The 71,804-nt window shown below is 45.2% G+C and overlaps 3 protein-coding genes across 3 annotated transcripts; all 3 read left to right on the forward strand.

Moving 5' to 3' along the window:
• Window positions 1–11,382: 11,382 nt before the first annotated feature.
• On the forward strand, window positions 11,383–12,906 carry LOC144325381 (uncharacterized). The gene has a single exon (XM_077918320.1). It carries the CDS (start codon window positions 11,383–11,385, stop codon window positions 12,904–12,906), a length of 1,524 nt encoding a protein of 507 aa, XP_077774446.1.
• Window position 12,907: 1 nt separating this feature from the next.
• LOC144325382 (uncharacterized) lies at window positions 12,908–15,346 on the forward strand. Its single transcript, XM_077918321.1, has 3 exons — window positions 12,908–14,460; window positions 14,856–15,106; window positions 15,294–15,346. The coding sequence occupies exons 1-3, from the start codon at window positions 12,908–12,910 to the stop codon at window positions 15,344–15,346; spliced, it is 1,857 nt and encodes a 618-aa protein (XP_077774447.1).
• Window positions 15,204–17,246, forward strand: LOC144325028 (uncharacterized). The gene has a single exon (XM_077916701.1). The coding sequence runs from the start codon at window positions 15,360–15,362 to the stop codon at window positions 16,005–16,007; it is 648 nt and encodes a 215-aa protein (XP_077772827.1). The 5' UTR covers window positions 15,204–15,359; the 3' UTR covers window positions 16,008–17,246.
• The last annotated feature ends 54,558 nt before the right edge of the window (window positions 17,247–71,804 follow it).

Genomic DNA, 71,804 nt, shown 5'->3' on the forward strand with positions numbered 1-71,804 from the left:
GGCCATTGGTCCATCTAGCTCAGCATCGTTGACATTGACTGGAAGAAGTTCTCCAGCATTTCAGACAAGAGCCTGTTTTGGAGACACTGAGAACTGGACACTTTAGATGCAGAGCTGATGCTCTACTACTAAGCTACACTAGTGGCCAAAATTGTGGAAACCTTTTGGGGAAAGTTTTTCTGAAGTTTGATGGCTCATAACACCACTTTTTTGGGAGTAATACCATAAAATTATATATCAATGGAAAGATAATTTAATGAAGAATGTGATGCAACAAAGTTTGTTCAATTATCTGTATTATATCAAAAGTTATAACCAAATAACCAGAAAGAGAAGCAGAACTTGCTTAGGTTGATATGCAGTCGCTTTCCTTCATTTGAATGTAGCCAATGAGCATGAATGTTTAGAGAGCCAATCAGGTGTTATGAGTCATCAAACCTTGGAAACACACCTTTTCCCAAAGGTTTCCACAATTTTAGCCACTAGTGTACAGCCCCTCTCTCAGCAAAGCATTACAGTGGTACCTTGGGTTAAGTACTTAATTCATTCCAGAAGTCCGTTCTTAACCTGAAACTGTTCTTAACCTGAAGCGCCACTTTAGGTAATGCGGCCTCCCGCTGCTGCCGCGCCGCTGGAGCACAATTTCTGTTCTCATCCTGAGGCAAAGTTCTTAACCCAAGGTACTATTTCTGGGTTAGCGGAGTCTGTAACCTGAAGCGTCTGTAACCTGAAGCATATGTAACCCGAGGTACCACTGCATTCATACCAATGGCACTGTGTACATATCTCTCACTATATCCACACAACAAGAATTGCAATCCCAGCCTCAGATTAGCAACTGGGAATCCAGTGCTAGGGTAAGGCAAATGGCATTCACAGAATAGCTGGACTAATCATCTGAATGAATTCCTCGCAGGTGTCAGGTAAGAATGTGTTAAATCTCCCTGGGGAATATTCAGTCTTACCTGGACTCCTGCCCCCCCCCCAAGTTGAAACACCTCAAATATTTAACCTTGAATTTTTGCTGGAGGCAAAGTTTGTCTCCATTGGTGAAATCTGTTTACTAAGCCACCCACTTGCATTCTCCTCTCAGCTACCTTTACAGAAAGCTGTAAGGAAAATAACATCCTCCACCAATTGGCAGAAGCAGAAAGCACGAGGTGAATTGAAACACACTATGCATGTTGGATAGGGACGCGGGTGGCGCTGTGGGTTAAAGCCTCAGCGCCTAGGACTTGGCAATCGAAAGGTCGGCGGTTCGAATCCCCGCAGTGGGGTGCGCTCCCGTCGTTCGGTCCCAGCGCCTGCCAACCTAGCAGTTCGAAAGCACCCCCGGGTGCAAGTAGATAAATAGGGACCGCTTACCAGCGGGAAGGTGAACGGCATTTCCGTGTGCTGCGCTGGCTCGCCTGATGCAGCTTGTCACGCTGGCCACATGACCCGGAAGTGTCTGCGGACAGCGCTGGCTCCCGGCCTATAGAGTGAGATGAGCGCACAACCCTAGAGTCTGGCAAGACTGGCCCATACGGGCAGGGGTACCTTTACCTTTACCTTTATGCATGTTGGATAGAGTTGCCCTCCATGTTTTATTGTAACGTCTGGAATATAAGTTAATGAGCAGAAGGGTATCTAGGCCATTTGTATCTTCTTGTCAGCCAGCTTCCCTCAGAAAGGTGCAACTGGATACTGGTCTGCCCTGAATATGTGACCTCCGGAAAGCAGGGGGGGGGGCACAGAACTTCTCAAGGAGAGATAGGAAGTACTTTTCTCTTTGCGACTGGGAGCTGAGATTGAAGATCCTGCAGAATGCTTTAAATGGAGAATTGCTAAGCTTTGCTGGCTGAATCACTTCTTGCTAAAATAACACACAGGAGGGGAAGCATTGAGTGACTCTAATACCTTGGACCTGGTTTAGCAATTCCTGGCTTGGAGCTGCAGAAACTTTGATTCTGCCACCTGCTGGTTGGAGTTCCTTATTGCAACACACTCCCATTGCTACTGCAGCCTCTGTGTTGAAACAGGATATTGCAACAATTGCAAATTTCTGTGTCCAAAGTAACCTTACACATTTGCTGCATCCCTGAAATTGACTGTGAGTAAGGAGCACAGACTTGCTTTGGCATGGGAAGAGGTTGGACATGTTGGACTAATATAAATGTTGTTCTGTTACCTCTATTGCTAATCTCCAGTTAAGGTAAGGTAAGGTACCCCTGCCCGTACGGGCCAGTCTTGACAGACTCTAGGGTTGTGCGCCCATCTCACTTAAGAGGCCAGGGGCCAGCGCTGTCCGGAGACACTTCCGGGTCACGTGGCCAGCGTGACAAAGCTGCATCTGGCAAGCCAGCGCAGCACACGGAAACGCCGTTTACCTTCCCGCTAGTAAGCGGTCCCTATTTATCTACTTGCACCCGGGGGTGCTTTCGAACTGCTAGGTTGGCAGGCGCTGGGACCGAGCAACGGGAGCGCACCCCGCCGCGGGGATTCGAACCGCCGACCTTTCGATCGGCAAGCCCTAGGCGCTGAGGCTTTTACCCACAGCGCCACCCGCGTCCCTAATCTCCAGTTGATCCACTGTTATTTGTTAGCTGAATAAATATCATTGCTTTCACATATCTTGGGGCTCTGTGTGGTACGGTAAAGCTGCTACTCAGTTACCCCCAACTGCCAAGTGCATTTTAAAGGGTTTTTGCCAGGTTTTGATTAAGGTAACAATGAAATACAACATTGCTAATTGGGAGCATCAGGACATGAGACAAGTCAGCTAAGCTTGGGGTGGCAGGAGTGGAACCTGGGTATTCAAATAGTTACATTGTCTCATTGTCTGGTACATTAACCAGTCACAGATCAGTATAAACACCAACTCATAGAACTGTAGGGTTGGAAGGGACCGTGAGAGTCATCTAGTCCAACTCTCTGCAATGCGGGAATCTTTTGCCCAACATGACCCTAAGATTAAGAGTCTCATGCTCTACCGACTGAGTTGTCAAGCTCTTCTTATCTTTTCTTGTTTGCTCTTATTCCTATTTACACTGCCATGCTCAGGATATGAGCCAAAAGAGAAGGTTGGGGGAAAATCCGGTTGTTGTAGATAAAGCAGCTTATAGCTCTCGTATCTTCCTGTTTGTTTCCCCCCTAGCAGTAATGTTTATGGCACAGTCTCACTGCAGCACTACCAAGTAAGAGCAGTTTATAAGCATAATGCCGGCAGGCAGAAATTAGTTGCTGCATCATGATAGCATGGAATCAATGAGCTTGATCTAGGCCAAGGGCAAGTTGCAGCCAGACAGGCAGCCAAAAGATAAATGTTGTGGTTAACGGTGTTTCCAGAGAGTTTCTGTGGCTGCCTTGCTCCACACCCACCCCACCCAGATAATCACAGGAGCATCTCAGAGCATCTGCTGTTCTAGCAGCCACAAGAACATTCAATCACATTGAACACTTAATAATTGTCTGTCCAAAATAGGCCATGGAAGAAAAATGGGCAGATCTGAAGTCAGTGACAGTTGTCTGGGTCTACGAAAACCAGGAGGAAAGCTTTGATGGTTGAGATATAATCCCTGGGCCTATTTTGACCAATGCCATAGGTAAACTGGAGACCATAGGCATTCCAAATCAAGGGAAACAATCCACAATTTATATTGTTGATTTGTTCCCGCGCGGGTGGCGCTGTGGGTAAAAGCCTCAGTGCCTAGGGCTTGCCGATCGAAAGGTCGACGGTTCGAATCCCCGCGGCGGGGTGCACTCTCGTTGCTCTGTCCCAGCGCCTGCCAACCTAGCAGTTCAAAAGCACCCCCGGGTGCAAGTAGATAAATAGGGACCGCTTACTGGCGGGAAGGTGAACGGCGTTTCTGTGTGCTGCGCTGGCTCGCCAGATGCAGCTTTGTCACGCTGGCCACGTGACCTGGAAGTGTCTCCGGACAGCGCTGGCCCCCGGCCTCTTAAGTGAGATGGGCGCACAACCCCAGAGTCTGTCAAGACTGGCCCGTACGGGCAGGGGTACCTTTACCTTTACCTTAGCTACTTTTAGTTTAGTGAATAAAACAGTTGTTCTCTGAGAGCCAAGCAGAAAAAGAGTTTAGGTCCACGTACCAACTGCATATTGCTAACTAGGATAGTTTCTTTTTATGTCACTTCAGAGGTTTGGTCAAATTTGGAGCAGCATTTTGGTCAAAGCCTCAAATCACAGGGGAAGTAGCTCATCTTCTTTTCACAGCCAGTCCAATATGGATCAAGGAGATGTCAACTGACTCTACTTTTTACAGGTTTCAGGGAAGAGAAAAATTGACAAAGGAAGGATGGATTCCCTTAAAAAGTCATCTCATTGTGTGTAGAGAACATTTTTCAGTTCAAGAGCTAAAGGCCTTTGTGGGGAAGCTTCCAGGTTCTACATGTCAGTGGTAGGAGGTGGGGCCAGAGGCAAAAGTGGGTGGAGCAAGAATGCAGTAGGCTACATTCTAGCCATACAAAGGTCAGAGACTCCTCCAAGTAGCACCCTCTCCAAATCTTTCAATCCAGGCAACCTTTACATGTCAGGAGTCCAGGTCCCCAGCTTGATAACACAGTAAGCACAGCTAATTAAAAAGGAGGATTTATTGCAAAAACAAACAGATAGCTCCGGACGGCTCGACCAAAGCCTCTGGCATCATTACTCAAGATGACCCTTCTGAAGACTGCTTCCTGTGTCTACAGAATATATTGAACTTTTGCACCTTACGTCTTTTGTTTTGCTTCCTGTCTAGATTTCCTCCCATTCCCCGGCTCCTTGGACTAATTGGATCATCTTCAACCCCTTCTGTTTCCAATAAACTCTCCCTGTGCCTGTTTGCACCTAATTGCTCCTCTGGAGGGCTTTGGCTGTGTTCCAGCCTGCTTTCAGCTCCTGCCTCCTGAGCTGGCCCATCAAGGTCAGGCAGAGCCAAAGTCTGCAGCTGTCAGCTCTCCCCTGTCTGACTAACATCAAAGTCTGAAAGTCTGTGCCTGGCTGCTTTCTGCAGTTGACTGCAAACCTTCGCTTAGAGCTGGCTCATTCCTGACACCACCGCAGTTCACGGACACCACTGAGCCAGGCAAAAGCACTCAAGACGGCCCAGAGCAGGCCAGTGAGAGGTGTGGTTTGGGGAGAGGTTGTGGCCTGAGAAGGGTCTCAAATGCCAGACTCTTGCCCACACAACCATATGATTAGTAGGTTTGGATGAACTGGAGATAATAGCTCCATTGATGCATAAGAAACTGAGGTGGTTCTCCTGTTAAAATACTAGAAGGTATTGGTTGTTTCTATGATAATGGGGTGTATGGGATGTTAGGGGAGGGGTAGTACCTCATGGTGGACTGACCATCTTCTGTTCGCAGCTCAACAAGAGTGATAATTTCGTGGTGACTGATGATAGTCAAGACATAAATCTTGGCTCCCAAAATTCACTCTAGATGTAAGAGTGAACAGGGATTAACCTCTGATTCTCTGCTAAGTCAGGAGACTGAGAAGCTGCAGCTCCTGGGAACCCAGATGAGGGTGAGCAAATTAAGAGCAAAGAAGCAACATGGTACCCAAAAGCCACATAAGAGCCCTAATTGACAAATAGGGTCTGCAAGGCTCCTATTCTCTAACAATACAATGGTACCTCTGGATGCGAATGGGATCTGTTCCAGAGCCCCATTTGCATCCTGAAGTGAACGTAAGATACATCTGCACGTCTCTGCATGCGCGAGTCACGTTTCGCCACTTCTGCGCATGTGCATGAAGTCATTTTGAGCGCATGCACATGCGTGAGCGGCGAAACCCGGAAGTAACGTGCTCTGTTACTTCCGGGTCGCTGCGGAGCGCAACCCGAAAATGCTTTTCCTGAATCATCCCAAAGTATGACTGTACCTGAAACAGATATAATTCATAACTTTGAGAGATGTTCTGTCTGCCGGTGTAAATTTGCATCTGTTGTGTGAGCTACTTTCTGACTCTGAGAGGAGCCGATTGTAAAAGTCTGAAGGCAAAACTGCCATTTTTGGGTTCTCTCTGTTTCTCATTTCTCCACACTTAAATTCAGTTTCCCACATTTCCACGTGTTTTCTTTCTTAAAAGTCCTCATGAAAATTTCCAGCATTTTATTAAGTGTTTATCCCAAAATGCACATTTTTACAATGAATTTTCCATAATATAATGCATTTTTGTATATTATTTTCACTCAAATATGCATTTTGTGCATACTTCCCCATATATATATTTCTGCAATTTTTTATGGTAGGAGAACTACATTGCTGATTTCGGGGAAGTGTGAATTTTGTGTTGCGAATTGTTCTGAGAAGTGTGAATCCCCACTGCTGCTGCCGCCGCCATCCCTATTCTGAAGCAGTGACATTTACTTCACTGTGGCCTCTTTAGGGTAAAAGAACTGAGTACTACTATCTTTCTTCTATTTCTTTTAATAACTGGGCTTCTGTTACTTGTGCAAGCTACATTTATTGTTCTGGGTTTCATTTCAAATCTCATTCCCTTCTTAATAAGCAGATTAGCATTTTTATTGGGATAGCTGGAACAGCTGGGGGTGGGGGGAGTTTCCCACATATATGCTATTATTTCTCCCAGAGCGTGGACAGCCTCCTGCAAGGCTTCTGCAGCAAATTTGTACTTTGTCTTGGATGCTAATGCCTCTGTTTAAATTATTCAATATTGTCTGTTTATCAGTGCCGTTTTTAGTTGCATAGAGTGTTTGTGTCTGTGAGAAACATAAACAACTGGCTGCCATTTTGAAATACTACTGGAAATGTCACTGGGACATAGGAAGCTGCTGCCTCTGTCTCATGGTGAATACTTTGCTTTGGGATGGCGTTTCAAGCCATCAAAGCATGAATTCAATGAGGCACATACCAGGATTGACAATATAACAGATTACAGTGGTGCCCCGCAAGACGAATGCCTCGCAAGACGAAAAACTCGCTAGACGAAAGGGTTTCCGTTTTTTGAGTCGTTCCGCAAGACAAATTTCCCTATGGGCTTGCTTCGCAAGACAAAACGTCTTGCGAGTTCTTGCGAATTTGTTTCCTTTTTCTTAAAGCCGCTAAGCCACTAAGTCGTTAATAGCTGCTAAGCCGCTAAGCCGCTAAGCCGTTAATAGCCGCTAAGCCGCTAATAGCCGCTAAGCCGCTAATAGCCGTGCTTCGCAAAACGAAAAAAACCGCAAGTCAAAGAGACTCGCGGAACGGATTAATTTCATCTTGCGAGGCACCACTGTATATTCGTGAGACAAGGGGGACTCAGTGAGAGACAAGGGGGACTCGTGAGACTCAGTGAGTTTATAGTAAGAATTTCTGGGTTTGTTTGTTTGTTTGAACACTGCTTTATACAGAAAAGAAGCAAGTATTTTAATTGAGTTTTCTGATTTTTTCTTTATTGTATCTTTTAGATTTTGTTGACAAACAATTTAGACAAAAATAAATAAATAAATAAATAAATAAATAAATATAGACAAACGCCAGCTCCCTTGGCCTTTAGAGCTAGATGAGCGCTCCAACCCCAGAGTCATCCGCAACTGGACCTAACAGTCGGGGTACCTTTACCTTTTACTAGACTTCATAAAGACTGTGTTGTTAAGCTGTATATGAATGTTTTGAATACATAAATAACTACACGGTGAGTGTTCATGATTGCCTAGGCTTCTTCTGTTTGTTGTGTAGTACCATTGTAGAAAAACATTCATAGGGAGAATACCTTATCTGCAATGAAATCACCAGAGGAAACATGCATCTTGATTCCAAGGAAGGAAGGAAGGAAGGAAGGAAGGAAGGAAGGAAGGAAGGAAGGGCAAAGTTGGACCAGTTGTTCTTAAGAGATTCCACAGATGATAAAAGGAAACTAAACGAGGAAGCAGTAAAGAGGAGGGGGTAACAGCAACTATTTAGGACCCATAAAGTTTGTATAGTTTCTGAAGTACAAATAGCTTACTCATCAGTCACAATTCTGACATCACACGTTGGCTAAAAACACTGAAACCAGGAGCAGCCAGGCTGGCTTATCTCACAGAAATTGCTTAGAGGGGTGCCTGTACATTTTGCTGTCTAACTTTCCTTCTAGGGGCTTGCTTCTTTTTAATGAGATTCAGAGTCTTGGCCCTCTTGCAGGCACTGGCACTATTTGTGCCATTATGAGTCCAGTCCAGCCATTTTATGGGCAATGCTCCAGGTGACCAAATTCCTTGAAATTCTGAGCTAACTTGAGTAACTGTCCTTTCTAGGTGGTTTAATTGACATATGTAAGATTCTGCATTCATTATATGAGATTAATAATAAATGATACTTTTTTAAAAATATAGGCTAGTTCTCCTTAAGGTGAAAATCTGTCCCTGGCCTCACTGCAAACTACAGACCAGGGCTCATACATGATGTGATGATGTATCCCTTCCACACAGGGAGGGAAAAACCCTCATAACACAGAAAAACTATGTACGACTGAGAACTTTGGGCTATGTTGTGTGTCTATTATGATTATCAAATGTTGTTATTGTTGATATCTAAAGAGGTTCAGCCCAGATCCAGGTTTATTGTCTCAGTGAGATCTAAACCTTTATTTACCATTTATTGTGGACTAACATAGGTAAGGTAAAAGGAGCCCTGACCATTAGGTCCAGTCGTGACCTACTTTGGGGTTGCGGCACTCATCTCACTTTATTGGCCAATGGAGCCGGCACACAACTTCCGGGTCATATGGCCAGCATGACTAAACCATTTCTGGCAAACCAGAGCAGCGCATGGTAACACCATTTACCTTCCTGCCGGAGCGGTAGCTATTTATCTACTTGCACTGGCGTGCTTTCAAACTGCTAGGTTGGCAGGAGCAGGGACTGAGCAACGGGAGCTCACCCCGTTGCGGGGATTTGAACCGCCAACCTTCTGATCGGCAAGTCCCAGGCTCTGTGGTTTAACCCACAGAGCCACCCGCGTCCCTTGTGGACTAACATAGGAGAACAATAATAGAATCTTAGAGTTGAAAGGTACCCAATATCAGTTAAAGCATCCATGACAGATGACCACCCAACCTCTGTTTAAAACCTCCAAGGAAGGGGAGTCCACCACCTCTTGAGGGAGTCTGTTCCATTGCTGAACAGCTCTCACTGTTAGAAAGTTTCCCCAAATGGTTTGAGTCCTACCCTCCAGAGCAAGAGAAAACAAGCATGCTCCCTCCTCCATGTGGCAGCCCTAAAGATATTTGAAGATGGCTATCATATCATATATTAGGGACGCGGGTGGCGCTGTGGGTTAAACCTCAGCGCCTAGGACTTGCCGATCGCATGGTTGGCGGTTCGAATCCCCGCGGCAGGGTGCGCTCCCGTTGCTCGGTCCCAGCGCCTGCCAACCTAGCAGTTCGAAAGCACCCCCGGGTGCAAGTAGATAAATAGGGACCGCTTACTAGCGGGAAGGTAAATGGCGTTTCCGTGTGCGGCTCTGGCTCGCCAGAGCAGCTTCGTCATGCTGGCCACGTGACCCAGAAGTGTCTGCGGACAGCGCTGGCTCCCGGCCTATAGAGTGAGATGAGCGCACAAAGCGTGTTCTCACTAGAGAGAGCACGTGTTGCGGTTGGGGGAACAGGCCACAGTCGCATGACTAGGCAAATTTGTTAGAACCCAAAACTTATAGGGTTAATTGGGTTGCTGGGGATTTTTGAGTGTTGCCAATTAGGAGGAGGGGTCAGAGGATATAAATATAGGAGCTGGACGTTGGGACGGCCTCTTGGCCGTTTTGCACTGGATCAAGGAGCAGCTGCGCTTGAGACGGTTGTATTTGGCTTTACCCCCCCCCCCCATCTCTGTTTTCCTTTTCAATTCTATATTTCTCTCTCCCTGATTCTCTTGGTTATCCTTCCTTCACTATCGTCCCCTTGAATTTCACCTTTTCCCTAATCCTCCAGAGGGAAGACAGGGCTGTGGCCGGTGGCCCCCCCCCCCTACACCGGGGGGAGGCTTCGCCTTCCCCGCTTCCTGGGGCCTTCCTGGGGGTAGCGGCCTCCGCGGCTGCGGAGTTCGGCCTGCTTACCCCTCCGCTGTTGCGGCGGTCTCCCTTCCCGCCCCCCCCCCTTTGCATTAAGGCCGCACCGCGGCTGCGGTGTGCGGCGGGCCTGTTTTTTCCCGGTTCCCCACCCCCCCTTGAATAAAAAGGCCCCATCCCTCCCGTTTCCCCCCCTCCATCAACGGGGGCTCCGACTCCGGCTGCCGCGGCGGCGAACGCGGCCGGGGTCCTTCCCCTTCCCGCTTCCCCCTCTGCTGGTAGGGCCGCGGCCTCCGCAACAGCGGAGCGCGGCCTAGCCTCTTTTCAAGTTTAGGGCCGAGGCCTCCGCGGCGGCGGAGCGCGGCCGGCTCCTTTCCCCTCCCACCTCCCCCCACCCCCACGGTGTAGGGCCGCGGCCTCCGCAGCGGCGGAGCGCGGCCGGCTCGGTGTTCCTCCCGTCTCCCCCCACCCCCCCACGGCCTAGGGCCGCGGCCTCCGCAGCAGCGGAGCGCGGCCTGCCTCGTTCACCTCCGTTTCCCCCCCACCCCGCCTACAGCTTAGTGCCGCGGCCTCCGCACCGGCGGAGCGCGGCCAGGCTCCTTTCCCCTCCCCCCTCCCCCCCCACAGCTTAGGGCCGCGGCCTCCGCGGCAGCGGAGGGCTGCGGGGTTCCTTTCCAGCCTTGCCTACCCTCCTGGAATACTGCAACCGGCCTACCTGGTCGCCTGGGCACGAAGGTCCTTGCAGGCCTGCTAGGCCGCTCCACTGCCGGTAGCTGGAAGTGCTGCTCACCTGGATACACTGACGCACGTTCTGCGTCTGTACTGCTGACTGGCTGGCTGGCCCTCTAGTGGCTGGGGAGAGCAATTGCAGCCGATCGGCTCGCGAGCTCCCCCAGTGGCCTGACCGGTATTGCAGCCTCACAGGAAGTGTTTAGGCCTGTTTAGCGCCACCTGCTGGTTGATCTGGGCAGCGCGCCTTCAGTTATTTTAGATAATTTTAAGGGCCATAGCTCAATTGTAGATTGTCTGCCTTGCAAGCAGAGGGTCACAGGTTCAATCCCTGGCATTTCCAGGTAAGGCTGGGAGATAAGTTTTTGCTGTGCTTCAAGTGATTTTATTACTCTGTGCCTTTGGTGCGTGGTGGGCCCCCCCACCCCCCCCCCTGTTGGCTGGCCTGTGGCGGTGCATTGAATCCGCCACTCTAGGGATATTTTGCTTGTATTATTGTTCTTGCCAATTGCAATTTGTTTGGTTTTAGGGATTTGTTGAGGAGACTAATACGAGGTACCTCTGGGTGGTAGGGTGATTGGCCGGCTATTGCCACTTATCCACCACAATTTTATAATATTGATTTAGTTTAATTTATTTCCAGGAAATTTACTTTGTCTCTGATTTGTCTCCATTCTAGCAGGTATGGCTCCAAAGAGGGACTCTGCCCGCCCTGGCACGTCTTCCACTGCAAAACGGCCTATTAGAGGCCCATCTCAGGCGCTTCGCTCGCCTGCTCCGAGTCAGCCAGTGGGTCGGGTGCAGTCCCTTGTGGATAGCATGGCCGGCGATCCTGCAGCCTTGTCGCGTTTTGCGGCACAGATGGACGGTTTTCTTCAACAATGTTCCGGTCAGCCTTCCACGTCTGCAGGGCCGCCTCGCCCAGTGAGGGTGTCGTCACCAAGTGTGTCATCCTATAGCGAGGATGGGAGAGAAGAATTATCGGCTGGAAGAGGGGTTGATGATTCTCAGTTAACCCAGCCCCATTACTTACCTGCTGTTCACGGTCGGGGGCGGAGGTCGCGCCTTTCCTCACGGAGAGCTTCCGGAGGAAGGGCCTCTTCGCGGCCTTCCTCCCGCCGAGGGGGGAACGTGACGCCTCCGGTAGAGGCACCGGCTGCCTCGAGCCGTTCACGTGTTGTTTCTTCCTCGTCAGCCCCAGGTCCTTCACGGCCGAACGATGATTCTGAGTCATCTGCCGAGGACAGCTTACCAGTGCCGGCCAGGAAATCTTCGGGCGGAAAGCGTCACCGCAGGAGATCTTCCCGGAGGCGTGCGAAGCGAAGAAAGGATGACTCTTCTACTTCTTATACCGGTACGTCATCTTCTAGTTCCGATGATGAGACCGGTAAGTCCCTGGAACTGTATTGGGGTTTTGGGGAGGCGGCTTCTGGGCTTCCTAGGTGGGCTTGGGAGCGTAGGTCCAATTCGCATCGGGCCAGATACGGTGCCGTTCAGGAGTGCAGGGATGGGGTTTTGTTGCCTGACATTAAGGTTTCGACCAATTCTGCCAGGGATGTCATCCCTGGTTCCCATCTGCCTTCAAAATTAAGGGCCAGAATACTGAATGGTCGTTACGTGGATATGTTTAAGTTGACGCCTCCTTCAGAGGATCAGGAGAAGGGTAGTTTTGCTAAGAGACGTCAGGGTGCCGCCACTTCAGACAGAACTTTCGAGCTTTGGCTTGATTGTTTCCAGGTTTTTGCTGGGGTTGTTGTGGCGGCTTACCCCCGGAGAGCTCTGCATTTAGTGGTTTATCAGTCTATTGTTCGCACTGCATTCACCAGTGCTGGAGAAAAAGCTGCTATAAAGTACGATGAGAATTTTAGGCGCCGTGCGGCCAGAATTCCATCCGCCCGTTGGGATCGCAAAGACCTTGACGTGTGGACCACCTACGTGGCTCCGCGCATCGAGAAAAAGCAGCCGGAACAGCAGAAGGTTAGGTCGGGGGCTCCGAGAGCCGGGCGTCGCTTACTCTGCTGGGACTTCAACAAGGGCTCTTGTCAGCGTCCAGGGTGCAAATTTGCACACATGTGCGAGAGGTGCAATGGACTACATCCCGCTTCCTCTTGTTATGCAGGCCGGAGGCCCTTTCGTGGGGGCAAAGGGGGTTCCCAACAGGCCCCCAAGTCCGCAACCCCCGCCGCAGCTGCAGGGACGGGAAAATAACATGCTGATTTCTTTAGCCTATACTCCTGTCCGCCAGCAGATATTGCAGTTGTGGTTGCAGTCTTATCCCAATAGGGACGCCGCAGCTTATTTGAATAACGGTTTTTCCCTAGGTTTTCGGATTCCAGTGGCTGTGACTCCCGTAGCACGGAATCCTGCTAACCAAAAATCAGTTCGTGAGCTACCTCAGGTGGCTCGCAAGAAGATAGCAAAGGAAGTGGCCTTGCAGCGCATGGCCGGTCCTTTTGACACCCCCCCTTTTCACAACTTGCATGTATCCCCTTTGGGTATCGTGCCGAAGAAAGCGCCGGGTGAATTTCGTTTAATTCATAATCTGTCGCACCCCGCGGGCACGTCAGTCAACGATGCGATTCCTCCGGAGCTCTGCTCCGTGAAATACGCATCTCTTGATCAAGCGATCAAGATGATTAGAAAATTTGGTCCGGCTGCCTTATTGGCAAAATGCGACATCGAGTCGGCATTTCGCTTGTTGCCAGTTCACCCGGAAGATTTTTGGTTGTTAGGTTTTCAGTTTGAGGGCAAGTATTATTTTGACAAAGCTATGCCTATGGGTTGTTCGATTGCCTGTGCAGCCTTTGAATCTTTTAGTACTTTTTTGGAGTGGGCCCTCAAAGCAAAAACTGGTTTGGGCGGAGTCACTCATTATTTGGATGATTTTTTATTGGCCTCGGCGTGTGATACTGGGGAGTGTTCCGTACTCCTCCGAGCTTTCGCCGACCTCACCCAGGAGTTGGGGGTTCCTCTGGCCGCAGACAAGACTGAGGGTCCTTCGACTCGGCTTACTTACCTGGGTATCCTTCTGGATACTGTCTCTCAAACTTCCAGCTTGCCAAGAGACAAGCTGGTGGCCTTAAAGAAGGTGATAGAGGAATTACTCCCGTTGAGGAAAGTGTCCCTTAGGCAGCTACAATCGCTTTTGGGACACTTGAATTTCGCTTGTAAAGTGGTGGCGCCGGGGCGCCCCTTTTGTTCTCGTTTGGCCAGGCTCACGGCGGGGTTGAAGGCCCCGCATCATCGGGTGCGCCTCTCTAAGGAGGTAAAAATAGACCTGTCCATATGGTTGGAATTCCTGGCAGACTTCAATGGGGTCTCGTTATGGCAGGATACTTTGAACCTGCATAACGACTTCCAGGTGCAGTCAGACGCTGCTGGGTCGCTAGGCTTTGGATTATACTGGAAGGGTCGCTGGTGTGCGGAGCGTTGGCCGGCAGAATGGGCAGGAGGAGAGATTACGCGGGACCTAACTTTTCTTGAGTTCTTTCCCATTGCAGTGGCAGTGCATTTGTGGGTCGAAGAGTTCAGGGACTGCCGTGTCTGCTTCTGGACTGACAACCAAGCAGTGGTGTCAGTGCTGGCCAAGCTGTCGTCACGTTCCCCCAGGGTGTCGGCCCTCTTGCGGGTTTTTGTTTTACATTGTTTGCGTTATAACATAGTTTTTTCAGCTCGCTTTATCCCTGGGCTGTCTAACGAAATTGCTGATGCTCTGTCCCGTTTTCAGATGGAGCGGTTCAGACTCCTGGTTCCAGAAGCTCGGTTACGTCCGGAATATTTCCCGGATCATCTTTGGAACCTTGGCAGCAATTAGTTTTACAGGGAGTAGCGGCTTCGGTCTCCCCTTCTACCCTAAGATCATACACGAAAGTTTGGGATGATTTTGTAACATTTTGGCGGCAGTCTGCCGGCGATGTAAGGGGGCTCCTGCCCACATCGTCACAGGTGCTACAATATTTAGCACATTTATTTCAATTGGGCAGGGCGGCTAGGACGATTAGAGTGCAAGCTGCCGCTATAGCATTTTTCTGCAAGGTATTTTTTGATAAGGATCCTTGCTCGAAATTCATAGTACGCAAGGCTTTAGAAGGATGGAGTAGACTCTCCCCTTCCCGACCAGCAAATAGGCAACCTATAACATTTGACATGTTATGTAGAATTCGCAAAAAGCTACGGGTGGTGTGCTGGTCGGGGTATGAGGCTCGCCTGTTCTCAGCTGCCTTCTCGGTCGCCTTTTTTGGGGCCCTGAGAGTGGGTGAACTAGTGGTAGAAAATCGTGAGACTGCCCGTCCTCGGGGTCTGTTGATACAGGATGTACAGCTGTCCCCGGTTGAACTTCGAATCACGATTAGAAGTTCCAAGACTGATCAGAGGGGCAAGGGGGCCATCATTCGTCTCCCGGCCACGGGTAAAATGGGCCCCTGCCCCGTAAAGGACGTTAGGAGGTACCTCGCTTTGCGCACCCAAGGCGATGGGCCTTTGCTTAGGCATGAGGATGGGTCACCCCTTTCTAGACAACAATTTACGAAGGTGATGCGAAAGGCGATCTTGGCGAGTGGAGGTGTAGCAGCGGATTTTGCTCCCCACTCGTTCAGGATCGGGGCTGCCACAACAGCAGCACACTGGGGATTGTCAGCAGCCAGAATAAAGGAGCTGGGCCGATGGAAATCGGATGTGTTCAAGGGTTATGTTCGTTAGCACGGTTGTTGATATTGTTTTGTCTATTCATCTCAGGTTCTGCGGAGGTCCGCATATGGCTGGTGGGACATAGCATCGTCCACTGGGCTTGTGTTGCAGCACGGCAGTCGGGACTGGGTCCAGGTCTCGGCCTCCCTCGGCATGTTCAATTATCCTGGCTGTCCAGAAGGGGAATGCGATGGTCGGAGCTGCTGCCTATGATTCGGAGGCAGTTGCAGTTGGAAGGACCCCCATCGGCCATTGTGGTGCAGCTGGGCGAGAACGACCTGGTTTTTTCGGACTGTTTTTCCCTGCGTGCTGCAATTTTGGCGGACTTGGAGGAGCTGCGGGCATTGGTGCCGACAGCTAAATTATTTTGGTCGAGGTGGCTGCAACGGCGTGCTTGGCGGGGCAGTCACTGCCCAGCCGCCACTGAGAGAGTCAGAAGGCGTATTAACTCCGCAGTGTCGCTGAGGATCTTGGAAATGGGCGGAGATGTGATTTTTCATCCTGAAATTTCTTCTCAGGTGCCATCCTTTTTTCGAGTTGATGGCGTGCACCTTTCTGCTCCGGGTAATGAGGCATGGATAGGTGCGGTGGTGTCCAAGCTGAGGGCTTGGCTGGGTTTGTGAGTGGTTTGGCGGGAGCTGAGGGCTCCATGGCGGTTAGGCATTGGTTAATTGGTTCTTGGAGGGGTAAGTGCCTACCCCTCCAAATGATGCGGAAAAGGGAATTCCGTTAAAGGAATCCAGGGGCTTGCCATTCTTTCGTCCTGTCCGTGGAGCCGGGCTTGGGCCGTGCAAGCCCCACCGGAACATGAGGGTGAGAAGTGTTGGATTGATTCCCAGCCTCATTTCTCACCCAATACTTGTTTCCCACGCTGGCTTCCGGTGGGGTCCGGAAGTGACAGCTCTGTCCTTTGGGGGCAAGGACAGATAGTCGAACCAATGCCTAAGCAACCACTCACCATTTTTGTATTGAATAAAGTTGTGGCCAAAAATTATGCCAAAAACCTTAAACAAAAAATTAAGTGTGAAGTGTGAATTTTTTGGGGTGGCATTGTGGGACTCAACACGCAAAGCGTGTTCTCACTAGAGAGAGCACGTGTTGCGGTTGGGGGAACAGGCCACAGTCGCATGACTAGGCAAATTTGTTAGAACCCAAAACTTATAGGGTTAATTGGGTTGCTGGGGATTTTTGAGTGTTGCCAATTAGGAGGAGGGGTCAGAGGATATAAATATAGGAGCTGGACGTTGGGACGGCCTCTTGGCCGTTTTGCACTGGATCACCCGCCCTCCCTCCCTTTTATAGGGTGGTTCCTGGTTTCATTGACCTTGCTATTGCCTGTCATGGGGTCGTCCGCATTGGTGCGGGGGCCTAGTAGGAATTTTGCCATCTGGCTGATTGGCTGGTGCCATTTGGTTTTTGCCTACTACGTAGCAAATCGTCACAACTTGTAAGGTTGGCGGTTAGGCATTGGTTAATTGGTTCTTGGAGGGGTAAGTGCCTACCCCTCCAAATGATGCGGAAAAGGGAATTCCGTTAAAGGAATCCAGGGGCTTGCCATTCTTTCGTCCTGTCCGTGGAGCCGGGCTTGGGCCGTGCAAGCCCCACCGGAACATGAGGGTGAGAAGTGTTGGATTGATTCCCAGCCTCATTTCTCACCCAATACTTGTTTCCCACGCTGGCTTCCGGTGGGGTCCGGAAGTGACAGCTCTGTCCTTTGGGGGCAAGGACAGATAGTCGAACCAATGCCTAAGCAACCACTCACCATTTTTGTATTGAATAAAGTTGTGGCCAAAAATTATGCCAAAAACCTTAAACAAAAAATTAAGTGTGAAGTGTGAATTTTTTGGGGTGGCATTGTGGGACTCAACACGCAACCCCAGAGTCTGTCAAGACTGGCCCGTACGGGCAGGGGTACCTTTACCTTTACCTTTACCTATCATATCATATACTTTTATGTCTATGTATCTCTACTGTAGTTACAGATAGGTAGCCATGTTGGTCTGCCATAGTCAAAACAAAAAAAAAATCCTTCCAGTAGCACCTTAAAGACCAACAGTTGGTCTTTAAGGTGCTACTGGTAGGAATTTTTTTTGTTTTATCTCTATTGTGTTAAATATCCAGGCAAGCAGGCAATATATATGCAGACAAATATTAAACGGAAAACCAACCATCTGAAATTAAAATATAATTGCAAACAGCAGCAGATGAGACCAGAGAGCCTTTAGAATATGATGTTAATTCTCAGAATCAGAAAATGCCAAACAACATCCCTTGCTTGGTTACAACAATGAGGTTGTTTCTTTAAAAATATTACAGAATGTGCCGGGAGGGCGGGTGGAGTAAAGCTGAAAGAAATATACTGGAGATTATATAATTAATGATGGCTATAATTTAGAAAGCATAGCCTTTCCCAGCAGTTCTGAAGAAGCACGGAGACATTCATTGTGGCCATTAATCAGCAGGCATTTCTAATAAGGGTCAGTACGATCCAGCATTATTCTGTAGATTATTATCAGTGAGCTAGTAAAGAAACTTTGATTTCTACCAAGTGGCTATTATCAAGCTGCCTTGATTTTATCTCAGCTGTTTAGAATCAACAGCCAGAATATAAATATGTGTGTATGTGTATTCGTATATCCTTGGGCTCATTCAAATACCCCAAATTGATGCTAATAATCCTTCCCATCTGATTTCAAGTTGTAATTTGCTCAAAGTGGCAATGCTAATTTGTGGATCATAGAGATGCCATTGAAATTGGGGGGGTCCCACTAGTTGCTGAGATGACACTTTTTTGGCAAAAAAAAAAAAAAAAAAGAGAATGAAAGCAGAAATAAAGAGGCATTGGTTTAATTATATGGGTAGCAACCACATCAGGATATTTTCTTTTCAAAAAAATAAATAAATCTATGCATGGTGGGGAGAGGTTTAACCCTTTTTGCTCTAGAAACATTCCTGATTAAAATCTCCCCCGTGGCAATTAGCTTTGGGAGTGGGGTAATTCACCAGCATCAATTGTTTCCCTAAAACTAATTATCACAGGAGATATTTTTGTCTAGATCTTGGCTGCGGAGGGAAGTGCTAAACCTCTTTACAGACCTGATGAGAATCAGGAAGAAGGAACATATCTATTATTAAATTGGAAAAATTCCCTGATGTGAGCCCTACAATCCAACTTTTTAAAAACCAACAACAGCATCCCTTTCCTAAAAGATAAAATGACTATTCCCTTGGCAAAGTGTATAGGAGTGATACCTTAGACAGCGTTCAGTTAAACACCTGCACATAGGCACTTTTAGAAATTGCTTCATTAACTAGTAGTGTCCAATAATAAGAAGGTTTTTTAATAACAAATTGTACATAAAAAAGTAAAATAATGTTAAGGGTGAAATTCTACACTCACTTTTCTGGAAGTACGCCTCATTGAACTCAAAGGGTAAAAAAATGAGGTGCCAGTTCTCATATCTGTGGGCAGTTCATAATAGCTGCCATAGGCAGCGGGAGGGGGGGCGGAGACGCTGGTACTCTGTACTGGTGAATAGCAGCCTAATAAAAAACGACTGGACTTCACCAGCACTCTGCACATCAGCACTGGCGATCACACACTCAAGCTGGTGGATGATTTTGTTTACCTGGGTTCCACCATAACCTCTCTATCAATGCTGAGCTGGATAAGCATATTGACAAGGCAGCTATGGCAATGGCTCGCCTCTCCAAAAGGGTATGGGAGAATGTGAACATCCAATACCAAGATGAAGGTCTACCAGGTTTGCATGTTGAGCATGCGTCTTTATGGAAGTGAGTCGTGGGCAACTTTCAGCTGCTAGAAGGAATGCCTTGACACCTTCCACATGCACTGTGTCAGGAAGATTTGGGGTGTCACATGGCAGGACAGAGTCTCAAACAAAGATGTGTTCTCCCAAACCCACATTACCAGTATATTGACACTAGTATGTTGTGTCAGTGATGTCTATGCTGGCTTGGTCATGTCCACAGAATGAAAGATGGTAGGATCCCCAACGATGTATTCTATGGAGAGCTGGCTTCAGGCACCATGCCCATTGGCAGACCAACTCTTCATTACAAAGATGTTTCCAGTACGTTTCCGAGCACAATTCAAAGTGTTGGTGTTGAACTTTAAAGCCCTAAACGGCCTCAGTCCTGTATACCTGAAGGAGCATCTCCACCCCCATCGTCCAGCCCAGAGACTGAGATCCAGCGCTGAGGGCCTTCTGGCGGTTCCCTCACTGCAAGAAGTGATGTTACAGGGAACCAGACAGAGGGCCTTCTCGGTAGTGGCGTCATCCCTGTGGAACACCCTCCCATCAGAGGTCAAGGAAATAAGCAGCTTTTAAAAGACATCTGAAGGCAGCCCTGTTTAGGGAAGTTTTTAATATTTAATGCTATATTGTTTTTAACACTCGATTGGGAGCTGCCCAGAGTGGCTGGGGAAACTCAGCCAGATGGGTGGGGTATAAATAATATATTATTATTATTATTATTATTATTATTATTATTATTAGTCTGCAAACATGACATGAAGTCTGGCAACATCAACCCAACCATGTGAACTGCAGTGCCTGGAGACAGACAGTCAGGTTGTGTATCCATAGCAACAACCAGAGGAGGAATGACCGCTGGGAGGAGGGCAGAGAGAAGAATCTCCATGGTGCATCTGCAGCAGCACAACCAGACACGTTCATCTGCCCTAGCTGCAACAAAACATGTCTCTCACATATCACTCTCTACAGCCACGGCAGCCACTGTAACCTTCCAACAGTTTGACATCACCCATAAAGGCACACTCCCCCACTGTCTTTCAAGACAAATGGTTGCCAACCAGGACATGTATAGGATTGTGCTGTTAATACTGTGCTGCACCTATCTTCCTATGCTTGCGAGCTCTGATCATTAATACCTCTTTGTTCTCCAAAGCTATTCCTCTCTCAAGGTTGGGCATCAATGTTACATTGACGTATTTATGAGACAGATACACCAACACAGAGCTCCCTGGGGCATATATTATCTAACACAGCTTGTTAAGCTCAGCATGCTTGTAATTGGCATCTTCGATTGGAAGATCAATCCATCACGAAAACACATCTTAAATTAGAAGTGTGACATGCCAGCTCATATCCTTCCGGTAGTATTAGGGTTAACATAGAATATGTCTTCTTTAAATTGTAGCTATACATTTTGGCTTTTTAAATGTATTTTCCAACTTAATAACGGCGTGCATATCTGATATGTGTTCTGGTGAGTAAAATACACATCTTGGGGTTTCTCAGAGTGAGAACAAATATTTGCCGATTGAAACACGCCACCGAAATTGCATCCCCATGATAAGTTCTATCTTCTGCTGCTTTAACAATTCAATTATTTTCCCCTCTACCTGGCATCATTCTACAGTGAGTTATCCTTCCTCTAAAATTCTACCTACCTCCTACTTGTATATTTTTTTATTGAACACCTACTGTACATGCATCTAGGGTGGGGGTACGGGAACAAAGAATGACTCCGAGACTTCTGTGTATTTATTTATTTGAATATTTATAATCCACAATTCCATAAAATATATCAAGGTGGCTTAGAACTTAAAACACTATAAAAGCAATCTATGGGTATATAAAAAACCCAATTTAAAACATCAAATAAAACATTGATTGGCTAAACAGAGAAATTCATACAGTGCAGCCCTGTCTAAAAAGTACAGTTTTCAAAAGATATTTGAGAGGAGGCAGGGATGGTTGCAACCTCTAATGGCAGGAAGTTCCATGCAGCAGGGCCTACCAAACTAAAGGCTTGGTCCCTAGTGAAAGCCAACTGAAGCTTGGGAGCATGGGGAACCGCTAAAAGAGCCCCATCGAAGGACTTAAGTGATTGAGGTGTAGAAAGGGTCAGATAGGTCTTAGGGTACTTTGGGCTCAAGTTGTTCAGGGCCTTGTGAATTGACACAAGAACCTTAAACCTGACCCGGTAGCAAAATGGCAGTCAGTGAAGCCCTCAGTGGTGGATGTCGCCAGTAATCTGCTCTTGTCTGTCCAATACTAGTTGCAGTTCTTTGTGCCTGCCCATTAGGGGAAATAGGAAGCCCCAAACATATATATTTTTAGATGTCCCTTTTATGTTGAGATTTGTAGAGACACCATTGATCCTTTGCTGAAGAGGCTCACCGATCTTTCAGACAAGTCTAAACTAAATTCTCTCCTCTTAGGCAAATATCACAAGATGACCTGGCTGGTAGCCAGATTCTGGCCTAGATTTGTAGGCATAGATCATCCTCTAGAATAAAATAGCTTACCAGGGAAATGCTGAAGTCACCCTTTGGGGTGCCTCAGGGTCAATTTTTATGGTAGCCCAAATCTCAATTGTACAGGTGTATGTATATATTTCAATTTTAACTCATGAGCTATTGCTGCAATCTGCTCTGGTTGTATATTTTGTCTTTATGAACGCTGTTTTTATTGTGTTATGTGAGCTGGTCTTTGACTGTAATAAATTATCTATCTAATCTGTCTATATCTATATCTATCTATCATCTATCTATCTATCTATCTATCTATCTATCTATCTATCTATCTATCTATATCTATCTATCTATCATCACCTATATCTATCTATATCTATCTATCTATCTATCTATCTATCTATCTATCTATCTATCTATCATCTATCTATCTATCATCTACCATCTATCTATCTATATCTATCTATCATCTATCTATCATCTATCTGTCTATCATCTATCTATCTATCTATCTATCTATCTATCTATCTATCATCTATCATCTATCTATCATCTATCCTCTATCTATCTATCTATCTATCTATCTATCTATCTATCTATCTATCATCTATCTATCATCTATCTATATCTAGCTATCATCTATCTATCTATCTATCTATCTATCTATCTATCTATCTATCATCTATCAATCTATCATCTACTAGTTGCAGTTTCCAGACAGGATGCAAGGGCAACTCTACATAAAGTGTGCTACAGTAATCAAGCCCCAAGGTTACTGAGGCACTGTGGCTGTTTTAAGGCCACAACTTTATTGGTTACAGGGCACCAAGTCTGGCATGGCACAGGGCAAGGATCCAGCCATAAAGCAGTCTGACTTGGGGGCCAGTGTGTCTGAGTCCCAGCTGAGTTGGCCTGATTGCATGTTCACTCCAGTGGAGTGAGCCAAGCTGGGAGTTCTGCCATCCAGCAGCCCCCAGAAATGTGGGGATGTGGGCAGAAAGCACTACTGCAAGATCCTTCACCCTCAGGGGAAGCATGTGCTCTCCTATTAGAGTAAAGTTGGGATAGGTAGAAATTAATCCTCTATAATTTTGGATACTGGTTTTAGGAAGGTGAACTCCACACAAAGCCTTTCCCAGGTGTGCCTGTTGGTAAATTTTATTCCCAGCCTTATTACACAGTGGCTAGGCAGCATCTGTAGCACTGTACCTCAACACACACACACACACACACACACACAAATAAATATTACAGACAGGTCTCACTTTCTGAATATAATATGTTCCCTGGAAATAATTTGTTAGGTGAGTGTTCACATAACAAGTCAGTGATTTCCATTGAATCCTATGGCGAAATTTCTAACCTGTTCCTGACCACAGACTTTTGAGCCCCAAAATCAAAGCAAAAAACCGGGAGATGGACGACGACAACCCTGAAACCTTATTAAAGTACAGATCACTACAGTTCCTCAGCTAACCAGCAAAAGACAAACAATGAAGTAAAAAGACAAGAAAAAAGCTCTCTGTCTGAATATCTGAATCTGTGACGTGTATAGTGAGATCCGGGAACTAATTCATTATGTTCAATTAAGTGAATTTTCACATAGCAAGCATGCAGAAAGTGGGCAATCTAAGAGGTAGGGTGGTTGGGTAAGCCTTTGTCTGGCATGGCACAGGGCAAACTGCTAGATGCCCCTGGGTTGGTCTGCATTCATATCACTGGAACGGACAAGAGGGAAGAAGTCTTCCTGCCAGTCCTCTCCTAGGCCCCACCTCCAATAAGCCAATCAGAGCCCTTCATTAGCTTCCTAGAGATAGGACCAACAGTGTGGCTGAGTGGTGTCACCACAACAGGTTAAAGACTATGCCAAAATGAAAAGTGTGGAGAGAGAGAAATAGAGAGAGAGAGAAGAAAGGAAACGAGCCAACAGACAAGGAAGGTAGAGAAAAGTCAGGGCTTGTTTCCTATCCTTATTCTTCAGGAACAAATGGAGAATCAGGAATCCTCAATGATAAGATAAATCCAGAAAGCAGGGGGCATCAGGCATTGTTAGTCCATGGTAAGACATGCACCAAGCAGAAATGGAAGTTCTATGCACAGACCAGGTCCAGACAGGGGCCAGGGGGAATTACTTTCAAAAGTACAAGGTCAAATTTTGGACAGCAGCCCCCCTCCAGTGCCCCGCCCCGACCCCTGGGGTTGCATGGCAGCAGCGGTGGCTTCTCACTGCAAGCCACTGCTGCTGTGCAGCCCAAGTTAGCAAGACCTGGGCAGGGAGGAGGCACCTTCTTCATTTTGCCTCATGCGTAAAAACAGGATGCTTGATGGGTGAAGTGGTACCTGCACAAATGGTCAGACAAACAAACAGAACACACAGTATTGTCAGCTAAGCTGACAATGGGTTGCAAAATGGCAAGGATTCTTTAGACTGCAGGAGTGTTATTAATTCACATCCTAAATGTATATTTTAAAAAGGCTAGAGCAGAGGTCGGCAACCTTATCCAAGGATGGGCCGGTCGAAGCTCCGTCTGTCGGAGGATGGGCTGGAGCGTGTGCACATGCACACTCTTCTGGGTCAGATGAGCACCCGTGCATATGCTCACATGCTATTTCCGACACTCCTCTGACCTGGAAGTGTGCCGGAAATAGCGTGTGTGCATGTGCACGGCGCTTCTCCATCCTGCACGTGCGAGCACACGCTATATCTGGCACACATCCGGGTCGGAGGAGCACCCCTGCGCATGCGCACAGGAGCCATCAACCTGGAAGTCGGTTCCCACACCACGCTGGTAAGAATGGGTGGGAGGGTGGCTGGGGTTGCCATGGGCCGGTTAGACAAGCCTCGTTGGCCGCTACCTTAGGTTGCCGGCCCCTGGGCTAGACACCTCCAGGCTGGGAAACCCTGTATATGAGAAAAGAAGCACGATGGTTGGTATTAAAAATGTGCAAGTACACTTTTGTTTTTTTATTGCTGTAAAACATTGACTGCCAAGCCCAGGCTGAATAGTGGAGTTAATTACCATTATGCTATTTAGAAACAGACAGGCAACAGAATTCTTTTTATTCCACGAGGCTATTAAAAAAGAAGTCTAATGGAATTAACCTGATACCTTTGCACCAGGGACCACTTGCTCCCTCAATTAATTGCTTTCAGTGTACAAGGTATTGTGGCACAACAAATCATTTAGCTTTTTAATGGGCTGCTCTCAGCCAGGGATGGCCAGCTGGCAGCGCGTGGACCAGATCCAGCTCGCAAAGCAATTTTATCTGGCCTCCCACCAGCCTTAGATTTTAATCAAGGTGTCATAAAACATTTGCCCAGTTATAAGGAAAATGAAATTGTTTTTTTAAAAGTTGTGTGAGAGATACATCTCAGGCTTTAATATTATGGCCCCATCTGCAGGATGCAATATCATGCTACTTTAAACAGTTGTGGCTTCCCCCAGAAGAATCCTGGGACCTACAGGTTGTTAGGGGTGCTGAGAGAAGGTCCTTATTTTCCCTGTGCAGCTACAATTCCCACAACGGGCGAACAATCAATCCCTCTTCCCAAGAAACTATGGGAACTGTAGCTCTGAGGAGGCAATAGGGGTTTCCTAGCAACTCTCAGCACCTTTAATAAACTTCAGTTCCCATGATTATTTAGAGATGGTTGTCTGAAGTGGGATGATATTGCTTTAAATGTAGGTTTACGCAGATGAGGCATAAATACCTGGGTTTTGTGTGTAATATGATGCTTGAAAATAGATGTATCATAGGTGTAATATCCTTAATATGATGAACCAACCATCGGGGAAATAAAATCTGCAGACTGGCAGATTTCATCTTATGCGGAGACTAGCTTGTTCCCTATTAAAAACAGGGCCTTTTCCATTCCAGCTGCAACACTATGGAACTCCATTCTGAGGGAGATTTGTTGTATTTGGGCTGCAGGTACTCCAAGTAATTTTGATTTTTAAGATGTCATTATTGATTTTGACTGACTAGAATTTCCCCTCAGAGAGGACTGAGGGATCAATCAAGTCCTTCAACACTCTTAAGTATATTTGTCTCCCTTTGCTGCTTGTATAGTGAAAGGGTTAATGCCAGGTGTACATCATTTAGGGTAACTAAGGGTCACTGCCTTTTGTCTTTGTCCATGGAGTTTTCTTGGCAGGGATACTGGAGTGGCTTGCCGGTTCCTGCTCCAGGTGGATCACGTTTGGTCAAAACTCTCCACTACGACCTGTCCATCTTGGGTGGCCCTGCACGGCATAGCTCATAGCTTCTCTGAGTTATTCAAGCCCCTTTGCCACAGCAAGGCAGTGATCCATGAAGGGAAGTTGAGGCTCCAATACTTTGGCCACCTCATGAGAAGAGAAGACTCCCTGGAAAAGACCCTGATGTTGGGAAAGATTGAGGGCACAAGGAGAAGGGGAAGACAGAGGACGAGATGGTTAGACAGTGTTCTCGAAGCTACAAACATGAGTCTGACCAAACTGCGGGAGGCAGTGGAAGACAGGAGTGCCTGGCGTGCTCTGGTCCATGGGGTCACGAAGAGTTGGAAACGACTAAACAACAACAACAACAACAACAACAACAACAACAACAAAGGGTCACTGAGAGTGATGTCAAACAAGGGCAAATGAGTGGACACCTTTGCAAAAATACCAAAAATATTCAGAGAGGGAGCCAGTGTGGACACTGCAAAAAATGCTTTAAAAGCAGCAAAAGTAGTTTTAGCTCAGTCCTAGGAGAAAGAATCATTGCTTGAGGTTCAGCTTTGGAATTAAATTCTCACCAATCAACCTCTATTTTGTACTTTGATTGCTATTAACCCAGATCATGATTTAAGTGAATGGCAGCATGAAATGTAATTACAGCTGGATCAATACGAGACAAAATTAATTTCTTTAGCACAGGTTTAGAATAATAGAATAGCACTAAGTAAAAAGCAATATTTGAATGAAGGTAACATAGTATAGACTGCAAGGTAAATCCCCTTTGAGACAGATGATAGTAATCCCAGAAGAATAAAAATTATATTTTTATAAGACTCATAAAGGGAAAATTGACAGTGCAAAGTCCAATATTACAGACTATGAGGTAGTTCACGTTGACATGTAGATTATAATCAGCCTTCAACATCCAATTTTATTGCTGTTTCTACCCTTTGGTTTAATTTTCTTTTTAGGGATGTGAAGAAATTTGTAAAGATTTCTGGAGTGAAATAGCCATTTTCTTCTTTTATCTCCAGATCCAAATACACAAACAGGGTCAAAAAACAATTAAAGGAGGGCAAGTAAAAATAATTAAAGGAGGGCAAATAGAATAGCCATCCCCACCTGGGGTTTTGGACCACACATAATTATTCTTTAGTACCACCCATGTCTCTACCTAGTCTAGAAATGCTCTGAGTCCCCACTGTTAAAAACAATTAAATGGACTGTGTACTAAAGACCCATTCCTTAGCTTAACATAAAGGGGGGAAATGCGGAGAAAAGCATTTGAACCATGTTGATTACATTGCTATAGCTATTGTAAACAGCCATTTAAGTAAGACTCTTCTCCAAGTGAAAAGTGAGAAGACATTAGAAGTTTTTACTTTGGGTTTTGTTGACACTTTCATGAGTAGCACGGGTAGATGTGAGCAGGCAGGCTGCGAAATTGGTTTTATTGGCTAGAACCACCCATTCAGAAGGACTGGAGCCACCATAACACCCAAAGTTACACCACATCCACAAGGTTGGTGTCAGGGACTGGGCTGAACAGGAAGACTGGAAGTGTCCCCTCGGTCTGTTTGGCTCCTCTCAGAACAGGAGGGGGAGTGGGAAGGTTCAACCCCCTTGTCTCCATCAGTTTCACGAGGAGAAGAAGAGCTTGGATTTGATATCCCGCTTTATCACTACCCGAAGGAGTCTCAAAGCAGCTAACAATCTCCTTTCCCTTCCTCCCCCACAACAAACACTCTGTGAGGTGAGTGGGGCTGAGAGACTTCAAAGAAGTGTGACTAGCCCAAGGGCACGCAGTAGCTGCATATGGAGGAGCGGGGAAGCGAACCCGGTTCACCAGATTACAAGTCCACCGCTCTAAACCACTACACCACACTGGAGAAGGAGACAGGGCTGAATTACATCTGAATGAAGAACTGCCTAGTTATGAGATAGTGGAGGGGGAAGGGGGAGTGAGAGAGCAGCCAGCAGAGACCTCCCTGGAGAGTCTGGGACAGGCTTCCTCAACCTTGGCCCTCCAGATGTTTTTGGCCTACAACTCCCATGATCCCTAGCTAGCAGGACCAGTGGTCAGGGATGCTGGGAATTGTAGTCTCAAAACATCTGGAGGGCCGAGGTTGAGGAAGCCTGGTCTGGGAGATCCTCCTTCTTCAAGGGCTTGTTGACCACTCCACATTCAAGAACAGAGAATGCAGAGCAGTGTGACTCCTGGGACTCCCCATAGGTACTCAGGGTGTTGTTGAGGACGGAAGAGGGGGGACTCAGAGTAGGCAATGTCTCCTTTGTGTGGTGACATGGATTCTTTGTCTTGCACCCTGTTGACTGAATAAAAACCATAAATACAAACTTGCTTGTTCTTCTTGCCTTTGATGGTACTGGGGGAGGATAGGATCCTCCATGCCTGACAGTTAAACAGTTGAGTTATTGTTTGTGGTTTGAATTTATCTGTTGTGGTCTTGTTTGTGAACCGCCCTGAAACCTCCGGGTATAGGGCGGTGTGTAAATTGAATAAATAAAAAATAAAGAGGCAACTGAGAGAAGGAGACAGGGCTGAATTACGTCTGAATGAAAAACTGCCTAGTTACGAGATAGTGGAGGAGGAAGGGGGAGTGAGAGAGAAGCTAGCAGAGACCTCCCTGGAGAGTCTGGCAACTGAGAGGTCCAGCAGAACTATCAGAGGGCTGCCTCTTCTGTCCAGTTCCTAGCATAGATCATGTATCAGGGTGACTAGGGCCATTTCTACCCTAAAACCAGGCCTGAAACTGGATTTAAATGGATCAACACAATCTGCGTAACCTAGAAAAACCTGGAGCCAACATGCAAGTTGACCACATTGTCTAGAAATTAGCGACTGGTCAGAAAATATCCAGAATAGTGGAATGGAGGGAGGGTATTGTTTTTCCAACAGAACTTTCACCACTGTCTCTTCCAGATTTGCCCAGAAGGCACGTCTTCCTGCAACAAGGCATTCAGCTGCCACCACCACCCACTTGTCAAGTCCTTCTCCTCCTGCGGCAGCTCTTATTATGCACAATGAGCCATAGTCAAGTGTAGATATACTTATTCTCTCACCTCTGTAAAAATGCTGTCCATATCTTTGGGCTACACAAATTAAACAGTGTCCAACATAGCTGGAGAAGCAACTGCCAAAGGTACATCTGCTGGCCCTGATTTAATGGCACCGTCTCAGTTAGAATGGACATCAGTGACATTATCTGCAAATTGTCTAGCAAACTGGTCCTGGCAGGCTGCTGAGTGGTGCTCTCCTGAGGTTCAAAATGTAGAAACCCTCTGGCTACTCTGAAAAGCTCTGCTAGCTAACTCTGGACTGGATGCAGCAGTGACGGGAAAGTGTGATTTGTCTTCAAGAGAGCAGACTCTGAGATAAGCTCTGGACCACATTCGATTGGATTTGCCACTGCCATAGTTACCACTGCGACTTCATTGCGGTCAACTCCTTGGGCTACGAAGGAGCTCATTTAGCTCTGTGAAAGTGGGAGAGGAGAGTCTGAACTAATAATGTCAACTGCCTGGGCTATTTCCCCATTCCAGAGGTCAAATGGGGCTCTGATAGGATTGTCATCCCAAGTGACAGGAAAATAACTTTCTTTCTAGAAGGGCAAGAGACTTACTTTAAAAGAGAATAAAAGCTCAGAGTCTGGGGCACCGGACCAGGTCACCATTGGAAGCCTTTATGTGGGGCCAGCCCAATACATTTTGGCAACAAAGGCAATCTTAGAATTGTGGGTTTGAGCCCCATTTTGGGCAAAAGATTCTTGCATCGCAGGGGTTTGGACTAGATGCTCCCTTCCAACTCTAGAATATGATTCTATGTTTATTTTTACTTTGCATTTTCATTCTCACACATTTATAATAAAAACATAGATTCTAATTTATAATGAAAAAATGTGGAAAAGAAATAAAACAGATTAAAAGCTTAAAAGAAACATGGGAGGAATTAACCCCCCCAAAAAGAAATAAAACAGTAGAATACGTACCTTATTTGAATAGATTTAATCATCCACATTAGGAATGTTCATCCTAATACTCTTTATTCTACATTATCCTTCACAACCATGGTGCTATCCAGATGTTTTGGACTACAATTCCCATCACCCCAAGGCAGCACAACCATTCTGTTCAACATATTTGGAGGACACCCAGCTCTCCGTGTTTTTGTTCCGAGATGCATGATCTTTGTATTGGCTGCTCTGCACTTAAGAGGAATGTGGATGGTTCTTAATTGCAGCCATCATTCTCACAATTTACTATTCCAACAACTTTTCTATAGTCTACAAACTATCAGCATCGATTTTATTTCTTCTTTCAGTTCATTAACATGAACAGAGAATACCATTTGCCTAAGTAAGAAACAATCCCTACAGGGCCAATATAAAAGCCTACTCTTCTTGGATGATGATCCACCATTAGTAATTCTCCATTGTAAGTTATCCATTGAATGTGTACTTTGCTAAAATTGAATTTGTGTGGCATCGTTTAGTTTGGTGCCATTGGGAGATTTCACACACACACACACACACACACACACACACACACACCAAAGCAAATACCAGCTTCAGAAGAGGCCTCTTCCTCAGGACTGCAGCATAACTGAATAACAATATAATTAAAAGGAGAAATAGTACAATGTTCACTAGTCTGCAAAAAAAGATGAGTGGTGGGGATTTCTCTCAGGGAAATTTCCCACCAATATTTGTGTAAAAACAATTGGCTGAGAGTCGGCAATGGTTTGGAAGAAGAATTGTTCCTTTCTCATGTATATTCATCTCCTTTTCTCCTCTGGTAATCGGGTTCGGTAGAGTCGGGTTTTTTTTTGGGGGGGGGGAATAGGTTATAGATAAGAATAAGGGAACATCATGTATTTCCTCTGTATACAAACGTCAAAGAATGAATGGGCTGTTAATTGTTAACTGACATTAATACAGACATTTCTGATGTTTTGGTTACATTCCAAAGTCAGCAGGAGTTGATGTTGTTTTGGTATGGCGTTCAGTCGTGTGAATGCTGCAAAGCATGTTCTCTTTCATGGAGAGCACGTGTTGCGGTGGGGGCCGCCAGGACACTCCCAAGTTGGGGGCGGGCTAATTGATCATTGGCCACTGATGTGATTGGGGCTTCCCTTGTTGTTGGGAAGAAGTTAATGTTGCCATTTGTTGATTGACAGCCAGAAATGCTAAAACTCCTTGCACAAGGCTATGGCTTCCTCTTTTTGCCCGTGCATCAGATTTCCCGCCCCCCCCCCACCTAGAATTAGGGTTGTTCGCTTTGACCTTGCTATGCCTGCCATGGGGTCGTCTGCTCTTGGGGCAGGGGCCCGGTAGAAATTTTGTCCATCTGGCTGATTGGCTGGGGCCATTTGGTTTTTGCCTAATGCGTAGCAAATCGTCACAACTTGTAAGGTTGCGCTTAGGCATTGGTTTATGGTTTGGTTGGTTGAGGGGCATGGATTGGCTGTGCCTGCCCCTCTAATGCTGCTGCTGCAAGGGATTCCGTTAAAGGAATTGGGGGCTAACTATTGCTTGTCCACGCTGTCAAGGGGGCTCGGGCCATAGCAATGAGCTCCTGGCTGCATTTGGGGTGAGGGCAGGTTCCCTGCTCCGTCGCTACCCCCAAGTGTATTCCCCTATTTTGACTTTCGCATCGTGCGGAATGTCAGCCTGTCCCCCATGGTGGGGGCAGATAGTCGCAACCAATGCCTAAGCAACCACTCACAAATTTGTATTTTAATAAAGTTGTGGCCAAAATTATGCCAAAAATCTTAAACAAAAAATTCTGGGTGATGTGTGAGTTATTGGGGTGGACCTGGGGACCTCGACACGCAACATATACAGTGCTGGATTTACGTATAAGCTAAACAAGCTAAACAACCTCACTCTCTTGGGGACCACCCAAAAATATGCTTCTTCTTGACCGTATTTCACTATTAATATACTTCTTCTTAATTGAATTTCAGTTCAATAAAATACATATTTTGTTAGATACCTATTAGGTCCATAAATGACCATATAGCATATATTCAACTCAAAAAACAGCAACAATTTTGTGTTGACAAAGGACAGCTGGACATATAAAGTGCCCCATTACCTTCAGTAGCTTAGGGCCTCATCAAACCTAAATTTGGCCCTGAACATATATGAAGGCCACGAGATACGGGAACTAATTCCTCAATGCGAACACCATTATGTTCTGTTCTGTGCACTAGCTGGGTCCTATCCTTCTTTCTAAATAGCTTAGTGTGAATTCTCTTACACAAATTTGGCCTCTTTCTGGTGCCACAGCATACCTTTGGAATACATTGGCACTCAAGCTCTCCCTTCGTTTTGAAAGTATAATGAATCGGGCATCACTTGAGGTAGTTGATAATTGGCAATTCCTGTACAAATGTTGCAGTATCTACCAAGTTGCCTCTTTCTCATTTCTCTGTCTTCTTACATTATTCAGTTCTAAGCCGGTGGGTTAGGACCTTGTCAAAATTTCTTTATACTTAGGTTTATCCTCCTCCTCCTCCTCCCCTTTTGCTGTCTTAATTCACATTGTGAAATGTTTCCAGATGTGACATGTCATGATCTTGTTATTCTTAGGACCAGTCACCATTATATAATCTACCAATAACTCAGTTTGAGATAGGTTCACTGCACAATCAGCATTATCAAGTGAAAACAGCTGAAAATGACCCATACAGGAAAAGACACTAGAGTTAATTTATCTAATCAGTGTTTCTATATATGTAGCCTTCCAGGGCTCCTGCAACTTGGTATCACATTAACAGGTAGAATAAAATGAAAAGAATAAAAATAGCTAAAAAGAGGAATCAGTAAACTCTGGTTCCCTGTGGTCCTGGTGGTCACATGAAGACATGAAGGTTCCAGCTTTGTAGCAATCTGTATGACAAATCATGACTTTTTATTACCTTATCTAACAATAGTCTATCTAATGGAAAGGTTTGCTCAACTAGTAGGCTCTTTATGTTTATTTGATTGCCTATACAGGTCAAGGAAAATTCATGCACTGAAGTCTCTACACTGTATAAATTTACCTTCAAAAAATTGAAACTGAAAGTGTGTCAACACTGTAGATAGACTATCTCAGCTACTATCACAGAGCCAGTGTGGTGTAGTGGTTAAGAGCGGTAGTCTCGTAATCTGGGGAACCGGGTTCTTGTCTCCGCTCCTCCACATGCAGCTGCTGGGTGACCTTGGGCTAGTCACACTTCTCTAACGTCTCTCAGCCCCACTCACCTCACAGAGTGTTTGTTGTGGGGGAGGAAGGGAAAGTAGAATATTAGCTGCTTTGAGACTCCTTTTGGTCCTTTTGATAAAGACTCTCCTCCCTGGAAGAGAGGGGAGTGGTTGTGGGTGGGAGCCCGAGCTCCGCCCCTGGCCAGGGGCCTTAGCCCCCGCCCCTCCTCACCTGGGTGGCGCCCACGCCCACCGGAGGCAGCCAACCAGGTGTCTCCGGGGGGCGTGTTTAGCAGCTTAATGCTGCGGCTCCAGCTCCGCCTCCTCCTCAGTCGTCGTCGTCCTGCAGCGAGTCACCCACCCTCCACTCCCATTTAGCTCAGGGTCTAGGTTTTTTGGCCTTGCTATGGACCTTAGGTTGGTCGCCCCGGTTGTCTGGGGGGCCTGGTAGGAATTTTTCCATTTGGCATTAGGCTTTTCGGTTTTTTCGCCTACCTCGTAGCAATCATCACAACTTTTGTGGTATTGGTGGGTAGGTTAGGCATTGGATTCATGTGTGTCAAGGGCTAGGTGTGGCCATCGCCTATGCTATCTACCGTGGGTTATTCCATTAAAGGAATCTGGCGGTCGTGTATTCCGTCCGATGCCTGCTTGGCGGGAGGCCATGGCACGACCCTCGGTGACATCAGGGGTGAGCCTATAGTTGGATTGGCATCAACAGGCTCCACCTACTGTTGAATAAACCCACCTCCTATAGTCATCCAATGCCTAAGCCAATACCTTTGCTCTGCTGTAATCAATAAAGTTGTGGCCTTTTCTTGCCCATCAACCTTATATCATGTGTCCTTGTGTGTTTATTTCACATAGCGGGGGTCGGGCCCTCGATCCACAATCCCAATCTCTTTCTACAATTTGTTGTTTAGTGGTTTAGTTGTGTCCGACTCTTCATGACACCATGGACCAGAGCACGCCAGGCACTCCTGTCTTCCACTGCCTCCCGCAGTTTGGTCAAACTCATGCTTGTAGCTTCGAGAACACTGTCCAACCATCTCATCCTCTGTCATCCCCTTCCCCTTCCCAACATCAGGAACTTTTCCATGGAGTCTTCTCTTCTCATGAGGTGGCCAAAGTACTGGAGCCTCAGCTTCACGATGTGTCCTTCCGGTGAGCACTCAGGGCTGATTTCCCTAGGAATGGAGAGGTTTGATCTTCTTGCAGTCCATGGGACTCTCAAGAGTCTCCTCCAGCACCATAATTCAAAAGCATCAATTCTTTGGCGATCAGCCTTCTTTATGGTCCAGCTCTCACTTCCATACATCACTACTGGGAAAACCATAGCTTTTACTATACGGACCTTTGTTGGCAAGGTAATGTCTCTGCTTTTTAAGATGCTGTCTTTCTACAATAGATGTACTCAACAGTTATTGCACTTTCCATTTCATATCTCTCTCTCTCTCTCTCTCTCTCTCTCTCTCTGTGTGTGTGTGTGTGTGTGTGTTTGGAGCTGTACAAATCAAGTGTAGTAGCCATGCAGTATTAATCACTGAGAACATTTGCTGAAGTTTCGGAATCAAGAGTCATTTCCATTCTTTGGCAGTGTGACTTTTCTCCACTCTATTATCTGGTGGGCTTTTGTTTGCTGAAGCCTGAAAAGTACCGTACCCATATAAAAGCTCACCCTCTGATCTGCAATCAGCCTTGCGCAGCAAAAGCACTCCATGCCAAAGGGAGCAGAGACGTGCAGATGTAGGGAGAACAAGCATGTCGCCTTCTGGATTCCTATGGCCCATTGGTTGCTAACTGCACTGTGCAGCTGATTAATGTTGGAAATATATGCTCTGCATTTCATACAGGTAGATTAAAGAAAACTAAAATATCATTTCCAGCCAGAGTTTACCCTGAGGTGAAGCAAGTAATTGGAACAAGACATGTACAGCCTGCAAGAATGGCTCTGAATTGAGCCAAGGAACCCACAACAGTTCTGTTTTCCAACTCCCTTACCTGAGCCTTGAAAGTTGTTTTGCAAGAACTTGGCACATAATTAAGCATCTCACTTGCCCTCCCTTAGAAAGCTCACGCGGCAAATTTGCTGTAGGTTCCAGAAGCAAAATTAAAACTAAATTCCTCAAGCACTCTTTAAACAAAATGTTAACAATAGCATTTGGGGGGAAATAAACTCACTGCCAATTTATGCTGAAGTCAAACCAGCTCCAGAAGCTGTCACCGCTACATCCCAAGGAAAGCCATGGTATTGATTTGTGAGAAGATAGCGCTGGAATATTTGAAGGTGTACTTTAAAAGTTTGACTTAATATAACCTTTAAGAGATTTCAAAACTGGAAGTATAAAGAGTATGAAGAATAACTGGTGAGGACCTCAAACAAATAAACTCATATTTTGTGTATCATGGAAGTCAAACTGTGAGGAGACGAAAATGATGACCTCTTCCCATACTCCATTTACAATATAAGCTCACACCTGTGCACTGTTCAAAAAACAAGTGTCACTCAATGCTAATGCTTGTTGTTGTTTTTCTCTAGTCGTTTAGTTGTGTCCGACTCTTCGTGACCCCATGGACCAAAGCACGCCAGACACTCCTGTCTTCCACTGCCTCCCGCAGTTTGGTCAAACTCATTCTGGTAGCTTCGAGAACACTGTCCAACCATCTCGTCCTCTGTCGTCCCCTTCTCCTTGTGCCCTCCATCTTTCCCAACATCAGGGTCTTTTCCAGGGAGTCTTCTCTTCTCATGAGGTGGCCAAAGTACTGGAGCCTCAGCTTCAGGATCTGTCCTTCCAGTTAGCACTCAGGGCTGATTTCCTTCAGAATGGATAGGTTTGATCTTCTTGCAGTCCATGGGACTCTCAAGAGTCTCCTCCGGCACCATAATTCAAGAGCATCTATTCTTCGGCGATCAGCCTTCTTTATGGTCCAGCTTTCACTTCCATACATCACTACTGGGAAAACCATAGCTTTTACTATATGGACCTTTGTTGGCAAGGTATGCTAATGCTTACTGTATTTCATTTTGAACTCTAAGTGCCATAAAAACATTTCCAGTGATCAGGTATCTGCCTTGGTTGTGTTCGCTTTCAGCAATTACAATGATATGATCAGTCAGAATTCTATGAGTAAGCAAATTAAATTTAACTATGCACTGTGTGAATAACTAGCTTTTTTTTGTCTGTCCTGAATCTTTCAATAGTTATCTTCATTGAATGACCCCAGGTTTTAGCATTGTGAAAAAGAAACACGCTTCCCTCACTAACTTTCTCATGCCATCCATATAATTTCATGTGCTTCTATCATGTGCTCACCCTCACTCCCCCCCCCCCGAACAACAAAGCTCCACCTATTGCAACCTTTCCTCGTTGGAGAGTTGCTTTGACCTCTTGAGCGATATAATGGATTGGTAAATCTATCTGCAATATAATTAAATCACCTCTATATTTAATTTTATCAGAAATAAAGAATTTATTCATGTATGCTACAACAGCGGCAAGAGTCTTGATAGCACAAGATTGGAAGAATGAGGAAACCCCAACAAAGGAACAGTGGCAAGAGAAATTGATGAACTATGCAGAACTGGCTAAACCGACATACAAATTGTGAGATAAGGACAACTGTGTATTCAAAGAGGAATGGGAACTTTTTACAAATTATTTAAAAAGACAACAAAATGAACTGGACTCCTTGGCAGGTTTTGAATAAACACACACAAATTTATTGATGGTTAATACAGTAGATAGATAATATAAGGATTTATACAATTTTACAGTATGCAAAGAACAATATGAGTTGAGAAATCAGAGAGAGGAGCTGAGGGAAGTCTTGGCGGGAAGGGAGGGTTCATTGAGGAGGTGGAGGGGGAAAGGGGGGGAAATAATAAAGATGATTTGTTTTGATATTTTGTTATGTTGAAATTGTGTTTTATATATATATATAAAGGTAAAGGTACCCCTGCCCGTGCGGGCCAGTCTTGCCAGACTCTAGGGTTGTGCACTCATCTCACTCTATAGGCCGGGGGCCAGCGCTTCCGGAGACATTTCCGGGTCACGTGGCCAGCGTGACAAGCTGCATCTGGTGAGCCAGCGCAGCACACGGAACGCCGTTTACCTTCCCGCTGGTAAGCGGTCCCTATTTATCTACTTGCACCCGGGAGTGCTTTCGAACTGCTAGGTTGGCAGGCGCTGGGACCGAACGACGGGAGCACACCCTGCTGCGGGGATTCGAACCGCCGACCTGACGATTGGCAAGCCCTAGGCGCTGAGGCTTTTACCCACAGCGCCACCCGCGTCCCTATATATATATATATATATATATATATATATATATATAATTTCATCAGAATGTAAACCACAATATGAACCATATGTATCCTAGATTGGGGGGGGGTGTATTTATATGTAAAATCTTCTTTGTGGATTCTGTTCTGCTCATGAGTTTTAGGATAATATTGGTTGGGTGATTGTGTAACGGTACTTTTAAAGGGGGTGGGGACTCCATTTTAACTTTGAAGAAGCCAAGCCCAAGGCTTAAGGCAGGCAGACCTCCACTGGGACAGATAGAAGGAGAGAGAACAGTTTTTAATATTATGTGCCATCATATTTTTGTATTTTTAAAATGAATGCAATTTCCATCATTAAATAGATTTTCTGATCCTTGATTTCTAGAGTGACCAAGGTGTTGTGTGCCCAAGAAACAGAATGCATTCTATGCAAGGTGATGCATTTAGACCATTTATTCTAACCTTTCCACAGGATGCTCAAGGCTTATGCATGATAAGAAGTAAAATCCCAGTTAGATTTCCGCTAGGAAAAAATAACAATCACCTCAGTCTATTGATTTCAATGGGTCTGCTCTGAATGCGGCTCAGATGACATAAACCTCCAAGAGGATAAGATTATTGTGATACAATTTGTAGAATTTCATATTAATTTTAATTTGCTGCTGTTATCCTTTTCAGCTTTTATCACTGTCTGCTAAATTAGAATTTTTTATTTATTAGAATGTGCTTATTGTGAATTCCATGGTTCACGGATCTGTCATAACTGTTTTTAACCTTGCTTTGATTTTTGTGACACGCACACGGTTTCTTTAATCCATTTTGGATAGCCTCGCAGGAATGCAGGATAAAAAAAGAAGAACATTAAACTAATTTGCAATCCCCAGACTCAGGGAGAGCTTCAGATCCATTGCTTGGTTATAAAATTGACTTTGCACACAATCCCAAGAGTCTTGGCAATACACAGGTAGGTACTTTCTCCACAATTCCTGCCTGTCATGGCTATTCATGCTTTTCTAGTAATAAAATTAAATAAATCATTTGTGAAATATCTTAAATATATATATGTTTCATGGGAATATGGGAGAAGACTGATTCCACTGGGGAACATTTTTTTTTTTTTTTTCATTTTCTGTTGCACAAGATTTTTCAACGGTTCTTACATGTTCTTTCAATGCTGGTTTCAAATCTGAAATCGATTTTCGTGTACATGCTATAGTTATCCTTCAATTTCTGACTTTTGCCAATATGTCATATTTACACTGGGGATAAGTGGACACTGACATGTTGATCTACCCTAACCACATGGTAATTATTGTTTTGCAAACTTAATTTTTCTTTATTTTTATAGTTTTGTAACCTAAATATTTGTATTTTTCACATCGGACCATGGCTTCTTCAAGTAGACAAAAATGTGTAAACAAGCCTGATGCCTTGTGTTATGTATGCAGCTGCTACGCATTTCCTCGTCAAAGACACAATACAACAGTGTTTGTGAGGCGTGCCTATAAAAGCTATTTTGAAATTCCCCTGGGTGACCAAGAAAAGAAATGGGCTCCGCATATTGTTTGTCACAATTGTGAGGAAATGTTTAGAGACAGGACAAAAGGAAAATGGAAGAGTATGCCTTTTGGGGTTCCTGTGGTTTGGCGAGAACCCAAGGATCACACAAGTGACTGCTATTTTTGTTTCCCAGTGGTATCTACAAGTTGTTATTATTCAGGTACTTGGTAAAGCCTTTCTGTTGTCAAAGCAAGAAGTTGACCATTCTGAGATCCACACAGATGATCCAGTTGTGCTCCTCACTATGTTCACTTCCTTCATCTTCAGAGGAGATAAATCCCTTAAAAACTGGAATTGGGAGTTCCTCAGAGTGTGGGATAGATCTAATTGCCGAAGGAATACTGGGATAGGCGACAGTATGTTGGTTTTCCTTGCCGATACCCTGCATATTGACCAGACAAAAATAGCATAACAAAAGGCATCAGGCTTGTTTACACATTTTTGTCTACTTGAAGAAGCCATGGTCCGATGTGAAAAATACAAATATTTAGGTTACAAAACTATAAAAATAAAGAAAAATTAATTTTGCAAAACAACAATTACCATGTTTTTAGGGTAGATCAACGTGTCAGTGTCCACATACCCCAGTGTAAATATGACATATCGGCAAAAGTCGGAAATTGAAAGATGTACATGGCATGTGTACGAAAATCAATTTCAGATTTGAAATCAGCATTGAAAGAACACATAAGAATAGTTGAAAAATCTTGTGCAACAGAAAATGAAAAAAAAAAATGTTCCCCAGTATACTGTGTATCCCAAGGGAATACATTTTTTGCATACCTCCAACTGTACATAGATATACATGTACATCTATGTACCTCCAACTGTACATAGATATACATGTCATTTTCAAAGCTATACATGTCATGTTCAATGCTATTTAAGTCACTTACATTTATACTCATATTGTACTACTTTGGCTATGTGTTTAATAATATTCAATAATGTGTTCAATAATGTGTTCAATAATAATATTGAATTCTTGCATTGTGAAAAACAAAGATTATGGTGAAAAGTGAAAAACGTGAATTGCAAAAAAACCTAGATCTTACAGAACAAAACCAACTTCAGATATGAAATCAGCACGTCAAAATTAGGTTAGAACAACTGCAGGTGTCAATGCAACAAAATTTTTGTTTCCCAGTGTTCTTAATTGGCACTTTACACTGGGTAGGGATTATTCAAGTTACACAGCAGATTTAAAGTGTTAATTGGAATTTGTGAGGAGGGAAGAGAGACGGGGAGAGACAGATTCTCCTCCTTGAAATAGTCATTTAAAATTATCAATAGGAATAAACGTTGATTATGTTTTGGTGACTGATGAAAATCCCTGTAATTTACACATTGAAATTAGAATTGATTGCAGAGCTGTGATCTCAGTCAGGAACCTGAAAGTTAGTTGTTCCTGCACAAAGAGTGAGTTTCACAGAGTTCCATAGTTTTTAAGATTAATATTTACTCCAAAGGAAGCTCAGCCATGCACTTCTAATTAAGTATGCCATGGATGAAATGAAAGCAGGTGACGCCTAAGGTTTTGTACGTGTGTTTTTTAAAAACATTTTATTCATATCATTCTATCAAACTGAAGCAATTTCTATATGGGGACGGCATGGATGGAGAACTGCCTCAGCTCAGAAGCAAAATCCTCTTCTGGAGAATCGCTTCATTTTATTTTCTGAAGCTGGATGTCTTCTCTGTTGACTAAAATGGGAGGAAAACCATATACCTCTATATTCTATTGGGAATAGCAGTCCCTTCAGAGAAGAAGAGTTTGGATTTGATATCCCGCCTTTCACTCCCTTTTTAAGGAGTCTCAAAGTGGCTAACATTCTCCTTTCCCTTCCTCCCCCACAACAAACACTCTGTGAGGTGAGTGGGGCTGAGAGACTTCAAAGAAGTGTGACTAGCCCAAGGTCACCCAGCAGCTGCATGTGGAGGAGTGGAGACGCGAACCCGGTTCCCCAGATTACGTGTCTATCGCTCTTAACCACTACACCACACTGGGATTAGCTTGCCAAATATAAGACACATAGGTGCATATAATCTATGACACAGGAGCAACATCTGTACCCACTGGCGATACTGCTGCTTTGCTTGCTCGCAAAGGGAAACACAGCTTTCCCAAGAAATAAACCAGGCTTTAAAAAGCCTTCTCTGGAGCAAATCTGGAGGAATGCAGGTGGATAAGAGGGGATGCTTGTTGGGGCAAAAAATGATCACTTCCCATATACACTGGTGGGATCAGATCTGTCAATGACTCACCAGAAAGGAGGCTATATGGTAATTAGAGAACTTTTTGATATGAGAGCTGGACCAAAGAGAAGGCTGATCGTCGAAGAATTGATGCTTTTGAATTGTGGTGCTGGAGGAGACTCTGGAGAGTCCCGTGGACTGCAAGAAGATCAACCCTCTCCATTCTGAAGGAAATCAGCCCTGAGTGCTCACTGGAAGGACAGATTCTGAAGCTGAGGCTCCAAGACTTCGGCTACTTCATGAGAAGAGAAGACTCCCTGGAAAAGTTCCTGATGTTGGGGAAGATTGAGGGCACAAGGAGAAGGAGACAACAGAGGACGAGATGGTTGGACAATGTTCTCGAAGCTACCAGCATGAGTTTGACCAAACTGCGGGAGGCAGTGGAAGACAGGAGTGCCTGGCATGCTCTGGTCCATGGGGTCATGAAGAGTCGGACATGACTAAATGACTAAACAACAACAACAACAATTGATATGATTTAGCAGGGGTCATCTTGAGTTTTTAGGTCATGCTTGTAAATAAATAATAGCAAAAGATCGGGTTTGATTCACATGGCATTTCTGGGGGAGACTTCTCTCTCATTTGCACCAGCTCCCAGTCTGTTTGAGAAGGGCAATTGTTTGTTTTGGTGATGCTTTCCTGGGTGTAGTTTCAGAAGGCTGCCAGTTTGGAGTTTGTAGTCCAAACCATAGCTTTGTGCACACAGGAGCATGCTGTATCAACATGACTGTGTGCAAGGATCTCTTTCTGTTCTGCTTTAAAGAAGGCAGAAAGCACAGAGGTGCCGGGACATGTCAGAAGGATACTTCATGCAGAGGACAACTGCATATGGAATCTTCACTAATACCACTAAGAAAGGCAGTGATATTAGTTCAACCTGCTTAAATCTCTAAGGTTACACTGGTTTAGCTCGTTAGTATTATTAGATATACTTTGATTTTACTTAACTTTTGGTGCTGGCAGGATTCCATTTGGTTCTGGCAGTATTCCATTGTGAGATAAGCACTGGGAAGTGTTTGGGTTTTTTTTAGTTCAATAACACTTTTAATTATAGCTGAATCTCAGTGAAAGTGTATGGATTTTACTGATGAAATGTAAACAGCTAAAAGCCAAATGAAGGCATCCTCCTAGTTTTCTTCTGCCTAATTAAAGCACAGGAACATTTATCTCTCACCAGAGGGATGTAGCAAATACAGAAGAGATGGGGGGCTATACATTGCGTGCACACATTTAAATCATTACAGGTATTATAGCCGGTTTGATGAAAATCAACACAAATAGAAAGTACAACACATGTAAAGACATACATGTGCACACAACATTTAGCACATCTCAGATTTTGCAGACACATAAATCACCATATCCTTTTCCTGTCAGCACGACTAATCTCCTTCCTTATTGTGTGCCTCCTTGCGATACTAAAGGTCTGTTGGGAGCACTAGAACTGTGCATTTGACCAGTAGAACTACACCAAAATGCAAGTGAATGGCTACAAATTAATGAGTCAAGAGGCTGCAGTCAACTAATGCCTGTTTTAGCCTTAGATATTCATCCTGTTCAGGCATCCGACCTGTGTAGACACATGAAGCCACCACACCACCCCTGCTTCACCAAGTCCTCATTCCCATCTGCCCAGTCCCTTCCCTTCCCTTCCCTTCCCTTCCCTTCCCTTCCCTTCCTTCTTTGGGTGAGAAATATGGGAAGGGGGCTCATACCCATGTTCACTCAGCATGAATAGAAGCCTATGCATGATTGGGAACCTTGGTTTATCAATAATAGGTATGTAGGTATATAGGTAAAGGTAAAGGGACCCCTGACCATTGGGTCCAGTCGTGACCGACTCTGGGGTTGCGGCGCTCATCTCGCTTTATTGGCCGAGGGAGCCGGTGTTTGTCCACAGACAGCTTCCGGGTCATGTGGCCAGCATGACTAAGCCACTTCTGGCGAACCAGAGCAGCGCACGGAAACACCGTTTACCTTCCCGCCGGAGCGGTACCTATTTATCTACTTGCACTGGTGTGCTTTCAAACTGCTAGGTTGGCAGGAGCAGGGACCGAGTAACGGGAGCTCACTCCGTCACGGGGATTCGAACTGCTAACCTTGTGATTGGCAAGTTCCAGGCTCTGTGGTTTAACCCAAGCGCCACCCGCGTCCCTGTAGGTATATAGTCAACCCCATAACACCGGTCTTGAAAGACCTTCATTGGCTCCCAATACATTTCTGAACACAATTCAAACTGTTGGTGCTGACCTTTAAAGCCCTAAACAGCCTTGGCCCTGTATACCTGAAGGAGCGTCTCCACCTCCATCGTTCTGCCCGGACACTGAGGTCCAGCGCCGAGGGCCTTCTGGCGGTTCCCTCACTGAGAGAAGCCAAGTTACAGGGAACCAGGCAGAGGGCCTTCTTGGTAGTGGTGCCTGCCCATCGGATGTCAAAGAGAAAAACAACTACCAGACTTTTAGAAGACATCTGAAGGCAGCCCTGTTCAGGGGAGCTTTTAATGTTTGACAGACTATTGTATTTTAATATTTTTTTGGAAAGCGCCCAGAGTGGCTGGGGAAACCTAGCCAGATGGGTGGCGTATAAATAATAAATTATTATTATTATTATTATAGTCCTCTTCAGCCTTTCCCTGCTCAACATGGGAAAGTTGGGAACAGGGAAGGTGGAACCCCATGCAGACATCGGGGTAGACATGGTATAGTCCCATGTCTCTTATGTGGATTAATCTTTCTTAATCAGGCACAACAGGACTTTGCTCTGGCCTGTTCTTCAACTAGTCACTGAACCGTCCCATTTGATATTTCCCCAGGCAAACCCTAAATCAATTTGCTTTATGAAAACATTCCTGCTTCAGACACCGAGGCTTGCACTATTCCTCCATTGGAGCCCTGCCCTGATTAACATATAACTTCAGCATGATTTTAAAAAAATAATAAGAAGAAAGGTTTTTGCTTTGATTTTTAAACACAGATATTACGGGTCTCCTTCCCAAAATTCCAAGACAGTTCATGAGACAGTGACAGAGCCATCAATTGCCACGTAGGACTAACTGTTGAGAGACAGATTCATCATTCTATTGCAAGCCTCATGTATCTCCAGCTACATTTTCAGCCTTCAACACAGTTTTCATCATAAAAATAGGAAGATTCTAAATCCCTGCTCCAAGTGGCGGTGCTTCTTGAAAGTCATATAGCAGTAGGAGGGAGAACCTTCAAGAAGCATGCTGCCTTCAGATAATTGGGACATTAATCAACTCCCCGGCTAGGGCAAAGCTAGCTTTATTCATGCTTTATGAAGTTTTCTACCCTTTTCATTTCTCTGCAATAGTAAAAGCAGCCAGCTGCCTAGGGTCCCAGCTCCTTTGGCTCTCCTGTCTTCCATATATGTAGAACATCTGAGTGATGATTAATAGCCGCTGTGAGTGTCATGGCTTAGCACAAACCAACCTTCCTGCTCCCACAAGATACCCACATGACTTATAAAATGTAAAATAAAAATTGCAGGCTACACTACCTTCACAAAGCATACAGACTGTATGGAAGATACCCAGAGAGTTATAAAACTAGAGCATTTCATCGTTAAAGACAAGAACCCAGAAAGCTGGCATCTGATTCAAAGGTCTCATTCTAGAATCTGGGCATTAGTACTGATGGACATAGCCAATTGGCCATATTGTCTCAGCTTACCTGTTTCTACCTGCTGTCATGATTTGGAATTGGGTAAAAACAGCAGGTTGCTGTTGCTATGGTTGGATGTTCGAACCCCTTTGAATCCTTCCAGAGGAAGAAGAAATTGGCAGCATGGCCAATGGTCAGGAACGATGAGAATTGTAGCTCAAAACATCTGGAGGAGGTCTAACCCTGCTATAAAGTTCCTTCGCATTTGTCTACCCACTTTCCCAGGTGGGCAGCAGTTGCAGCTCCTTGCGGATTGGCTGCCATCTCTGGCAGCTGGGATGCGAAGGCTTGGCCAGCTATTGGTAATACCTCCAGCCAGCCGCACTGCAGGTTGTGACTGCCCGCCAAAAGCTTTAATTCAAATGGGCCAATCAGGGGACCACTGGTGTTTATATAAATTAACATTACTCAAAGTCTTCTTACTTTTTGCAGCAGTTTCCATGTTGCAAACTGCCTTTGAAATTCTGCAGAGATTCAAGATTGTTTACATGGGAGCCTACTTTTTTTTAAAAAAAGGGGGGGAGTGAAGCTTAAACACTACAGTGGTACCTCAGGTTACATATGCTTCAGGTTACAGACTCCGCTAACCCAGAAATAGTGCTTCAGGTTAAGAACTTTGCTTCAGGATGAGAACAGAAATCGTGCTCCGGTGGCACAGCGGCAGCAGGAGGCCCCATTAGCTAAATTGATGCTTCAGGTTAAGAACAGTTTCAGACCTCCAGAATGAATTAAGTACTTAACCCGAGGTACCACTGTAATGGGAAATCTGTTTGCTGTACCTTTCTGTTTTATTCCTGAATGAAACCAATCAGTGATTTTGTGGGTTGTGGCTAATATGACTTTGTGTGTGTGTGGCATTTCACAGTTGGGCTGTCGTTATGCCTGCCAAAATGAATTCCATGCAGTAAGCTTTATGAAAGCAATGAATCCCCCCATTTTTCTTTTAAAAAGGTATATAACGTAACAGTTTCCAGGCAAAGAATCAGCCGACATGCTAAATGTTGTAGTTTTGCCCCTTCCTTAGGAAAAGCAATATGTACATGATATCATTGTAACAGAATTACTGTAATTTAAGAAGTCTAACATTAGCAACCACTTCCCGTAAATATGCTATGGTTTCAGTCTCTAGGGGAAAAAATCCTTTCTTTTTTCCCTTGAAAGATTTCAGAGGCACATTTCGATGGGGGAAAAACTGAAATAGAAAATGCTGAATCTAAAATTAAGGTGGTGATTCTAATCCCTGAGCTGTACTGTGTGTTGTTCATAAACAAATGGAAGTATGAGTTAAATTATTTTCTCGACAGAGGTATGCATTTTAACCCCAGGAGGTTCAAGTTAGAATTCAGCTCAGGGTTCCTTTTACTTTTCAATGCCTGCAAGCATTCCTTGTATAGTGAAAACTTGGTAGAGGAGCCAAGATACCCCACATCACTGCACAGAGTTAGGAATTGAAAGTTGGTGTTTCATTCTATTCCCATAAACCAGTCCAATTGCCACAATGCCCAACAATAGCAAAAATGTTGTTGTTGTTTAGTCGTTTAGTCGTGTCCGACTCTTCGTGACCCCATGGACCAGAGCACACCAGGCACTTCTGTCTTCCACTGCCTACCACAGTTTAGTCAAACTCATGCTGGTAGCTTCGAGAACACTGTCCAACCATCTCATCTTCTGTCGTCCCCTTCTCCTTGTGCCCTCCATCTTTCCCAACATCAGGGTCTTTTCCAGGGAGTCTTCTCCTCTCATGAGGTGGCCAAAGTATTGGAGCCTCAGCTTCAGGATCCATCCTTCCAGCGAGCACTCAGGGCTGATTTCCTTAAGAATGGAGAGGTTTGATCTTTTTGCAGTCCATGGGACTCTCCAGAGTCTCCTCCAGCACCATAATTCAAAAGCATCAATTCTTCGGCGATCAGCCTTCTTTATGGTCCAGCTCTCACTTCCATACATCACTACTGGGAAAAATAGCAAAAATACTGAATATTAAAAGGAAACTCATGAAAAACTAAACAAACAGAGAGCAGGTCTGTGCAACGGGAAGTAACAATGAGGCTACAGGGAACCTTGGGAGGAAGCAGTCGTGTCCTCTTGGGTTTCATGAAACAAAGTCAAGGGAAGGCTGAGTATAGTTGGACGTGCACTCTGGACCTTAAGAAGGCTGGTTTCAAAAAGCTTAAGGAACTACTGGGTGAGATCCCATAGACAGAATACTCAGAATGGAGTCCAAGATGGATGGGAGTTTCCTAAATGTGAAATGTTGAAAGCACAAATGCAGACAATTCAAACAAGAAAGAAAAGTGGAAGGCAGCTGAAGAAACCAGTGTGGTTGTAGCTTACAGATGAGCTGACATTTAAGAAGGGCATGTAACAGAGATGCAATAAAGGGGAAATTACAAAGGAATAATATACAGTCATACCTGTATATTACAGGGTTACAGACACTTCAGGTTGTGCGCTTTCGGATTACGGACACACTGAAACCCAGAAGTACTGGAGCGGGTTACTTCCAGGTTTTAGTGTTTGTGCATGTGCAGAAGCACTAAATTAGACTTTGTGCTTGCACAGAAGTGCCAAATTGCAACCTGTGTGCAGTGGCGTAGCGTGGGGGGGGTGCAGGGGGGCTGGCCGCACCGGGCACAACATCTGGGGGGGACGCGCTCGCCGCCTCCGGAGTCGCCGAAGAGCCTTGGGCGCAGGCTGTAGCAGAGCCCCATGTCTCGCGGAACCGACGAGCTGGCAGCGGCTCTCAGCGCTCGCCACGGTCCCCGCGCGTCAGGGCCGCGGAGGGCGCGCCAGGCAGCCCCTCCTCACAGCCCCGCCGGCGCTGCTGCTGCTGCAGCTGCTGGGCCATGTTGCCTTTTCCTCACCTCTCTGCCCTCCTCCTCCTCTGGGCAAGCGGCGTCGTTTGGGCGGCAGCGCCAGCAGCAACTCGCCTCAGATCACCTGACACGGACCCGCCACCGCCGCCGTGGCTACCTTACCGTAAATACCCCAGCCCAGGCAGCAGCAACAAGATGCTGGCAGCGGCGGCAGGTTAGGGGTTAGGGGGCACAAATTACTTGCCTTGCCCCGGGTGCTGACAACCCACGCTACGCCGCTGCCTGTGTGTGCACAGATGTGGCGCTGCGGGTTGCGAACACTGAGGGTTGTGAACGTGCCTCCCACATGGATCACGTTCACAACCCGATCGTCCACTGTACTTGACTAGCCAACACTTGCAGGGAGAAAGTCAGGTATAAATCTCCAGGGCCTGGTGAGCTGCACCCAAGTGCCCTGCTTGGTCACTCTTGAAACATGATGCTAGACTTGGCTAGATAGATCCTTGGTCTAGTCTGGCAGGATTCCTCTTGGAGTCTTTCTCACCATGAAGTAGGGTGAGGCAGCTCACTAAAACAGCAGATTCTGGATACTACGAAGGGTGGCAGAATGGAGACAAACGTATCTGGCCCATGAGGGGACAGTCCACTAGAATATACTCTTCCACATTCCAGTGAAATGAACAGGAGATATACAAAAGGACAACATTATACTCTGTGTTAGGGACACAGGTGGCACTGTGGATTAAACCAGAGAGCCTAGGACTTGCCGATCAAAAGGTTGGCGGTTCAAATCCCAGTGACAGGGTGAGCTCCCGTTGCTCAGTCCCTGCTCCTGCCAACCTAGCAGTTCGAAAGCACGTCAAACTGCAAGTAGATAAATAGGTACCACTCCAGAGGGAAGGTAAACGGCACACCGTGCACTGCTCTGGTTTGCCAGATGCATCTTAGTCATGCTGTACGCTGGCTCCCTTGGCCAATAAAGTGAGATGAGCGCCGCAACCCCAGAGTCGGCCACGACTGGACCTAATGGTCAGGGGTCCCTTTACCTTTACCTTTATACTCTGTGTTAATTCATGCAGGCGAGGGGCACCCCTTGGATTTTCCACCTTAGGTAAATAAATGCCCTTGGCTTGCCGTGGTGGGTGAAGTAAGGGAAAGGAGAGGTGATGTGAATATATTTCCTCCTCTGTTGCTCTTCTAATTCCATGCAGTAAGGTTGGCTTCAGAAATGCCGAAGACACGGGTTGTTTTGTTGCCACGGGTACTAAATAACCAAGCCATTATTTCTGTGAAATGACAGCATTTTCCACGCATTCTGGTAGAGCCACAGAACTGTCATACGTTCTGCTCCTTCGAACTCAGGAGGAGGAGAAGAAAAAGTCAAACACAAAACTTCAGCACAGGGAACAATTTTTGTCTCGGTGGTCCTTTTATCACAGCTGAGCCTTGCGAAAGTTCTGCAAAGTCTCCATAACTCATGGTGACCTCTCAATTGCAAATATTTTTGGAACTCAAATTGACTACATTCCCCCCCGTGATTGTAAACGCTACCAGAACCAGGATTAAGCAATTACAAATAAAAACACTGTGCTAATATTTCTCATGCACAGGGAGGTCATGTCCAGCATGAAGAGATCAAAGCCAGCAGCATGGCTGTGCCTGAGAAGCTAATGGACAGATTACTCCAATTTCAACCTGCCTAGGAAAAAAGGGAGGGGAGAAGTGAAATATGTAGGAGATACAGCAACACCTTGCTGCAGATGGTCAGGCCCTTGTACTATTTTTGCAACAGAATGCATTTTTTTCAGTATTTAAACTTGATTTACCGTACATACACAAACTGGGATTTTCAGACATCTCAGGTCCCTACAGCTTGCAACCCACTCAACTGATTCGGCCCCCCAGGCATGTATTATGTCCTCTGCCAAACACATCACGTCCCTGTTTTTGTATTCCAGTTAACTTGGAGGGGAAGGAAGGATGAAAGCTGCTTGTGGGCAGGGCAGTTCTGACCCCCAGCTGGGATCAGTGGGGTGGAATAAAAGAGCAACAACTTGTGCTGACTTGGCAAAACAGAATGGCGGTGGTCCTTTCTTTTTCGTTACACCAACTCCAGCCTGCATGGGCCAACCAGGTGCCTCTCAAGGTAATGGAGCATCTTAGGATTCAGCCGGTCCATGACTGCATCTGCTCTGCCAAGTAACCCTCTATTGTGAGACCTTGCTGCCTACCACTGGTAGGAACAAAACTGTGATAGCATTTGATCAACTATGCTCTATGCAGCTGCAGTGTGTATTATGGAGGGTCTATACCATGGGTAGGCAAACTAAGGCCCAGGGGCCGGATCCAGCCCATTCGCCTTCTCAGTCTGGCCCATAGACGGTCCGGGAATCAGCGTGTTTTTACATTAGTAGAATGTGTCCTTTTATTTAAAATGCATCTCTGGGTTATTTGTGGGGCCTGAATGGTGTTTTTACATGAGTAGAATGTGTGCTTTGATTTAAAATGCATTTCTGGGTTATTCGTTCATTTTTCTTTACTTTCAAAATATAGTCTGGCCCCCTACAAGGTCTGAGCGACAGTGGACCGGTCCCCTGCTGAAAAAGTTTGCTGACCCCTGGTCTATACAGCAGCAGAACTTTGGCAGCAGAGGTCAGGGAATTTACCCATCTGCTAAGTTCTAACCTCCAGCAATGATTGGGGGTTTGGATTGCTCTCTAGGTGCTTTTTAAAAAAATAAAAAATAAATAAAATCAAAGTGTACTGAGATATCCCAAACACTCTGGAAAGGCAAATATTGAATAAAACATTAATGTTCAGTTACCTTCACATTCCTTCTTGAACAGGGAAAAAAAAAAGCATTTGGCGCAACTTGACCTGTCACATAACTCCAGCAAATTCTGTTTCTCTCCCACAAATACATGACATTTGTAACTAACAGGAGCAGAATGAATTCATGTCTGTCAAAGTTTACTCTCTGCGGGTTAGTTATCTTTATTAGCAATAGAAATACAGTCACATAAATTTGAAAAATAGCAGAATGCTATTTGCATATTCATTTGTTTGATCTGAATGAGCTTTGCTGTGAGAATAAATTGTTGAAAAATTGTTGAATAAAAGAATGCATGAATTAGATTTTTTTTTGGGGGGAAGGTTTATGGATAGTCTGAGATCTGTCACAACTGTGGAATATCAGTTTCCTCCTGTCCCGTAACTTTGCTTATAGTTAATTAATATTTGCATCATGTTGATAGGCCTCGTTGTGGCATTAGTGCTGCCTGTCAATCTATCACATTTCTCTCTTTCCCTTTCTCCCAGAACTCAAAATTGTGTACAGTCTATTTTTATCCTCATTGCAATTCTGTGAAATAACTGGGGATGAATGCTGCTGGTTTTTCTAGCTACCTGTCTGAATTCACAGTGGTGCGAGACCACCAACTCTAGTCATCCTTCTCTCCTAAGGCAAAACCCAAAATCAAGTCAGACATTGGGGAAACTGACAGGCAGGGCAGTTGCCTCCTTTGTTCTCCCAAGAGGACCATCTAATCTGGGTTACATCCACACCAGACATTTAAAGCACTCATATCACTTTAAGAGTCATGGCTTACCCCCCAGAGAATCCTGGGAACTGGAGTGTGTTAAGGGTGCTGAGAGCTGTCAGGAGGCCCTCAACAATCTACAGTTCCCAGGATTATTTGGCGGGTTGGGAACCATGGCTCTCAAAGTGACGTAAGAGTGCTTTGCGTGTTCAGACCTCCCCCCTAAATAAACACACATTTGACTCAAATTTTAGTTTTGGTTTTTGGCAGAATTTAGGCCACAACTTTGTTGATTACAGAAAAGTGACTGGTTGCATAGGCTCTGGTTCGACTAGCTCCCTGCACCCTTGCAGGCAGCACTGACCCAGGGCACCAGCATAGGTCAGCCAAGGGTGAACACCTGGATAGGTGAAAAGCCAGGAACTGACTATGTCCATCACCCAGATGTCCCCCTGGACTCAGGCACGGGCACAACCCCCTCTCGGGGTTTGACCAAACCAAGTTGAGTCCCTGGATTACTTTAACAGAATACCCTTCACATAGGGATGGCGGGACCACTCTCCCATCCCTATCACATGAACTGGTGTCTATCCGCAACCTTACAAGTTGTGACGCTTTGCTACGCGGCAGGTGAAACCCAAATGGGAACAGCCAATCAGCCAAGTGGGGAAAATTCCTGCTGTGCCCCTGTCCCAACGACAGACAACACACGATGGCATAGCAAGGTCAAGCGCAACAAGCCCTAAAAGTAGGGAGAGGTGGGCAGGTGTTCTGATTGCACAAGCTGAAAGAGGAAGCGCTGGGTCACGTGCATGGGTATATATAGGTCCCTTGATCTGTTTACACTGCACCCCATTGGCCAGATTAAACCCAGCAACGAGGGACCTACCAATCGTGTGTTGTGGCTGTCCAATATACCCACCCACAACCAGGAGATCAGTTTCCAGGTCTCACCGCAACACGTCCCCTCTTTTAGGAAGGACACAATTTAAAGGTATGGTGTGGATGTGACATTGGGCTAGGCTTGCCATATGTCAGGAAAATTTGTGACATGTCCTGCTTTTCAGGTGTAAAAATGGTGTCAGGGGAATTTTGCAGAATCAGTAAAATGTCAGGAAAAACCTGAATGTATGGCATTGCAATGGAAAAAGCAGCGGAAACAGCTCCAAAAGCATAAAATCACTATTTTGGGGGGAGGTTTCCCCCCCAAAAGCTCAATAATTTGGGTTTGTTCCCACAATTTTAGTGGGTTTCTTAAAAAAAAAATGCTCAACAACTTTGTGGGTGTCAGGAATTTTACTTTTTGAACTACAGTGGTACCTCTGGTTATGTACTTAATTCATTCCAGAGGTCCATTCTTAACCTGAAACTGTTCTTAACCTGAGGTACCACTTCAGCTAATGGGGACTCCTGCTGCCGCTGCGTCGCCGCCACACGATTTCTGTTCTCATCCTGAAGCAAAGTTTTTAACCCAAGGTACTATTTCTGGGTTTGTGGAGTCTGTAACCTAAAGCGTCTGTAACCTGAAGTGTCTGTAACCTGTAGTGTCTGTAACCCAAGGTACCACTGTATGGCAACCCTACATTGGGCCTTACTGTTCCCCCCTGGTCTTATTTATGAGAGAAGCAGAGGAAGCATTCTGCTAGGGAGTTGGCTGCACCAAATGGGACCCCCCAAAAGTAGTCTGTTGGTTTTCTCATCAAAAACCATCAACATTTCCAAGAGAATGGCCTGCACTCACACACCAGTGAACAAGCTGTTAGCAGCAGAAGGGATGAGCTGAGCTTTAGAAAAGATTAGGCTGACTTGACCAGCTTCAAAGATCCAGCTAATTTCCCTCATGTCTACACTCAAGGAAGCAAGAAGCTACCCTGAGGACTAGAAGCTTAAAAGAAGATGAGCTTTGCTTGGCACCCTCTTAGATATTTCTGATATGACATTCTAAGATTAGAGAAGGAAGCCTAAGAACTGGGATATATGGGAAAGCTTTCTGTCTTTCTGCATGGCTAGCCCTTTACCAGAGGGGCTCCAATCCCACTGCCAGGAGTAAGAATTGATTCCACATAAGCTGATTAGAACAAAAAACTACATTGCGAGGCAAGTGAAGCTGCTACCACAAACCTCCTGATTCAGGTAGATTGATCCTTCCTTGCTCCATCTGCCCATCACAGCAGCCACAAACATCAACAGGCCTGTATGAGTGAATCTTGGGAGGGAGGAAGCAGTGGAAGCAAAGATACTCCAGAGCATTTTGCGCTTGAGTTCCAGAGAGCCTTTTCATTAGCGTTTCCTGTGAGCCTGGGCTCACATTTAAATGATCCAGCTAGCTGGGTGGGTGCTAGCTGTGCACCCTGTGGGATGAAGCAGTCAAGTACAACATTCCTTCTTTTCCTAGAGTGGACATGCAGGGGAATGTTTGGTCCAGCCAGTCGAAAACTTCCTGTTTCCTCCTGGGCTGGAACATCCTTCCTTTGCATGTGACTGGATGTGGGCGTGACCTTACCTGTTCAGGTAACAAAAGGACAAGGCATGCAGCACACACTCTATTTTGACATCTCCATCGTTGGACCAGCTTTTTAGCTAGAAATGCGCTGTTGGCTTTCAGCCAACAGAGGACACTGGAATTATCCCCATAGGGGATAGATCCACATGTATATATTTGTAACTAAGTCTGTCTTCAGGGATCCATCTGTGAACTGATGTGAGTAAACTTCTTTTATATACTTTAAACAAGATTGTGGCGTGTTTATTCTTTTAAGAGGGATATAAGGGAACTTACCAGGAACCTAATAGCGAGAGTCTTAACACAAGCCTGCAAACAGCTATCTGCTGTGCGTTTAAAAGGGAATGTAAAACTCTGCTAAGTAAAAGAACTTGCTAGCACAAGTTAGGAAGGATATTAATAAACAATATATCCTCTCCTGCCTCCCTGAACATTCCCACAGAACTGGCACCCTGACAAGAGGTTGATATAGATTCCATGGGAAAGACCTATGGGAAAGCCTTCACCCATTACACATGGAAAATCAGCATCTTAGCAGCTTGTAAAATGCCCCCACCACATACTCCTGAGGCAACTGAGCATTGCCTCTTGTGGTGTCTCCAGCAACAAAGGAGTTACATATTTATTGTCCATGTTTGCAAATCCTTTTTCCACAGCTACCATGAGGATTTCGGATACAGCAGTGTATAACTATAAGCAAACAAACTGTACACCTTTTGTGATGTTGTAAAATGTGATAATGGGGGGAAACATTTTGCTTATTTGCTAGAAATGTCTGCTATCAAGCAAACTAAAAAGACGGTCCAATTAGCACGTACAGAAAACGATATGAAAATAAACTCTAATTGCACAGAAAAGGGAGGCATAAATAAGAAGATGTTTGCATCTGTCATTGTCCTCCGCTAAAGGGCTGCTGAACTTGCTAACTACAGTGTCACAATTATCGCTTTGCATGCATTGGATAACATGCTTTGTTTGGGCAATTGGTTGTCTCCATGGAAGAAGCTCAAAGGTGCAATTCAACAGCAAAAAACTGCTTATTTCAGTTCTTGCCCAGAGCAATTTGAAGAATATGAATTGAACTCCCTTCCTGAAACATTCATGCCTTTTGAGTTCTCAGTGCTGTACTGTACTTTTGTAACAATGAGCATCTCACTGAAGCTTCAGTTGATGAGAAGGGAGGATTCTCAGCTGGGTGCTATTGACTGCTTAACAGAAAATATATAAAAATGAAGAGGTATAACTGTAGTCTAAAGCAGAGCTGCCTGTGCATTCCTCCTAAATGTGGAGGTTCATGCTTGAGTGAAATAGTCACAGAATTCTGAGGGAACCACAATTACCCAGTAATTGTCAGTGCCAAGCAACAAACTTCCTTTTTGCTATTTCCCAACCACCCACCCACCGCCGGCATCTGCACTCAAAGGTCTGGGGCACATTTCTGGCCGTAAAACAAGATGGGCACTAAGTCTTCTGAGCCTCCACAAGCAGGGGGTCTTGGTGGACAGAAAACACCTGAAGTGAAGACTCGCATATAGCCTGCTGGGATTGCCAGTTGTTGCTGCTGGTCCTCCTGCCCTCTCCCCACTCAACAATCTGTGTAACCTGTGAGCCAGTGTGGTGTAGTGGTTAAGAGCGGTAGTCTCGTAATCTGGGGAACCGGGTTCGCGTCTCCGCTCCTCCACATGCAGCTGCTGGGTGACCTTGGGCCAGTCACACTTCTCTGAAGTCTCTCAGCCCCACTCACCTCACAGAGTGTTTGTTGTGGGGGAGGGAGGGAAAGGAGAATGTTAGCCGCTTTGAGACTCCTTAAAGGGAGTGAAAGGCGGGATATCAAGTCCAAACTCTTCTTCTTCTTCTAACCTATGTAAGTCACAGACAATATTTGTGTGAGAGAAGAGGGAGCTGCCCTTGGCAACTGATGTTTATATAAATATTTAATACATGTATTTTTACTGAAATTGTTATGTACTGAAGTTCTCACCCTGGGCCAGCAGGGGGATACTGTAGATAGTTATGCAAATGAAGGATCAAAAGTGACGTTCAGTGATTGGATAGTTTGTATGCAAATGAAGGATCGAAAGTGACATTCAGTGATTGGCTAGTTACAGAAAATGGTTACTGTTGCATTCTAGTGGAGCTCTATATATAAGCAGGCTGACTGAGCTCCTCAGTTCAGTTCTGTTCCAGCTTACAAATAAAGAGCTGCTTTGGAAGAATCGCTGTGTCGTCTGATATGTTCGCCCACAACTTAACAGAAATGTCCAATTAATCAGGAGTACCTTTTTACTCACAGGTTTCCAATCAAGCTGATAAATCCATTACACATTGCAACTCTAGTTAAATCCAGTATATACCAGAAAGAAAACTAGTCGCTAAGTATCAAACTCGACATGATGGTAGCAACCACATTTGGTTAATCACATCTCCGCCTAGTTTGCATTTTGATTTTGATGTGGGAGCGGATTATAAGATCAATAGGGATGTGAGGTGGAGGGGAAGTGACCCCTTACCTCCCTAGGCTACCTGTGTCAAGCACTTCAGGCTAGGGAGAAGAGTTTGGGTGGCCAAACGTTCGACGGCAAGGCAGGAAATGGGAGAGGGTTCAACTACCCTCAACTGCATATCCCTGTTGATGTTACATCATCAGACCCCACCTGCCCACCTCCCACTTTTGCTCTGAATTGTCACCACCTGTGACAATTCGGAGCAATTCTGTTTCTGAATAATTTGAGTTGACAACAGAGGAGCGGTGTGCCCAGTTCCTTTCACTCAGCTTTGGAAAAAAATAGTGTGCCTCTTTGTCTTTCCCACATCAGGGATATTCCAAAGAACCAGCTTTTATTAGCCATGCAATCAGTTTACTTACACAACATTACATGAGCTAGAGAAGCTGTTTTGACAGAGGTCATAGACCGATCTCAGCTCTGTAGCCAGTGCATTAAGATGCCATTGTTTGGCATGTCTGTTTGGCTTCCCCTTGGCTCTCACAGAGATATGCGGATTCTGGCATCTGTTGACATCGGTGCGGGGGGGGGGGGGAGAGAATGTTAAAATATTCTTCAGATGTTTCAGAGAATAAGAAGAAAAAGGAGGCTGTTCAAGGATTATGAGTGACGGAAGTTCAACCATTTGTGTTGCTCAAGAGGTGTAGGCTTCATGTTTGTGTTGCCACAGTTGCCCCCAGCTCCAGCTCTGGCGCGGAGGGAGCTGTCAGGAACTGTTTTCATGTTCCTGAAGTGTAGTGTTGACACTACTGAGGCAGAAGAAGCTGAGGCCTGCCACTTCAAACGCTCTAGTTATCAAGGATTAGGTTTGAGAAGCCCCACTTCAGATAAGTATTTCACATGTATGAAGGTTTCATCTTCCCTCAGAAAACAAAGCCGAGGTGGAGGGTTTTCAGACTTCAAAAGTTGTTTTCCTGTGAATGTACACATAAAGCACCAGTGTGATATTTCTGATTTCTAGGAACCCATTGCAGTGGGTTCAAAACGAAAACTTTCCTCCCCACCTCACAATGAAAACATGACTGATAGACTATGCAGAACTAGATAAATTAACTGGAAAAATTCGATATCTTCGAGACCAAAAGTTCATCGAGGACTGGGGAAAGTTTACGGAATATCTGAAAAGTGTATGTGATGTTCAGACAACGTTAGTGGGGTCCCAAGAAGCACTGTGAAATTTGAGATATATTGTGTAAAAGAAATAGTTAGACAGAGGGAAGACTAACGGCAATATTAAACATAAGAAATGTGTAATTGAGAGATAAATACGGATGCCAGAGAAGCTGAAGAAAGTCCTGAATGAGATAAATTTGTGAACATTTGGATAAGAAAGAAAGAAAGAAAGAAAGAAAGAAAGAAAGAAAGAAAGAAAGAAAACATGACGTGGAATGAGATGTGGAATTTGAACATGCATTTGAATACATAACATAGAATCATGTCATCAACATGTACACTTAATGCCTTGAGTCCCCCTCCGGGAAAAAGATTGGGTATAAATAAATAAGATTCATGTCAAAGGCAGAAATCTCTTCTCTTCTCTTCTCTTCTCTTCTCTTCTCTTCTCTTCTCTTCTCTTCTCTTCTCTTCTCTTCTCTTCTCTTCAGAGGGTGGTGGCTATTTGACCTGTGCTGTTAATATTGCTGTAGTTATTGTGAGTAGTATAGATTACCCTGCTTGTTCATATTAACAGTTCAATATGAATTTATCCTCTGAAACATGGTTGCTGTACATCTCAAATTTCTTTTGAACACACCCACCCACCCACCCAAATACCACTCCTGTTATTGCACTGAATGTAGTAAAGGTAAAGGGCCCCCTGACCATTAGGTCCAGTCGTGACCGACTCTGGGGTTGCGGCGCTCATCTCGCTTTACTGGCCGAGGGAGCCGGCGTACAGCTTCCGGGTCATGTGGCCAGCATGACTAAGCTGCTTCTGGCGAACCAGAATGATTGTAATGTACAAAAAACAATGGAAAAATGAATTACTACCTTTTTTTAACAAATTAGAGAAAATAAGATAAGCAGAAGAAAATTGAAAATGGTAACCATGGAAGGGTGGAGGGAAGTCAAGGGATTCAGAGAATTTTAATTGAAGAGGTGAATGATGTGTCTGTAATTAAATTTGTTATGCAAAACTTAATAAAAATATATATTTATAAAAATAAATGTATGTCGTGCATCTGAAAAAATAAAAAAGAAGAATTTTTTTAAAAAACCTACTTCACATTACTTTTAAGTCTGAATTTGAAGAGCCTTCAAATTTTCATATTAATGGAGAACGTTTGACTGAATTTATACCATTGAGATTTGTAACTCAGTGAACAAATTATGAATTACAAGAGAGCCGCTAATAACCACCTTTATCCATTCCAGTGTCTAGTTATCTAAAGAAAAACTGACTTAAATGTGGAGTGAAGTTTTTTTTTGTTTTTATTCCTACCTTTTTTTGTTTATGGTGTATGGAATGATCCTTTGTTTCATTAAGTAATTCTAAAGGCAGCCTTCTGCCAGAACAGAACGTCTTTGAAAGCTGGCTGTTCTGAGCCTTGATTTGAAACAAAATCAGCAAAAAAAGCTTTATAAATATTAGCTCACAAATGATAGTTCTGTTGATTCACTGGAGCAAATGGGGTTATACTCAAATGTGTATCTTCTTATGGCTGAATTTGCATATTTTTGTTTTGTTTTATTTCTCTCACCCACATTTATATACCCATAATTTATTAGTTCTGGAAGTTAAGAAGGGAAGACAAGGCAAAAATGTAAAACTTGAAGACATCCCTCTCCCCTCCCCCTCCCCCCAAAATAATGTCAGAGGACATTAAGGGGGAAAAGATGAAAGTGGATTTTATTCAGTATAAATTAACAGCTGGCTGCACTGCAATTTCACTTAGAGGTCTTTATGTGTTGATTCCCTTTTAATTAATGCAGTAGGTAGAATTACAGCTGGTTGGTGTTTCCTGGGGCTCTCTGTTCTTTTATCATTATAAACAAGTCTGCCTATATGCCATGGCTCTGTTTCCGATGTCCTCCCCCCTGCTGCATGATAATTCTTACTTTCCCCTTTCTTCAGTTGCAAAGCTCCAAGTTCTTTCTCCATCATCGGATTTCAAAAGTAAAGAAATGTGTTATTTAAAAAACACACACAAAAAAACCCCACCACCACCTCTGCGATTTTTAATTAGGATTGAAAATGTTGTCATCATAAAATGACAGCTTTATGCACTGGATCAAGAAACAGATAAAACAGGGTCTTTCCTAAGAACATTCATGCTATAGTCATTATAGCGAGGAATGTCAGAGGAATCTGCAGAAAACGGACTGCTCAGCAGATTTCCTTCTGCCCACTCATTTGACTCATAGATTCAAGCTGTGGAAGCTTTTCGCCTTAGTTCTCTGCTACAAAGCATGTTCTTCATAGACAGCACGTGTTGCGGTGGGGTCTAACAGGCCACCCCTCTGTTGCTGGGCGGAACCGTTTGGATGGCCACAGGCAGTGATTGGGCTGTTTGGGTTCCTGGGGAGATTTTGATGTTGCCAATTTGTGGGATGGGCCCAAGGTTATATATACTGGGCATGCAGCTTTCAGCGTCCTCTTTTGCTGCGTGCACCGGATCACCCGCCCACCCTCCCTGAATTGGGGATTTTGCGCTTGACCTTGCTATGCTTGTCATGAGGTCGCCTGCTTTTGGGGCAGGGGCCTGGTAGGAATGTTGTCCATTTGGCTGATTGGCTGGTGCCATTTGGTTTTTGCCTACTGCGTAGCAAATCATCACAGCTTGTAAGGTTGCGGTTAGGCATTGGTTAATTTTTGGTTGGTGGAGGGGATGTGGTTGGCAGTGCCTGCCCCTCCAATGCTGCTGCTGCAAGGGAATTGCGTTAAAGGGATCCAGGGGATCGCCATGCTTTTGTCCTAATCCCTGGCATGGGGCTTGGGCCGCGCTAGCCCCTGGGAGCATGCAGAGAGAGGTGAGAATCTGGTGCCCATCTTCATTTTCTCCCCAATATTGTTTTCCCTTACTGGCTTCTGCTAAAATCCAGAAGTCAGTTCTGTCCCTGGGCAAGGACAGATAGTCGTAACCAATGCCTAAGCAACCACTCACATTTATGTATTTTAATAATGTTGTGGCCAAAATTATGCCAAAAACCTTAAACAAAAATTCTGTGTGAATTTTGATTCATTTTGGAGTGGCTTGGGGACCTTGACACGCAAATACTGTTGTTGTTCCCACGTGCAAACAGGTGTGGATTGCACTCCCATTTTGCAGTTAGGACATAGCGGAACTCAAGAGAGGGGAGCCAGAAGGCAAACAGGAGGGAGCGCAACACTAAGGGGAAGGGTGGGAGGGCGCTCAGATCATGAGGGTTGTGCATAGCAGTGGGTGCCAGGGAAGCTCTGAGCATGAGCGCAGTGCAGGAGGGGACCGTGGTGGAACACGTAGACAGGGTAAGCATGCAGAGCCTCAGGCAGTTCGATGGGGCTGGGAGTAACAGGCACCAGTGCATCTGGAAGAGCTGGCATTACAACACGAGGCAACTGGGCCGGATCCGGCCCCCAGGCCTTAGTTTGCCTACCCATGTTCTAGATAGCGTTGTGATGTTGCAGTTGCGCGTCAAGGTCCCCCAGGCCACCCCAATAACTCACACATCAAACGTCAATTTTTGTTTAAGGTTTTTGGCATGAATTTGGCCACAACTTTATTTAAATACACACACGTGAGTGGTTGCTTAGGCGTTGGTTACGACTATCTGTCCTTGCCCCAGGGACAGAACTGAGTTCCGGATTCCAGCAGAAGCCAGTCACGGGGGACAGAACTGACTTCCAGATTCCAGCGAAATCCAGTGAGGGAAACAACTTTTGGGGACATAGATTCACTAAGGGCCAAATCCCTTCAATGTGTGCTTGTGAAATGAAAACATCTGAATCTCTACATCATGTTATGTTTATCTGCCCTTTGTACAGTTCAGCCCGTGCTAGTATACTAAACTCCATAATCCAGCCTATGGCCGACAAACCAGTAGACTTACAGCTTGCCTGGGTTCTTCAAGATGTGGATCCTTATATTACCCTACAGGTTGCTAAATTCCTAACAGCCGTCCTCTCGTACAAGCAACGGAATGGAATGTTAGCAGATTATTGATAGCTATAAGAATTTTCTATAATGACATCAGATATTGATTTTAGTGTAGTGCCTAAAATTTTTAACCTTAATCTTAACCTTTTCTTTTGAATGGCTAATATCTGTCCCTGTGAGTTGTGATCTGTGTTATACTACTTGTGGCTTGTACGAGTCCGCTGTTTTATTTGATTTGTTTTGTTGTGTTGTGTTTCATGATGGGTGTAAAGCCGAATAAACATTTTGATTTGACTTTTGGGGAGAAAGTGTAGCTGGGCCTCAGTCCCTCACTTCTCACCCTCATGCTCCTGGTGGCTTGCACGGCCCAAGTCCGATGCCAGGGACAAAGACGAAAAGAATGGCAAGCCCCTGGATTCCTTTAATGGAATTCCCTTTCCGCACCAACCAATTTTAACCAATGCCTAACCGCCAATCTTACAAGTTGTGACGATTTGCTACACAGTAGGCAAAAACCAAATGGCAACAGCCAATCAGCCAAATGGACAAAACTCCTACCAGGCCCCTGCCTCAAAGCAGACGACCCCATGACAGGTATAGCAAGGTCAGAGGACAATGAACCCCCCCATTTCAGGGAGGGTGGGTGGGTGATCCGGTGCACGCAGCCCAAGAGAAGGCCCCAGGCTGCGAGCCCTGTATTTAAGACCTCTGACCCCTCCCACCATTTAGCAACATAACATTCTCCCCAGCAACACTCCTTGCCCAATCACAGCATGTGGCCAGTTTGGCCCAACAACAGTGGGGTGGCCTTTTGGCCCCCACCGCAACATGTGCTCTCTGTTATGGAGAACACGCTTTGCCAGTGGCCGATGATAATGGCCAAACCTGATGGTGTAGCACCCTGCTTGTGGTTAACGCTTAGCTGGAATGAAATATTCAACGCAGCAATAGAGAAATTAAAATAATAATTTATTTGTCAGACAAATAAATGAGAGGCACAGTGGTATATGGTTACCAAGCTCTGGCCTGCCCTCCTGCCATTATGGCCAGCACTTATATTCCCTTAATCCAGCCCCCTTTGCTCCTCCTTGGGCTGCCTCTGTCCAATCAGCCTGGTTGGATTTCCTATTTGCTAGAACCAATCACAATAGATACACCCATTTCCTTCTATCCTTATAAGGGAGACAAAGAGCTATATATAAATGACAAATAAGTAATAATATATCTTACATGGAATCTTAATTACCAGCTCACCTCTTGCCCTCCTTGCCCTATTGCCTTCTAAAACAAATGGTTAATCTTAAATTTTTATCTTAAACATATGTCAAGGATCTTGAGTTTCACATCAACATTGAAAGATCTCCTTCATTTGAAGGTTTCTAAACAAATGCCTGACAACTATATATCAGGACTGCTTGGATGGCGTCTTCTTGTCTGGCAGGGGGGCTAGGCTGGTGGCTGACTTAATTTCAGGATAAATACAACTCTTACAACTATATGAAATAAGAATCTAGCATTTCTTAAATCCTTTGCATAATTACATTTAAGCCAATATATTTAAGCTAATATATTTCATACATTATCATAGGTAACCTTTTAAAAGAATAAAGCTTCTCAAAGTAGAAAGGAAGGAACTCAGTAAAAAACAGTTTTTAAAGAAGCCTCTTTAGTTTACACCTCCCCCTTTCACCCTCCTTTCCAGCCTCAAAATAAAATAGGAAGAAGCTTCTTCTTCCCCAGCCAAGCCAGTTGCCTTTCCCAACATTTATTGCCCTTTTTAACTCTCTCAGTTTAAGAAAGACACAGCTTTTAGAAGATTTCCTAAAAATGCTCTTTTTTTCTGTCAGCTAGATGTTTTTTTTTTCCCCATGTGCCTCTGGCCTTAGAAAATACAGCTCAAGGTTTAAGAGAGGCCCATGGTATCATTTTACTATTTGCCCATTCCTAATTATGTTTATCTCTGCTTTTTTTATCTTCTGTAACATGTAGGGTCAATGTCCTCGCTATTAGTCTGTAATTCCAGCTTTTACGACTTTGAGAATTGTTTTCTGCTATAAATCAAGGGGGGCCCCTTGTCTTAGGAGAATGGCCAAGGTTTTCTCTGCCTGGCATGAAACATTTGAAAATCTAAGCCCATTTAATTTAGGAACCTGATCAAGATATAAGCCAATATAAGTCTTGATAAAAAATGCAGTCTATATTCAGATGCCACAATGGGACGGGTGTTGGCAGAGCCAAGGGCATCACAGAGGGTGAGCCGAGTTGTGCTGGTTTTCTCTCCACCCTTCTCCCAGCAGTACAACATAGGGGGCAGCCATTTCATTGTACAGTCGTACCTTGTTTTGTGGCTGGGATCCGTTCCTGAGCCCCAGCCGCTAGCCAAAAAGGACGCAGGGCAAAGTGCCACGTCTGCGCACACGCACAGAGTGGTTTACGCTTCTGTGCATGCGCAAGCGGCAAACCCAGAAGTAACCCATTCTTGTACTTCCGGGTTTGCTGCAGATGTTTGCCGGAATGGATGCTAGACAAGGCGGACATTCGTGCAGGTATTACTGTACATAAAATGATCCTTTGTGCACAGAATTACACAGGTAGTGACAGCCTGCTTCCTGTACCATTTTGAAAAAATGGGGTTTATCTAGTACAACAGAAATGCTGTGCTTTGGAATAGCTTTACACAGTTAAAATCAAGTAAATAATAATAATAATAAATACAGAACAGCCCTCAGTACATCTCTAACCCTTAATTTGGCGCATTTTTGTTGTTTTTATTATTGTTGTTGTCCTAAAAAAATCATCCATACAGAAAAGGGGATATATGTACTCTGGGACATCCACAGACCAAATCATAATACGGTGGACTGGGATAGATTCCACCCATCTCTAGTTAGGTGATCTTTCTTCTTTATGGTGAGTATGGCTGAAATGTGGCTGATCTGATGGATAACCCTTTTATTCAAACTTTCTCCACATCCCAGTGCTGCCAGAGCCCTTAAGTTGGAACTGGTCCAGATTTCCTGTAACTACTTGGGCAGCATATCAGATGGTCTAAGAACATGGCATTTCATTCATTCTTATTGTTTTACTTTTGACTTTCTTTGGAGTATCAAGGCTGACCTTATCAAATTTAAATCAACCCTACACAATTCATTGCGGCTTCTGTGGAAGTCTGTTTTTCACAACCCTATTGCTCTTAATGCAATGAGAACAATGCTCTTTGGATACATGAAGTCTTTTTATCTGACAGTAAAAAAAAAAGAAGGAAAGGGAGGTTCAAATGGAGAGGAAGAAGGAGGAAAATAAATATGTAATGTTGATCTTTGGGTTCCTCATGCTTTGGTGCTGTGTATGTGATCTGGCTGTTGATGTCAGGCATTGCAGCTATCAGGTAGAGTAGTAAATTGGCATTTCTATACAGTGGTACCTTGGTTAACAACCATAATCCATTCCGGAGGTCTGGTTGTAAACCAAAACAGGTTGCAACCCAAGGCGTGCTTTCGCCAATGGGGTCTTCCCTCCCCCAAATATGGGTTGTAATTAAAAAAAATGGGTTGTAATCCAAAAAAAGGGACACATACTTCCGGGTTTGATGTGGCTGTAATCCAAAATGGTTGTAATCCAAAGCGGTTGCAAACCAAGGTACCACTGTACTTGGAAAGGAATTCTTATGCAATGCCCTCCATGAACCAGAATCAACTCCACCCCCACCCCCAAAAGGCAAGTAGATCATATAAAGGAGCTGAAGTTAAAAGGTTGCCGGTATCTATTTATTACAAGGGACGTGGGTGGCGCTGTGGGTTAAACCACAGAGCCTAGGGCCTGCCGATCAGAAGGTTGGCGGTTTGAATCCTCGTGACAGGGGGAGCTCCTGTTGCTTGGTCCCTGCTCCTACCAACCTAGCAGTTCGAAAGCACGAAGTGCAAGTAGATAAATAGGTACCGCTCTGGTGGGAAGGTAAACGGTGTTTCCATGCACTGTTCTGGTTCACCAGAAGCGGCTTAGTTATGCCCGCCACGTGACCCGGAAGCTGTACGCCGGCTCCCACGGCCAGTAAAGCGAGATGAGCGCCACAACCCCAGAGTCATCTGCGACTGGACCTAACGGTCAGGGGTCCCTTTACCTTTACTATCTATTTATTACAGGTATCTGAAGCTCAAGGTTTTGTGTGGGGTTCTCCAGCTCCTCTTTTGTCCTCACCTCAACCCTGTGAAGTAGGTGAACTTCTCATGGAGTATCTGAGAGTTCTCTCTGGCTAATCCTGTTAATAAACTGTGCATTTTGAGTGTTCCATTCCGTCGACTGACTGACTGTCGTGGAGGTGAGGTATGGCAGTAAACCGAGGTCAGGCTTAGCTTGAAAGAGTCTGAAGGACTAAATGTGAACTGAGCCAGACTTTTCAAGCAGCTGAATTTCAATCTTCTCAGAAGCAGCTGACTGGGTTGGGCAAAACTGTTCCAGGTGGGCTGCTGTTAGAAGAATATAGGAACTACCGCAAGTCATCAGAAAAACCTGTCAGGTCTTTTCACTGGAAGTCCTTCCCCTTTTATATAAATTTTATATCACTTGATATGAATTTTATATTGATTTTTTTTATTAAGGATGTGTTTTAGGATATCATGTACCCTATGTATCTTACTATATTGTTGTCCCTGGTCTGATAAAGAGGTTTCAAGTCCCTCAACGTAAGGTGTGGGTACAAATTTCAGTCCCGTTCAATTCCATCAGATTTGGTTGCAACTAAATTTTGTTGGATTTTGTCTAAACACCTTTGAAATGAAATATCTCTCTCTCTCTCTCTCTCTCTCTCTCTCTCTCTCTCTCTCACACACACACACACACACACACACACACACACACACAAACACTTTCTGGCTAACCTTAGCTATTTAGGTTTTTAGCCGCAAAACCCATTATGGATGAGATCCCCAGTTCCTTTGTAGTACTGAATAATAGCTGTTTTTGTGCCTTATGATAGACTTCTTGCTCCTTTATCTTAACCCATTTGCCACCACTGTTTTTGATTGCCCCCTACCTGTTCCAAGAGGAAAGGAAGTTGATGATGGATTTGCATAATTAAATATGCAGACTTTTGTAAATTCGCTTGTTCAATTTTCTAATACCATTCAGAGATGCTGCCTTCAAAAATTGGCAGGCTAATGCCCAGGCAGATGAATGGAAGTTGCCAACATTTGTCATTTTCCATAAAAGCAGTGATTCAGATATGCCAAGCAGTAATTTAATGATCAACCTACTGTCACCTGCTACTGAAGCTATCTTCATAATTACCCTAAATGGCCTATGGCTAAAATCTGAATGTGAATTTCCTGATGACAAAGTGGAGTTTCCCCCCCAGCACTCAGTAAAAATAGAAACAAAACAATATGCTCAGCACAGTTGCTCGAGTTCAGGGGATGAAGGTAATTTCTGCCCTCCCTTCCCAACAGGTGGGCGGGGTTTGTGACACTGAGCGGGCTTACCGGGTCTGGTGCCTCCCACCTGGGTTAGGGTGGCTATCGTCCTGGCCTGGGAGGACAATGGATGGCCAGTTGGGGGTGGGGCGAGGGCCAAGGGAAAGAGGCCGACCCCTTTGGCCAAACCTCACTTTGTTTCCTCCTCTTCTAGGTTCACCCACCCACCCCTCCCAAATTAATAATATTTTCTTGCAGCCTAATATTTTGCATTCCAGGTCAGCGGGCATTGCTATGGTCGTAAGATGGTTGCTGTATTCAGAACCGGGAAGGAATTTTCCCTGCATTGGTAGGTTTTGCCTCCTTCGTAGCTTATCATCACAACTTAGGTGTATTTTTTTGTTTTTGTTTTTAAATATTTTTATTAAGCAATTTCAACATAACAAATTATCAAACCATATAATCGCATACATTATTCCCCCCCTCCATCCCTCCCTCCCCCCCCCCAGGGACTTCCCTCAGCTCCTCTCTCTGATTTCTCTGCACATATTATTCTCTGCATGTTATAAAATTATACATATCCTTGTTGAATGGTCACTGTAAAATGTGAAGGTTCATTATTGTTTCACAAGTTGTGTATGTCTTTAAGGGCCAGGGCAAATAACGAGACCCAGTCTTACAGCTGTGAAACATAGCAGGTGCTGCTGAGTTGTGTTAATCAAGCTGTGTCAGCATTTGTGCATAGTATATAAGGAGCAGCACCTAGCTCTCTCATTACCCTGGGGGGGGGGGTTGGGTCATGTTTGTTGTCGTTATCTTTAGTGTAAAAGGAGTTTTTGTTTTGTTATTAAAACCTTGTTAAAGTTATTTTTGAGTTCCTTGTTATGCATGGTCTCCCCAGCAAGCTCTCTGCAGCACTACTAAACTGCAAATAGCCAACAGTCCTTGCCTCGTCTATCTATCATGTTATCAACCAATTCAGGCAACCCCCCCCCCCCACGCAGCGGCATTTGCAGGGCCTGTTAAAGGGTTGATTGCGGGAGTCCCTGGCCCTAGAGCGGCGGCATGTAGGTCAAACTCCTGGCCGAGGTAAGGTGGGAGGGTACGCTGTGTAAGTTCGTGCTTTACAATTCCCACCCCCAACTGCACCTCATTGCCCTTCACATCCTCAGTCCCAGTCGGGCTGAGAGGGTTGCATGCCAAGGCCTATGCCAAGTTTCCCACATTCTGAAGTTCAATAAAGTTGTGGCCAATTTGAACCCATACTTTGGTCTCTTGTCTCATTCTTTGGGGGGGGGGGGTAGACTCCATGGACAGGGTTCAGCGCGTGTGCTCGCAATACCAATATATTGTGTGCTAGAGAAATAAAAGCACTCCAAATGCACAGAAATTGCATTTCATTAGTTGATGTAAGCCACCTTCGAGCCTGTAAGCTGGGCTATGCCATCAGCTGCCAGGGGGCCAAAGCAACCAATTGAACTAATCACTGCCCTCAACAAAAGCTCAGATGCATTGCCAGATAAAACAAGCATTCTGCTTAAATTCACTCTAAAGACTCTCCTCCCTGCAAGAGAGGGGAGTGGTTGTGGCCGGGAGCCAGACTCCGCCTCAAGCAGGGGGCGTTTGCCCCCTGCCTCCCACTCACCTGGCTGGCGCCCACGCCCTCGGCCAGGCACCCAACCAGGTGCCTTCAAGGTGGGCGTGTACAGCAGCCTAAATTGCTGCGGCGCCAGCCTCCAGCCCTCACTTTTCGTTGTCCCGTCGCGAGTCACCCACCCTCCACTCCCTTAGAGCAGGGTTCCAGTTTTCTTTTGGCCTTGCTATGGACCTTAGGTTGGTCGCCCTGGTTGTTCGGGGGGCCTGGTAGGAATTTTTCCATTTGGCATTAGGCTTTTTGGTTTTTTCGCCTACCTCGTAGCAATCGTCACAACTTTCGTGGTATTGGTGGGTAGCTTAGGCATTGGAATAATGTGTTGTGGTGTCGAAGGGCTAGGTGTGGACATCGCCTATGCCTTCAATTTTTGGGTATTCCGTTAAAGGAATCTGGCCGGTCGTGTATTCTGTCTGATGCCTGCGTGGCGGGAGGCCATGGCACGACCCTCGGTGACATCAGGGGAGAGCTTATAGTTGGATTAGCATCAACAGGCTCCACCTACTGGTGAATAAACCCCCCTGTTTCAGACTCACCCCTCTCTGAGAGGAAGAAGAAGAAGAAGAGTTTGGATTTGATATCCCGCCTTTCACTCCCTTTTAAGGAGTCTCAAAGCGGCTAACATTCTCCTTTCCCTTCCTCCCCCACAACAAACACTCTGTGAGGTGAGTGGGGCTGAGAGACTTCAAGGAAGCGTGACTGGCCCAAGGTCACCCAGCAGCTGCAAGTGGAGGAGTGGAGACGCGAACCCGGTTCCCCAGATTAGCAGACTACCGCTCTTAACCACTACACCACACTGGCTCTGAGGGGGTGGAGTCAGATGACGTAATCCAATGCCTAAGCCAATACCTTTTCACTTGCTGTAATCAATAAAGTTGTGGCCTTTTCTTGCCCATTAACCTTATATCACGTGTCCTTGTGTTTCATTCCACTGCACGGGGTACGGGTCCTCGAACCACAACATGGAAGCATAATCAAAGACGTGTAACATTTAAAAATAAAGCCAAATTCTTAAAACAGAAAAGTGAGCACCTCAGGTGAGATCCAACAAGGGCTCAACCAGCACTTGTGAAGTTCCTTCCTATTAATGATTGTTCAGACGCAGGTCCCACTGAGTCCAGTTAGCTTAACCTTAAGTAAATGTGTGTAAGGTTGCCGTTTCCAAGATCTTGCTAAAGCGGTTTGCACAGCCTGGACAACATATCAAAACATCGCAGGTCCCCAAGCCCACAGGAAGGGTAGATAGGTTGCATTTGATTGGGTATACTTTGTAAGGAATAGAGACGATATGAGCTCAGAAACATCCAACACTCCTCTGAACACTCTTCCAAACTTCCGCTTCTGCCATGCCTAGAAAGCAGGGGTCTGGGCATTTTTCTGCTTGACATGTGGAATTCTAGGCATCAGTCTGAGTGGTTGCCCCCTTGCCCTGCTCCTTTCCAATGGAAAACCCACTGTTTAGCGATAGATAGGAACAAATGGCAATCTGGGGAAAACCTGAATTGCTGTTTGCTCCAATTGAGCGCTAAAGAGCAGTTTTCTCCAGGGGAAAGCAGCGAGACAAGTGGAAGTGTGGATAAGCCTGTAGTGTTGTTGGTATACAAAAATCAAGAGCTAACATTGCACAACCAGCAATAGAAACACAACTACTTTATGTGTCGGACACTCTTGATTGTCCCTTGATTGCCACACCAAAGCTGTCTCCAAGGAAGATCTAAAGCCTTGGGCATTACCACCATAGGTGCAGCACAATACCTTGTAACACCACACCCTCTTCAACAAAGAGGTGAAAGATAGGCATTTATCCAAGGAAGCTTCAGGGGGATAAAGTACATTTTTAAATGTTTCACTTATCCATATCTCCATTTGCCCTGCTGCTTTCCCTTTGGGAAACCAGATCTTTAGCACTGAGTTGGAACAAACGGCAGCTAGGATTTTCACAGATTGCCATTTGCTCCAACTTAGCACTAAAGAGTGGGTTTCCTGGGGGGAGGTGGTAGGGCAATGGCAAAACCAAAACCACTTGGACCAATGCCTAAAAATGGAGAACTGCTCGGACCCCTGCTGTCATGAACACATCTGCCCCAAGTAGAGAGGCACAGCATGAGTTAAGAAGCAGCAGGAAAGCTTGCATTTCCTTCAGACAGCTGGGAGCAGTCGGCTGGCTATTCCCCCTCCCCTGACACAGAAAGGAATGCATATAAGAAGCTAGCAGACAGTGGGATGGAGAGAAGCCAACTCACTCAGGAATCACAGGCAGCCTCAGAAAGCAGGAGGGGAAACATTTTCTCACTGGAAGAGGAGGCAATCAATCCTATGAGTCCAAGGGGTAAAGGTAAAAAAAGGTAAAGGACCCCTGGACAGTGAAGTGACTATAGGGTTGCGGCACTCATCTTGCTTTCAGGCTGAGGGAGACTGTGTTTGTCCACAGACAGCTTTCTGGGCCATGTGGCCAGCATGACTAAACTGCTTCTGGCACAACCGGACACTGTGACGGAAACCAGAGCGCACAGAAACGCTGTTTACCTTCCCATCACAGCAGAACCTATTTATCTATTTGCACTGGCTTGCTTTTGAACTGCTAGGTTGGCAGAAGCTGGGACAGAGCAACAGGAGCTCACCCCGCTGCGGAGATTCGAACCGCGACCTTCTGATCGGCAAGCCCAAGAGGCTCAGTGGTTTAGACCACAGCGCCACCCGCGTCCCTATGGGAAAGATATTTGACAGGAATCAAAACCAGAAACGTAAGGGTCATAGGTTCAGGATATTCTGCAGAACCAGGAAGCACTCCTCAGAAGGGTCAACTGAACCGTAAGATACAGAAGCTCCAAGAAAGCGTCTGAGGCTGATTGTTTGTTTTGCAATAAATCTTCAAGCTAATTATAACTTGTGTTCTGTGTTATCAAGACAGCAGCCTGGGCTCCTGACATCTGCTTTCTAGGCACAGGGGAACTGGGACTGTGGACGAGCCCTTTGCCAACATAATCCTGTACAGCTGCCATTTTGGTCAATGTGAATAATCCTTGGTCTGTTGCCCAGGATGTGTTGATCCATTTTGTACTTCCATGAATATTACCCACTATGGTAATATCAATACACAATCAATAGTGGCCTTTTTTGTGTCTCCCTTCAAGACAAGCCCACCTCATTACTTGGCAGCACCTTCACAAATGTGCGGATTTGCCACTTTTGCAGACTACCCAGAGGACTGCCACCAAAGATGGCATTTAGCTGTGAGGAGTCAGGCATTTATAAACAAGTCCAATACTCTTTAGTATTCCCTTAGATCCCCATGCCTTGTATTTTATACACTTATCTGTGATCTCAATCAAGAAGGGTATTTCAATTCTAGGTCATCTATCTATCTCTATCATCTGTCTATATCTATATCTATATCTATATCATCTATATCATCTATATCTATATCTATATCTATATCTATATCTATATCTATCATCTATATCTATATCTATATCTATATCTATATCTATA

Source organism: Podarcis muralis, chromosome 13, assembly GCF_964188315.1.
Source record: "Podarcis muralis chromosome 13, rPodMur119.hap1.1, whole genome shotgun sequence".
Taxonomy (NCBI): Eukaryota; Metazoa; Chordata; class Lepidosauria; order Squamata; family Lacertidae; genus Podarcis; species Podarcis muralis.

Bases quoted from the DNA above. Each gene is read 5' to 3' on its own strand.
- LOC144325381 (XM_077918320.1), top strand. From the start codon at position 11,383: ATGGCTCCAAAGAGGGACTCTGCCCGCCCTGGCACGTCTTCCACTGCA.
- LOC144325382 (XM_077918321.1), top strand. From the start codon at position 12,908: ATGCTGATTTCTTTAGCCTATACTCCTGTCCGCCAGCAGATATTGCAG. The intron at 14,461-14,855 runs GTTACGTCCGGA...CATGTTATGTAG, and splicing joins CTCCTGGTTCCAGAAGCTCG to AATTCGCAAAAAGCTACGGG. The intron at 15,107-15,293 runs GTAAAATGGGCC...CCACTCGTTCAG, and splicing joins CATTCGTCTCCCGGCCACGG to GATCGGGGCTGCCACAACAG.
- LOC144325028 (XM_077916701.1), top strand. From the start codon at position 15,360: ATGGAAATCGGATGTGTTCAAGGGTTATGTTCGTTAGCACGGTTGTTG.